This window comes from Semicossyphus pulcher, unplaced genomic scaffold (assembly GCF_022749685.1).
Source record: "Semicossyphus pulcher isolate SPU_LCO1_2020_fin unplaced genomic scaffold, fSemPul1.0.p SCAF_20, whole genome shotgun sequence".
NCBI lineage: Eukaryota > Metazoa > Chordata > Actinopteri > Labriformes > Labridae > Semicossyphus > Semicossyphus pulcher.
In genome coordinates, this window is record NW_027211694.1 from 1,650,984 (window position 1) to 1,722,769 (window position 71,786).

Genomic DNA, 71,786 nt, shown 5'->3' on the forward strand with positions numbered 1-71,786 from the left:
TTCATATTGTTGCGGGAGGATGCTGTTCAAGCCTCCCCAGACATGTGTGTATGTTTTTGTTTGTTTGTTTATTTTTGTTTTTCCTTTTGCAGCAGCCTTTTATTTATTTTATTTTACATAGATGAGTATGTATCATAACTGTAATTCCTCTAACATAAAAATAACCAGCTGGAATGTAAGGGGGCTTCGGAAAATAACAAAATTAAAACAGGTTATGAGTAGGATTAGACATCTTAAATCTAAAATCATATTTTTACAGGAAACCCACCTAACAACTGCAGACTTAAAGCGTGTACAGAGCAGATGGCCTGGCCAAGTAATATATGCATGTTATAATAATTATGCAAGGGGAGTGCTTATCCTTATCCACCGGACAATACCATTGCAGATTGTCAAAACTATCCGAGACCCAGGTGGAAGATATGTTATTGTCCAATGCAATATCCTATCAATGACATGGAACCTAGTGAGCATTTATGGGCCCAATGAAGATAACCCCAGTTTCTTTAGGAATATTTTGCTTGACTTGTCTACCATGAATGGATTTTTTATTTTAGGAGGGGACTTCAATTGTGCTTTAAATCCAACAATAGATCGTTCAACGGGCCGCGACACGGGTAAAACTCAAACTAGAGAAACATTGAAGCAGGTGATGGAGGACCTAAATCTAGTTGATGTCTGGAGAGAACGTAATCCTGATAAAAATCATTACTCCTGTTATTCAAGTACATATAAATCACATTCCCGTATTGATTATTTCATTATTTCCAGGGAACTCTTATCCAAGGTTAGTGAATGTTGGTATAATGGTATCGTGATAAGTGACCATGCTGCTGTATCACTCAAAATACAAGTTGACAAAATTATCCATAACCCACCTAATTGGAGGTTACAGGCGAGATGGCTGCAAGATCAAGCTTTTGTTGACACTATTGGCTCTAAAATTAACAACTACTTTGAACTGAATTCTGATGAAACTAGTGCTTGTATCAGATGGGAAGCATTTAAAGCATTCATCAGGGGAGAGATAATTAGTTACACCAGCTATAAAACAAAACACTATAAAATGGAAATGGAAAATTTGGAAAATCAAATCAAAATATTGGAAAATGACCTGTATGCAAAAGATGATAATTTAAAACAAAAAGAAATTATTATATTGAGAGCTAAATACAATAAAATGTCCACAGATAAAACCGCCAAAAGCTTAATGTGGTTGAAACAGGCCTATCATGATCAAGGAGAAAAGGCTGGCAAACTTTTAGCCTGGAGAATCAAAAAACAACAAACTGACCGAGCAATAAATAGTATTAGGACACCGCAAGGGAATCTAACAATAGACCCGCAAGAAATAAATACATGCTTCAAGGATTTTTATGAATCCTTATATAGATCAGAATGCAACCAAGACTCGGATGCGCAGAAAAAATTTCTTGATCACCTTCAATTTCAGTCACTATCTGATGACATAAAAAATGAATTGGATAGGAACATAACAACCGAAGAGATGTCGGAAGCGATCCAAAATATGAATAGTGGTAAGGCACCTGGGCCTGATGGGTTGCCTATAGAATTTTATAAAACATTTAAAACTAAATTAATGGAGCCACTTCTTAACATGTTTCAAGAATGCTTTCAGGAAGGAACTCTTCCACCCACTATGAGACTCGCTATGATAACCCTCATTCAAAAACCAGGCAAACCACCCACAGAATGTACGTCGTTCAGGCCAATCAGCCTGATGTGCTCTGACACTAAAATACTTTGTAAAATGCTAGCAAGAAGATTAGATCCACACCTCCCTAAACTTATACATAATGATCAAAATGGGTTTGTACGAAATCGTCAAGGTTTTCATAATATCAGAAGAGTCCTTAATATATTACATGAAAAAGCTGGTACTAAAGATGCAGCGATACTGTCATTGGATGCCCAACAGGCATTTGACAGAATAGAGTGGCACTACCTTTTTAAATTGCTACCACGATTTGGATTTGGAGAGAGATTCCTTAGATGGATTCATGTTCTCTATAAAAACCCAGTAGCAGAGATTCTGACCAATAGTGTTGTCTCAAAACCATTCAACTTGCAGCGTTCAACCCGACAAGGCTGTCCATTATCACCGATGCTATTCACTTTAGCTATCGAACCTCTCGCTCTGGCTGTCAGGGCCCATGATGGCCTCATGGGCATCCAGATAGGTGAACAAGAGCATAGGATATCTTTGTATGCCGACGATGTCATCCTGTTTCTGACCAGGCTTAAGGATAGTATTCCAAATCTAACCACATTAATTCAACAATTTGGAGAGTTCTCTGGATATAAAATTAATTTCTCTAAATCATCACTATTGTTTTCAAACAAAAATGAACGCCTGACGCCAACTATAAAAACACAGTTTACAAATGCAAAAAATGGTTTTACATATTTAGGCGTTAAAATTACTCCTGAAATCAAAACTGTTGTATCTTCAAATTATGACTCGCTAACAGAAAAAATAACAAAAACATTAGACCGCTTGACAGTAATGCCAATTTCAATGATTGGCCGTATTAATATAATTAAAATGGATATACTGCCAAAGTTCCTGTACCTTTTTCAATCAATCCCACTCCCACTTCCCAAGTGCTTTTTTAACAAAATTAATAGCACTCTTACTAGATTCATTTGGAACAATAAAAAAGCTAGGCTGCGCTTGAAGTTGCTTTACTTGCCGTATGAAAGAGGTGGCCTTCGTCTTCCAAATCTGCTGTGGTATTATTGGTCTGCTCAATTGCACTCTCCTTCATTTTATTTCAGCTCCAATTTTCTTCCAGCTTGGGTAAATATCGAGCAAACAACTACATCAGAGCTACCCCTCAATTTGTATCTACATTCAGCAGATTTGAAAACACTGAGAAAAAAGACAAAGAATCCCTTTCTTAGAAATGTTATTGACATTTGGTATCGTGTACACCAGCATATTGGAGGCCTCCCTGGCTTATCTCGTTTTTCTCCTATATGGGGAAACAGCGATTTTACACCAGGTAGATGTGATGGTGGTTTCAAGCTTTGGGCAACCAAAGGTGTGCAATGTGTAGGGAATCTGTACAGAAACGGGAAACTACTTACTTTTGAGCAATTATGCAATGAGTATGATATACCAATAAATAATTTTTTCAAATATCTACAATTGAAACATTTCATATCATCAAAAAATAAAGACCTAATGTCTGAGCCACCTTTGACAAACATTGAAAACATAATAGTCAATAATCAGAATAAAAGGGGACTAGTATCTTTGTTTTATGGGACTTTGGTGTTTCATGGAAAGGAATCATCTAAAGACAGATTAGAAGCTTGGAAAGTCGATATTGGAGAGGATATATTAGAAGAAGACTGGGAAATTGCATGCTTAAAGGCACAACAAAATACAATTAATACAAAATTAAAATTGCTCCAATATAAATGGCTAATGCGAACTTATATCACTCCAGTGAAATTGAATAAAATCTATCCTAATATTCCAGATGTATGTTGTAAGTGTTTAGAAGAAAAAGGAACATTATTCCATTGTGTTTGGGAATGCTCAAAGGTGCAGTCGTTCTGGCAGGCAGTGACTGGGACCATTTCCCAGATTGTGAATAAAAATGTTCCCCTGCAAGCCAAACTTTGTATCCTGGGTATATACCCTGAACATTTTGCTGTAAATTCTAAACAATCAGTATTGATTGATTTTGGGCTACTCCAAGCTAGAAGACTAATTGCTCTTTTCTGGAAAAATACGCAAGTGCCCTCAGTAAAGATATGGTTGAAGGAAATTGCAACACACCTTGCATTGGAGAGACTTACATATATTGTTAGAGGGAAAAGAAAACAGTTTCTCAAAGTATGGAAACCTTTTTTGGAATATTTGGAAGATGAGAATGTTACAGTAACTTGAACACCATCACTGCTGCTTTTTCTGTTATTTCTGTTATTTATTTATTTTATTTTGTTTTTATTTACTTCTGTTACCACTGTATTATTTGTATTATTATTTTAATTTCCCCCTTTTTGTTTTTCTCTTTTTTTCACGTTTGTTTTGTTGCCTAGTACACTGATGCATTATTTATAATTGCTTTGGTCATTGTTATTTGTAAGTGTCCTATATGTAAAAAACGCAATAAAATATTGTTTAAAAAAAAAAAAGACTTAAAAAAAAAAAAACAAAGATGTGTGAGTGAGTGGGTGTGAACTATCTCAAGAAACCACCAGATGATCAGTGAACGTTTCCGTTATGTTTCCCCCCTTTTATGGTAAACGATATGAGCAGAGCTTATTTTCACTGTGACCACCACAGGCCCATCCTGGAATGTCATGTGGGACAACACAGGACACACAGGCAGATCACAGAGGTGGCATGGAGAGCACAGAAGCAGGTGCAAGGACCACCCCTCAGGTCCGCTCAGAGGTACACAGGATCTCAGAGGCTACTGGTTAGGCCAAGGGGAGACGTGCACAGCTGAAACTGGTCTGACTAAGACTTCTTGCTATCTGCATGTAGGCCACAGGAAGAGCCATTGTCCATTTTAGGTTCGTCTCATTACAACATTTGGTCAGTTTGGTGTTTTAGACGGTTTTCTACTGTTTTCTCTTGCTTGGTGATAGGCACAGTGTTGTCTCAGGTCAATGCCTAGATACTCACCTGTTGACACTTTAAGATAAGATAAGATAATCCTTTATTGATCCCCAGGGCGGCCCATCTTGGATGATATCTCTTGTGAGTGCTTCTGTGTCTTGCTTGGATGTTGCGAAAGCTTCAACCAATTTAGAGAACATGTCAATAAATTACCAAACAGTGCTTCTTAACCTAGGTGTGTGTGTATTTTTTCAGCTTGCATGCTTCTTGTTGGTTGTTCTGCCTCTGCTGTGTCATGCAGTTACCACAGTGAAACCTGCTGTTTCTTTCTGTGTCTAGGGTGGGGTGGGCTGTTCTGTCCACAAACAGTTGAAGGTTCAGGAGTGCTGTTTCCTGTAAATGAGAACAAACGTATTTCTCTGTCAGTTTGGACAGGAAGAGGAAGTTGCGGGGTTGAGAACAGTACATCTTTTCGCAGTTGTATTGCACATTTCAAGCAAAGCAGTGTTATGTCTGAGCCGTCTGCTGTACAAAGATGTGATGTTTTTTACTCTTTAGAAAATCATTGCAACAGAGTGAGGAACCAGAAGTGTGTGCGGGCTGTAACAACATGGCTCTTTAAATGATTTGTCAGTCCATGTGACTTGGAACTCTTGTCCATGTGCAACTGCTAACAATGGAGCCTTAAACAGCACAGTTTGTAAGAAAGGAGCCACAATAAGAACACATTGCCAAGAATGATGTTGCTTCTTTCTTTGTGACGTATGGCCTCAGCTGTGTTGGGTGATTGACCTTGAATTGACCTCTGGTGTGATCACAGGACCCAGAAATGTCACCTTTTCTTGAACAAACTGTGATTTCGACAGGCTAGATTTATTTCCTTCAGAAGTGTCTTTGTCACATTGTTCTTTGGTGCTTTGGTTGGAGCACGGTGCGCTTCCTGATGAGCGTTGCAGTGAGCTCAAACCGGCTTTGACTGTCTGGATGATCTGGAATGCAAAAAAAAAAGCATTTGTCAAATTAACAAAAGAAAACATACTTTCAGGTGGAACTTGAGATAATGGTGTATGGACTTGGAACGTTTGGTGCTCTTTGCTGTACATCTGGTTTTCCAGCATCTCTGATCTTTTTAACTTACAAATTGGGTGATTTTACACAGGGGACCATCTCGCCTGCCTTTAACAGAGATTTGATTTCAGTGGCTTCTTTATTTGAGAGGATATTGCTGCTGACGAGGCCTTGAAGCCCATTAACATGTAGAACGTCCTGGAGTGCAGGGATGACCTCAGTGCTGGTCTTACCAAATGTTGACTGTCGTGTAGTTCACGCTGCCAGTTGGACATTTCTATTTGCATGCGTCATCATTTAACTTCTTGCGCGAAACCTTGAGACCTGGAAAATACTGAACGTGTTGATCGTCTGTCGGCTTCCAATCCTCAGCTCGTTTGCTTGTCTTGATCCATGGACCCAAATCTTGCCATTTTATCTTGGTGATGTTTGACCAGTGAGACATGTGGACACGAGCCAGAAACATTACAAAGAAATATCTCATCATATTTCTCAGTGACCTTGGTTTTGACGTTGGGCCAGGATATGGTAGCTCAACTGTTGCTGCACATCAAAATTTTAATGAACACGTTAGTTGACCCGAATTCAGTTTCTCTCTGAAACTAACTTTAAGACTCATCTTTGCCTTCTGATACGTGCGCTTTGCAACGTATGTCCTGTGTGTGTGTGTGTGTGTGTGTGTGTGTGTGTGTGTGGTGAGTTTTCTAACTTCCTCATCAGTATGTCTTTCAGAACATGTCAGCAGATGTGCAAAGTTTCCCCTCATATACATACAAGTATCAGGGCTACATTTCACAAATGTGTAGCTTAAGTGTCATCGTGCAGCAGCGAACCCAGAGATGGTGGCCCTTTCCTCTCCCTGGGCTCCCCCTCCTCGTCTCAGTCTGCCATCTGGGCATTGGCTTGGCCTCTGTTGTTGCCTGGACACAGAAGAAGCACATGTCAGGGTGTCCTTGTCGTGCTCTGCCTCCGCCTCTGTGGCCACCTGTGCCTCGACCACGACCTCTGGTGCGTGCTTGAAGCATTGTTGTAACTGCCGTTTGCAGATCCTTGTCTCCTTTGTTGTCCTTTCTGTTGTCCTTCGCTCACTAACTTCTCAGCATGTTTGCAGAGTCAAGTTTTAGTCCACTGATGAAACCGTTTCTGAGATGGGCCTCTTGGTCTCAATGCGGACAGGTGAGGTTGTTGTAGGCTGGTGGGGGGTGTCTCCTCTGGTGATGCTGTCTCTCAAACCTGGTGTGGTGGGACTGCCTGGGCCTGCTGTCGCTGTCTGTGTGGAGCCGAGTCGTGGTCAGGGTACTGCAGTCTGAGACACTGAGACACAGATGAGGTGACCCCACTTTAATGCAGAGTTATATCTCTGCAAATAATCATTTTTTAAGCCCTTTATATATTTTAGTTCAATGTAGATGTAATTTAATAATTAATTGGATTGTTATAAAAAGCATTTCAGAAGAAATCTTTTCATTATTTCGATAACATTTTGTGTAAATGGCAATCCAGTGATTTCAGTGTCTCCAGTATAAAGCCCAGAATACACTACCAGTCAAAAGTTTGGACACACTTTCCCATTCACTTGTATGAGAAAATGTGTCCAAACTTTTGACTGATATGTCCCATTTCGTATGAAAGATTTCAACCACTGCCTCTTGTTGCTCCATTCTGAAGGGAAAGTAGCCGTTTGAGGTCACTCCAAAATTAGGACAAGAACCAAGGAGCCTGAAGCCAGTATTACATCGCCCTTTCATAATATAGCTGTGTAACAAAAGGACAATAAAAATGTCTTGCCCTGAGCTCAACATGAACCCTGCCAGTTATTTCCACAAACTGAACATGCTTAATATTTGAGGTAGTTTGAGAACGACTCTCGTTTATGTAACGTAACCTCCTGTGAACTGAACTGAACTGTACTTTGTGCTGAGGCAAACACCATTAACCAAATACCAGTAAAGTTTGTATGATTGTTTTCCTTATATATCAAGTCTGAATACTTGGTGACAATTCCCTTATAGTTAAGGTGATAGGTAGTTCTTTAGTGTGGACAGAAGGAAAGTCAGTGATCTTGTCTTGCAAAAAAAACCCAAAAAAGACTAATTTGCTAAATATCTTCTTCATTAATTCATTGATTTTGGTTGTTAAAAATTAAGAAAACAGTTTGTTATTCCATCACAACAATCAAGAGCCCAGATAAGTACCTTTATTACATTCTTTCAGGAGAACGTCACAAAGTGCAAACGTAATGTGGCAGAAAAAAGAAAGCAAATGTTGACACCTCACAGTCGTCGTTCTGTCCGACCAACAGGATAAAATTTAGATTTAAAATAAGTTAAAATGTTGGAGAACAAGAATCAGCGTGACCAAGTTTTAGTGTTTGCATGACAAATGACTGAAACAATTACCAACACAGTTGCTGTTTCTGATTATCAACCAAACGATTAATCAGCTGATCATTTCTTACTTGTATACAGTGGTGGTTTCATGTAACAAAAACCAATGATTGTGAAAGCTGCTTTTGTTTTTTAAATCTTCAAGTAAAAAGTTGTGGAGTAAAAAGAATATTTCCTCTTGAGTTACAGTAAAGAAAAAGTAAAAGAGTGGCATGAAAAGAAAAGTAAAATGTAAGTTTTCCATCGGCTGTCTTCAATATGAAGCCTGACAACACGATAGCATTCAGACGGGACGTAACATACATGTCAGTTACAGTTTGAAAAATGTACCGTTGTTTGTGGATGATTGATCTAATCAGTGTAATTGACTGGAGAGATGACAAGAGGGGGGACGTGTGTACCACTAAGATGGAGACCGGGACTGAAGAATGGGTAGAGTTTTTCAGTGAAGGAACATTCAGTAAAGCGGTGGATAATGTCTGCTGAGTCTACGTCAAAAAAGGAGACTGAAGGATTCCCATAATCCACAAACACGCCCACCGTCTTTGGCTGAGATTTTACATTGAGGTGGCTTCCAGAAGCTTTGTAAGTCTGTCCTTCCCTTAAACATATAGTCCAGTAGCCGTTGTCCGGGCTCGCATTGATCCGTCCCTTCCTGTCGATTGATTCTCTGACGACGCCCAAATCCCAGGAAGTTTTCCCTTCAACCTGAACCTCATAATAAAATCTTCCTGAGGAGAAACTTTGTTTTCCTAAAACGTTGATGGCAGAAAGAAATCTTTTTGAGCTGCGTGGCAGATTTTGTTTTATGGCACCACAGTAAACTTGCTTCCCGTCGTCAGACAAAATGAGGCAGGGATGTGCCGTATCAGGATCTAGAGTCACATGCTTTGCAAACTGCTGGACCCTGTACAGCTTTCCCTTCGCAATGAACTTCTCCTTCTCTTTTCTGAGTTTTTCCTCCAGCTGAGAAACAGATGTCGCCACACTTCCCCCGTATGATGGCGGTGGGATGTTGGTTTCTGTCCAATTCTTGGTGGGAGGAATATCCTTAACAGAGGCGAAGCTATTGACGACGTTAAGTTGGTCTTTGGTTGGCGTCAGCTGCTCAACCTCAGAGCTTCTCTTTGTCAGCTCAGAGATTTCCTGCTCCAGCTCGCTGATTAATTTTTCAGACTCTTTCTGAGTTGTTTTCCGCTTTTCATTGATAGACTTGATGAAATAATCCAGACTTTCCTTCAAGGTCTTCATTAACACAGTAAAGACCATCTCACTTTCTCTGATATATCTGTCTGCAGATTTGCTGCTGAGCTCTGCTGAGCATTTGATTTCCTTGATCTTCATGTGTCTCTCGTCGATCATCAGCTTTATTTTGGCCCCCAGCTCGGCTTTCTTTTTTTCAAAATCACATGTCACAGCAACAGACTCGCAGCTCCCGAGGTCTGAAACAAAGCAGAACACAAACACATCTGGTCAGTCATACAGAAAGTTCCCTGTGTTGGTATGTTATTCATGTGTTTCCCTTTCCCCAAACTTACCCATTGGTTCTGTGCTGGAGTTTTGCAAACGTTCAACCAGATCATTCCTGCTGATCTTTTCTAAAACCTTCATGGTTACCGTCAAAGCTCCATGACCCTGATATTTCTGTACCAAAAGATCCACTGCATGCTGCCTTCCTGCCTTTTCCAGTTGAGCCACTGGGATCCCTGAATAGCCTTCCACATTGCCATCGAGCTTCAGGAACCACTTGAACTGCTCGAAGTCGTCTTCTCTCAAATCCTGCAGAATTTTCCAGAGCTCCTCTTTGAGTTTTGCCATTTGGGCTTCCTGCTCAAAATAAGTGAAAGAATTAGATGAAAGGACAGTGAATGATTGATTTCCCTCATCTGAAGGCAATTTACCACCACAACTGTTGTAAATGTGCATCTGACATTTAAATCATCTTCTGTAGAGATAGACCGATATGTTTTTTTCAGGGCCGATACCGTTACCGACTATTAGTAGTCAAGGAGGCCGATAACCGATATTTGGAGCCGATATTCATTTGCAGTAAAAGTGAAAATATTGGCGTCAAATTTTTGAATAATACAAACTCCAACACTTAACTTTGTTTAAATGCCTTTAAGCATATGTTTAATAAACAAACAAACAAAAAGCGCAGGGAGTTCCCAGGGTCAGCAGCATCTCTAATAAAGTTAACTGAAAATTTAAATAAATAAATAAATAAATTCCTGAAGTTTTATTAAGTAAATAAAACAAAGTTAAATAAAATCTGCAAAGAAATGAACTTTTTCTCCTCTCCGCCGTGTGTGAGCACTCTGCATACACAGCTTTCACTGCTGATTGGCTGTTACCCGTGCCATGGCTCTGCGTGTAACCAATCAGTGCTGTGGGTGGGACAATGCTGGAGACAGAGTAGTGACTGCAGACAGAGAGGCGCGGCTGCATCAGAGCCAAAATAACCCAGTTATAAATTCATCTCTTATCGGCCGTTGGATAAAAAAAAAAGAAGGAAAAAAAAGGCCGATGCCGATATGTGTTAAAAATGCAGAATATCGGCGCCGATAATCGGCCTATCCCTAATCTTCTGTCTGAGAAACGGTTTGAAGTAAATCCAACATTAGAGCTGCTGTGTTGGTTTTGGCGCCCCCTGTGGACAAAGCTGTACCTCTCATCTTTTTGCTGATTTTATCCTGTACATGCTTAAGCAGTGTTTTGTAACAAAAAATCTCATCCTGCTTGTCATATGTGACACTTAAAATTTTAGCCCTGGAAAATGTAAACAACGGCAGCGTGCAGTTAAGTTGGTCTGAAAGGCATTAATAATAACTATATAGAGATAATCAGTCTTGTTGCTGATGGTCATAAAGAGTAATCAGAATTAATTTCAGTCTGTTTCATGACCAGCGAAAAACTCCTCACAGGAGCTTTAAAGAAACAAGGTCAAAGTGCAACCATCCCAAACAAACATCCTCTAACATTGGACCATTCTGTTTCATCTCAAACGTAGCAACAACGTGCTAACAGAGATATTTTTGCTCTTGTACACGATCATGTTGAACAAATCACAAAACGTTGTATTATTCACTCACTAGCTTTTTCCATCGCCCCTGAAACAATTCACCTCTTATCTTCACTCTTTGTCATCTGTCCGTCTTATTTGTTAGATTATGTAACAAAGTCAAATGCTTTTTGCTCGGACTAGACTTTGTTTTGTATTAAACCTATCCATGGAAAAGATGTTTCTGTCAGTTAGGTGTACAGCACATCTTTGTGAGGGATGGAATAGTCACAATTGTATGTGCGTGTGGTGGAGAAACTGATCACCATCAGACCTGACGCGACTGTGACAATAAACCCTGGATACATTTGAATTTACTCACAGCCTCCGGCCTGATCTACATAAATGACCTTCCTAGTGAAACTGTTTTATATCAACTTACCTTTTGTACAAAACCACTTCTTCTTTTTCCTTCCCCTGTGAGGCGATGCTTCCCTTTAGCCGCCTGGGTTTGACTGCAGTCAAGTCCTCAAGCCTTCCTCTTCCCTTAGAAAAATGGAGGCATGACATCAGACCAGATTGGCATACGAGCTTCCACGCAACAAAGTTATGGAGATGTTAAGTAACAGAATATGGATTCACTATTGAGGGATATATTTGGTGCAAATATACAACTGTTGAATTGTCACATTCTGGGTAAAAAGACATCCAGGTTAAGGACAACAAAGGTTACAAGTTTAAGCAGAGCTGGTACTATGGTAAAAAAACCTAATCAGCATGGCAGCAGTGCTAACAGATAAACAAAGCAGATACAGCTGAGGAAATGAAGCTCCTAAAACTGGTTCAGCAAGTTCAATGGACATTGCAACAGGTCTTCTTGCTGTGGTCATTTGTCTGGTTCATGCTGTCAGACAAAGCAAGTGGGTATCTTCCAAAGTTAAGTTTAAATCCTTCTCTGTTTAATGAGCCAACCACAAAAGCTCCGAAAAATACCGCCCCATTTAGAAGCCTCATATTATCTTCAAATGTACGAGGACTTTGGATTTACTTTGGAGGCACTTCAGGACACTGAAACCTCTGGAATCCATTCCAGAAGTATGCAAACTTAGACTCCATCTGGACTCACTCAGCAACCAGGACGTGCTCCAGCCGCATCCTCTGAAGCCCCATTCTGCACATGGCAAAGCAACAAACTGATTTCCATTGAAAACTATAGGGAAGAGCGCAGATCTCTACCAAGGCCTTGTTCATGAGTTGGATCATATCCAAAATTCTTTTTGGCCCATGTATCCTTCCACCACTTTTAATGAAATAGGGCCAGTACTTATTTCATGATCCTGCTGACAAACAGACAAACGGAACTAAAACATAACCTCCTTGGAAGAGGTAAAAAACTTGTAGATCTTCATCGAAGTAGGTAATTCCAGGCAATCCATAAAAAGCTATTAAAGAAATGAAAATGAGTAGTTCTGAATACAGATTATATAAATGCAGTTGTACCGAGATGAGGACGTTACCCCTTTCGTTCTTCTAGACCCACATCCTCCTTCTCTCTTCCTCAGCTCTATAAACACACACACAGATCTACTCAATCCCCGCCCACTCTTCCTGCCACGCAGAAACACACTATACTCTCCTTGACCCTCCTCTTCTCCCCTTTCAGTCTCTTAAAGACACATGTATCGATTATTGTAACAACTACAGATTATTGAATAAGACACATTATAGTACACTCAGCTTAAAGCATCAAGGTCTCACTGTACCCTTAAGTTTGTGCCTTGATCAAGGGTACAGAATGGATTTTTAATTTGTGTTGGGGCCCACATAGGCTACCGAGAAAACCATACATGGGCTACAAATCAGGATATGATTGAGACAGCTAACTTAATTTTTGGGCTATCTTGTGTGGTCTTGATGAACACTGAGGAAGACATCGTCCAGGTCAATCAATCAATCAATCAGGCTTTATTTGTGTAGCACTTTTCATACAAATAAAATGTAACACAAAGTGCTTCACATAATACAACAATGTGGAAATAAGCATTAAAATTGTAATAGCTAGTGGGAGGAGTTGTGGGAGAAAAAGGCTCAATTGAAGGCCAGACTACAAAAGTAGGTCTTGAGTTTGCTTTTAAACATATCAACAATTTAACACCTAATTGGTCTTTTGGCTGGTTGTTCGTCCAAAGATAAAAAGAACCTGGTAGGCTGCAGGATCTTTTCCTTTCTCCTCAATAACCTTGCTTTCATTTCATACAAAGAGACTCTGTTCAGGCCTTTTATTCCAAACGTTAAAAACATGTTTTCGCCTCGACTCTCAGTTAGTTGCAGACCACTTTCTTGACCTATCCAGTCGCAGCAGATGGCTGTCCGCCAATAAGTCTGGTTCTACTCCAGTTTTTTGCCAAGGCTTGCTCATGGCGGATTAATGTTGGGTGTCTGTAAAGAACATATCAAAGAGTACGGTCGACACCTGCCCTATTTGTAAGACGTCATGACATAACTATGACTTTGAGCTATATGAGAAAAAGTGGATTAAATAGAATCTTAGAGAATCTCCTCGGCCATTTGAAGATATCTGTTTCACTAAAGAGTGAATGCAGTTTCATTTGAGGCCACTAATCTTTTATTATCGCATTCGAACTCTTTATTTTAAGCATTTGAGGCAGCACATTGAAAACCATCTCCACATAATAAATTACGGCTCTTTTAATTAGCTGTTGTTGGGTTTGTAATTCCGCTTAATGTAGTAGTGTAGTGTTGTAAAGGTAAACACACAAGCCAGGTAAGGCAAACAACAAAGCCATTCAAACACCAGCTGGACGAGTTGAGTTAGTGAGTCAGTTCTAAGCTGGCATTACTTTTAATGTCAGCTGGTCGTTGGATCAATACAACATGAAAGTGAAAATGTTGCCTACCTGTGTAAAAGGTGCTGCTGGTTTGAAACGCCGAACATTGCCCTCGTGTAGCCTCGTGTCTTATCTCTGAAGTACGTTAACTGTTTGCTGACTGGTGGTGAGAAAATTCAAAAAGGGAGGGGTTTATGGAGACAGTGTGTTTTCATACAGCTGACACTAGATGGTAGTAAAGAGTCATATTTCATTGTACATTCATGACCTTGCCATCTTGATAGATAGATAGATAGATGGATGGATGGATGGATGGATGGATAGTGTTAAGATTGAATGATTTTTGGTAAAAGTCAGTTTATGTTTTGTTACTATGAATTTCTTCATTGTTTCTACACTTGGAGATCGATTGCTTTCGTCTGCTTTTAAAGGATAATGTGGACATTTGTCTCATTAGCCATGACGACCTACTGCGGAAAAACACCATCCCGTCATTTTTTGATCACGTCTCTACATTTCAAAGGTATGTTGTCTTTACTTTACGTTGTAGGGTCGTGGTAAAAATACACATGAACATCTAAAAATCTTTTTTAGATCACTTAACAATTATAACGTGTTTGAAGTATTTCCTTACTAAGTTTACAACCCACAAATGTGTTTGTTATACAGTTAAGAATGATATATTTTGCACTGGTATTTGTGCAGGTATTTGGTAATAACTTCATGTATTAGATTAGAAATTTGACATTTATATTTGAACCTAATTTCACAGCAAATATGAATTGATAGTTAGGAAAAAGACAGGCTGTGGTAGACGATAAACTCCTGTGTTTGACGAGGTAAAATTACTGTTCTTGTCAATGGAGTCTGGTTGCTTTCAAGAGAGGGATCAAACTTTAGGCCAAGGTTTAATAATTCTGCAACCAGTAGCTCTATCTTTGGGATTTTCATGTGTTGAAATGATTCAAAATATTTCAGAGTTACGTTTCTTAAAGTGATAATCTCGAAGATTTCAGTTTTGTTCTCTTTGACGCCACCTGTGGTGATAAACGGTAACTGCGGGCGCACACTTCCCAGATATCCAGACAGCGCTGCATGTGTGACGTCCACGGTCGGCTCCGGTTGTAACTCTTGATTTTCCTGGCTGACGGTCGTTTTCCTTTTCAGACTGTTTGCTTCATCTGAGCGTCGAGTTTGTTTCTTCTTCTTTGGATTTTCACTTCTTGTTGAAGTTGTATCTGTAGTCATCCATCTTTTCTTTGTTTGTTCAGCCATAGTAGATTACTGTTTACTCGCAACACTTGCAGAGAGCGGAGAAGCAGCTGCTTAGCTCCGCCTACCCTCTCTGGCAGACCAACCACTGCTGGCTGATGGAAAACGTGTCACTAACTGGGCGCCGCCACAGACACCCAGTCTGTAATAATACTATATACTGCAAATGCAAAGGCTTTCATCAGCGGGCCACAGGCTCAGTCACCATTGTGTGACCTCATTCAGAGATAGATAGAAACTTAACAGACATTTATTTACATGAAAGTCTCGAGATTATTGCTTTAAACCAGGTTTTCAGTCCCTAACATTTACCAAGCCTCTCAGCACATGTTTACAAAACAGATTTAAATTGCAAATGTCAAAAAATGTTTTCACCTGACAAGAGAACCAGTTGGTTTCGAGGCTTTAAGGCTTGTTCCCTCTTTTATTTGCTCATGCTGCTGGCTCCCGATGAGGAAGTAGAGAGAAAAAGAAGGAAAATTCCAAAGAGAAAAAGGTGCAGGTGTTTAGGAAAGAAAAGAAGGGTGAGGGGGAGGAAAGGAAAGGAAGAAAGCCTAAGGGGACACACCCCCAGTGAGTGGAGACAGGAAGAGCAGGCTTGTCTGTTTACGAGCCTGAAGGAGTCTCTCTCCGTGTCTCTGTAGGAAGTTTGCATCTGTTGACTGCAGCCGGTCGAGAGTGAAGAGCCGCTGAGGAGGAACGAATAGAGAGAAATAAAAGCCATGGCTGTGAATAAATGCATCAAATATCTTCTCTTCTTCTTCAACCTTCTGTTCTGGGTGAGTCTGGAAAACAAAACCTGCTATTTTAAGATATTTTGTTCATCTTTTCAAACTTCTGAACACTTTGACTTAACAGGTGATATGTCGGACACGTGTTAGTACCACAAAGGAATGTTTAATAAGGACATTTGGAGAGTTCAAATCTAAAATGTAGATTTGGTTTGCATTTTCTCACTTTACATTTTGTGTCAGTTTTAGAGCATATTTCCTTCATTGCACCATACTTTAGATGATGGGTGTGTCTGAGAGGCTGAGATGGTGATTTGAATTTTAAAAAGTGGCAGATTATTGTAGTTTTGTTTTTTATTTCAACTACTTTCAAACTTTTTCTGTGTGTTTTCCTCCAGCAGGAGCTTCTTTCTCTGATCCCCTTCTTGTGTTAACAGCTCTTTATTTTGTCCTTCTGTTTAAAGCTGCTCTTGTTTGGCATCTTTCAGCTCTTTGTCTTTTTCCCATTCAGTCGCTCAGTGGTGCAGAACAGGTTGTGTCGGCTCTTTGTTGCCTCTCCCTCCACAAACAAACTTTAGTTCAGTTTCAGGGCGTGGCTCGGCGCCCAGCCACTTGCATCACCGCTTCTGCTGCCTCGTATTACAGCTCATGCCATGCTTGGATTTTAAAGGGCTTTCAAGCTTTTATGTAAACAAGTGCAGTGTTTCCTTAATCATTTCCAGTAGTCGCTGTTTGCTTTATTTATTCAGTGCAAACTTTGATTCATCCCACTTTAAACTGATTTATTTTCTCACTCTCTGATGAGTTGAAACTGTTCCATGCTGGTTAATCTATACGTTCTTTCTCAACACTTAACATGACCACACATGTTGAAGGTTAGTTGTTACAGTGCTTTAGAAATCCATACATCATGATTGTTATAAAAGGTGAAGGTGTGGTAGGAACAGGCGGCAGGCCTGGGAGGAGGCAGGCTATCAAACAAGACGCGCTGGTTTTAACGGCCCAAAGCGATGGAGCTTTTTGTAAATGAAAGATTTTCAGTGGTGAATGGATGCACTTTTATTGTGCTTTTAAACTACATGTCACCCATTCACACACATTCACATACTGATGGCACAGGCTGCTGGGTAAAGTGCCCAACTATCAGTAGCTGTGTCCCAACCCAGGGGCTGCAGCCTTCGAAAAAGAGGCGGTGCACGGACGAGGCTCCATTCATAGCCTGTGTGGACCGTTAAAGCTGAACTGAAATGAGATGGTCTGGTCTATCCTTGCGTCGCTCCTGTCACCTGGCAACAGGTAGCTAACGGGCCGCATCTGAAGGGGCCTTCGAATTGGGACAGCCCTCTACGCGCCGCTGTGACGCAGTCTGCCTGCGACGCAGTCTGCAGCCCCTGGATTGGGACACGGCTCAGTCATCACGTTCACACACTGTTGGCTACGTCTCCGGGAGCCGTATGGGGTTCAGTGTCTTGCACAAGGACACTTCGAACCACCATCCTTCCAACTGAAAGACGGCCGACTGAGCCACAGCCGGCCCCACTCGATCACTCAATCCAACAACTTGTATTTCTTCAGGGATGTGAAGTGTTTTCAGTTTCGTTATTTTAGGTCTCTGCTCAGCTATGCTAAAGCCCTCTGTGTGCTTCTTCGTTCATGGCGAGGTCTTGAATGTGCCGCATTTTGTTCAGGAGCTTAGTGACTACATGCCTCTGGTTTTGTGACAAAACGTCCTCCTTCCTGGGGAGATGCATGCTGGGATATGTTGTTTCTACAGCCTAGATTTGAGGCAACATAGAGTTTAAAGTATCAGGAAATATCATATCATCAGTAAAAATAAAAAGCACAAGAAGAAAAACTAGCAATGCTTCTAAAAACTAGACATATCTCTAGACATATGTGTAACTGGCTGACACTGGCAGCTCTTTGGTAGAAGTTACCTTCTAATTGTTGCTGGTTACCTGAAGCTCTTCTGAGGCCAGGAAAGGTACCAACAGAAATGGAAGTTGACACTTCAATCCAGATGTTTATTTTCCCCAAACACAAACCTGTCGGAACAAATCCGAAGTCGGCCTTTAGCTCGATGTTTTATTTCAAATAAACCTGCTGTTTCATCGTGAGTCCTGCTGCCTGCTGGGTTATTTCAGTCCGTCTCTCATGTTCCCAGAAATGAAGTTAAATCGATGTTAACTGGATTCTGGCCACTCAGAGGACATGGTGGACATGTTGTGTTGGCCTAATGATGATGATGCTGAGGGCGGGGTAGGGCTCCTATTTACTGTAAACGCCTGTCTGCTGGAGGTTTGGACCTGTGGCTCTCTGTTGCTTCGTGATGCTTCACATTCTGGCTCTGAAACCCAAATAAAGAGCAGGAATCCAACATGGACGCTGTGGAAAGGATGAAAATGTGATACTTTATGATGGTTAAAAACATCATCCTTGTCTCTCTTGGCCTCTCAGTCCGTCTGCAGTGGCTTCTGTGGCTGAACACTTCTCCGAACACGCTTACATCTTGTCAAACTGCGGTGCATTTATGGCCTATGATGGAGGAGAAGTAACCAATTATGTGCAGCTTTGTCTGTGTGCATTAACGCTTCCATGTGAGCAGCATGCAGAGTGCTCATATACTCCATGAATTATAGATGCTGCGTTCAGGGACCGTTCCTGCAGAGGAAATAGATGATCCAAACGGAAAGAAAACACATCTTAGTGCTGTAGCAAATCACAGGAGGGCCGTAACTTAATAATCTGCACGAGTTTAAGTCGCAGGAATGGATTGCTGTCTTTGTTAGCGTGTTCAAAACATTAGGTTATAAGCTTTCAGTCATACACTCAGGAGGCTCCTGCCTGCACACACCTGCCTGTTAGCAGTCGGCCTCTGCTGTATTTATGTGTGTGTGGGTGGTGTAATTGTGTAACCACACCGTCTTGTCTGCTTTGGATGAAGTAACACTGAATCCAGCAGATCAGTTACACAGTGACACATGGCTGCTGCGGTGCTCGCTGCCTGTGAGTCACTGCTGAGGAATTAACCGATGACTGACTCTTATTATCATAATTAGCTTAACGTTTATTAGCTGTTGCCTAAGAAGGGGAAATACTTGTCCTAACATTGTAGTTTTAAGCATCTACAGGAACCCAGCAGGGACAAAAAGGCTCAGGAACCTGCCAACACTCAGAACAAAGATATGTTTGATATTAAAAATGATGAACTCTGATTAACTGTGCTCCCCAAACACTGTACAGCAATTGTTAGTTGTTAACTAATCATGAGTAATAATCCAGATTAATTGAATCTTAATCAGTTGTTACCCTGATTTCCCTCTGGTCTGGATTCAAAGCCGACGTTCTGCCGTGAGAACAAAGTGTGTGTTTGTTTTTCACACCTGCTGAGGTCTGCGATCGGTATGTTGCTCTGCAGGATTTCATTGTGTTTATGTTACGGTACAGTGATGCTGGTTTTAATATGTCAGATGTTTAAGAGATCATAAGTAAGACATAAAACCCTCCCTGTCCTTGGTTTCTATATCTATAACTCTATCTAGAACCCTGTGCTCCTGTTGGAGGCAGAAGTTTGAGCCAGAGGCGGCTGAAATTTGTCTTGGAGGAAGTGTTTTTTGGGCCCAGCCAGTCGAGGCAGATGGCGGTCCACCAGAGAGTCTGGTTCCGCCGTTAAAGGACGTTTGTCTTGCTCGTGGTGGATTCATGTTGGGTCCAGAGTACGATCTATACCTGGTACCTGACAGTGACCTAATCCAAAAAAGGCTTGTAACCTCAAAATTGATTCACAAACTCCAAAAGATTTTCTCCAAAGGTCATGAGCCAAAAGGCAGCTGTTCAAAGAGGGCGCTGCAGTGGGCGTGGCCTTAAAGAGACACATAACTCGTTCACATGCAGGGGACAAGGTCTCTGGACGCTGTGGACATCGCTTGAGAGGAACACACTGAGGCGAACGGGGCCGGTTCGCGGCGGCAGCCTACTCAGCGAGGTGACCCAAGCGTCCCTTTCCCTCTTCGTATTCCATGAAATTCCCTTTTTTCAGGTCGTTTTTTTTACCTGAATGTTGGTGGACGACCAAAGTTTGTAGCCTCACATTTACAGTTTCCATCCGTCAGATGTTTATCCGATAATAACTCTTTCATTGAACGATTATGTGGCCCTTATTTCCTCTGGTGTGACGCTGCTCTTACCAGCTTCACAAGAAAACATGAGCTTTGTGCTGGTTTGTGTTTTCCACTGATAAAGCAGGTTCAGCAGTATAAAAGCAGACCGCTCTCCTCCTGTACAATCCACATGTCCAGTAATTGAAAGGTTTCTGCTTTGTCTGCATCGATTTTTCCACAACTTAGTTACCGGGCGCCACATGTCGATAGCTGAGTTACAGCTCAAGCTAACGTGACACATAAAACCACAAGAGCAAATAGTAGAAGAAGAAACAAAAGGACGAACAGTGAAAGCAGTAGTTGGAGCTGTTTTTTAATGTTCGTTGTCTTTAAGCTCTTTATTGAATGAGGGCCGACGTCGCCAAAACAAACCTGCTGTGCAGGTTTTTCCCTCAGGCAGCGTTTCCACCAGCACGCTTTGTTTGTCCTTCAAACAGTCTGAACTTGTGCTGCAGCTTTCCGTCCTAACACCAAAAACTACCAAATTCTAAAAGGATGTCTGTGTGCTCTGACGCAGGTCCTTTTAGTGACTGATCGTTACAGAATACATTGAGTGCAGTTGAAATGTGTGTGCATATGTATTTGTCTTTTCTACATCTGCACACATCAGATTCTGAACATCAGGTTTAATAAGGGATAAGCAATTTATTATTTAGTTTTTTTGCTGGTTTCTCTCTTTAAGCCATGTTAGCTTCAGTGTTAGCCTGTTGATCGGTCAGTCCACTGCTTTGGTCCGGACTGAAACATCACCAGGATCAGACGGATGTTCAAAGAGCCCAGAGAATCCGACTGCCTTCAGTGATTCTCTCTCTCCTAGCGCCACCAGCAGCTCCAAACCTGAGGGAGCAATGGTTATCACCAAAGATGCTTTTTTATAGCCACGTGGGAAGTGCAAACGAGCTGTGAATACAACACTGACGTCACTTTGGAGGGTTAGCTTGTTAGCTTGTGGCTAGTTACCACATCCAGATGTCACAGAGCAACATAACCGTTCATTAGGAGTCATCTGTCTCTTTAGTTGCTAAATGCTCTAATTTGTTTACCAGCTCATCTCTAAAACCCCTTTCCCTGAGGAAATTAGCACGTTGACGCAGGTTTTTCAGACCGATTGTCTCTTTTCCCATTGCCAGTGAAGTATCCTCCTGTCGGTCTCTCTTCTGCTGCGTCACCATCTGACGTCACAAACGTGCCGGAGACAGGGTTAGTAACCAGTGAAGAGGTGACGGTGCTTTGGTCTTTATTGTATCTGTTACTTTACGGTGTCGGTCTGCTGTTCGCTGCTTAACAGGAAGTGTACTGTGGCTTTTGTAGTCTAGTGACACAAACAGTAAAGATATGAACCAGCTAGCTAAACAATGAGCGGACACTAACTGTAAAGATCTGTACAGCCCAATATTCAGCTCAATATGATGTGAGACTGAGGCGACTATCAAGGAGCTTAACAGACCGAAACAGAGCCTTTAACACTCGGCTGAGGTTGCTGCTGATTGGTCCAAAACATCATGGAACTGTGGTTGCACTGGTTTCACTGGTCAGGTGTGTGTTTGTAGACGTGTGCACAATCAGTTCAACATGTACTTATTTATTCAGCCTTCCTGGATATCATTCTAAATAGGCCGAGGGTGTGGTGGTGGTACGTGTGTGTGCGTGTGTGCGTGTGTGTGTGTGTGTGTGTGAGCACAGAGGTCGTGTCCCTTTTCTGTTTGTCTGTTCCCGTTCATTCAGAAGTCGAGCGAATGATCCATCATTTTCTCTCTGATGTAAACTGTGAGCAGATGTAACACAATGTAAAAGTACAAAGAGACAGAAGTTACATTCAGACTGAAACTCTGCGGACGGCAAAGAGCAGTGATCACATTCTGTTTTATTTATGGTTTACAAAGGCTCCTAACTTCTAACTAAAGTCACTTTTACATTATTGTCTTCATTAATTAATTAGGCGAATAAAATGTCAAAAGAAAGAAGGACAGATCCTCGTTTTGTCTCATGGAAACTTCCAAATCTAAAACAAATATTTACTCGTATTTCTCATTTATTTTTTATTACACTGTGTTGAAAAACGTTTTATATATTGTTGATTTTTGTTTTAAACAGTATGAACTTTGCTTTTACTCAAAACAGCTTGTACTAAAGATTGTTTAACATTTTTTTGGAACTATTTTAACAGCTGATTAATTATCTCATCGATAATATTAATTATTATTATTCCCGCTACAAATGTAACTTTAAGTGCAGTTTAAATACAGTTTATATACATGTGTGATTTCCCCTCATTTTCTTGCTAACTTGATTTTGCTTGTTTAGTGTTTGTCATTTGTTATATAAAATAATGATTAGAAACTTTACTAATGTAGCACCTTTCAAAATAAAGTTACACCTTTCAAAATAAAGTTACAAAGTGCTTTATAGGACAAAATCACAGATTTGTTTCGCTGCCATTCTGGTGCTAAGAGCTCTTTAAGTTAAGACATAAAATATGAGAGTAAAGTTAACGTGTGGCCACTTTGGAAACGTTGCTGTAAAATGTTATCTATTTTAACTGGGCTGTTAAAGTTTTATTTCACTCAGTTTTAGTTTTCATGAAAGTGTTTATAATAATGTGAATGATAAACAAACTTTAAGTAGCTCCATGGTAACAAAAGGAAACTGAATCATCTGACCGCTCTCTGTTTTTTCCGGCTCCGTCTCCTGAGGATGAAATATTGATGGAGGATAATTACTCACAGCAGCGTGTTCGTGTCGTTTGAGTGTTGAATAATACATGTCAATCACCAGTGCTAAGCCCCGCCCACAAATTAGCGAGACTGAAGACTCTCTATGAGGTCCTCAGAGAGTCCGGATCCTTCTTCTGCCTTTAGTCCAGTTTGATTTATTGTCCAACCTAAGAAATAAACTCTTGAGATAATTAGTTTAATGAATATTAATATTTATCCGTCGTCAAAAATAAAGTGCACACATTTTCTTGGACAGTTGCTGTAACAAGGCTAAAATTCTGCAGCCATGCTAGCAGCTCTGTGAGGATGTACCTTAAGTTCACGAGTTAAAATACTACTAATACTACGCTTAATTTTTAATCCACATTTCCTGCTTCAATTATCACCTAAATTTAAAATCTAATTTAGCTTCCAAAGACGAGCTCTCTTGAAGTTTATGTCCTCTTCCCATGAAGCAAAGGACCTACGAGCTATAAAAGCTAGCTCGTAGTCACCAGTGTGTTATTTGAATGTTCCCGTGTTCAGATCTTATTGGCTGCTTCAAACGGCGATCAATATTCACGACTAAGTCCCGCCCTAGGCTCCTGTTTTTAAAGGAAACATGTAAATGTGCTGGATTTAAAAGGACTCCCTGCAGACTCAAGTTTGTCCTTTTTTGTCCTTTAAATGACAGAATTTGTCCTTGATTTTACGACTATCCTCAAGTTAAATTTTGAGACGTCGTGTGTGTTGTGGAGTTTGAGTTGCTGCAGGTTTTCTCCTCCAGATGTCGCCAGATTTGCACCATTAAACTCTTCCCTTAAATGCAGCTTGTTGCACATCCTGTATTTAAATTCCTCCTCTCTCTTTCTACAGATTAGCGGTTGCATCATTCTGGCCGTCTTCATCTACCTGAAAGTGAACAAGGATGGAAACCTGGTGAGACTCTTTAGTCGTCTTTTTAACTTATTTTATTTCTGTTTTATTCTTCTTATCGCTTTTATTTCTCCGTATTTCGTTCATGTCTTTACCTCCTTAACTTGAGCTGGCTTTGACGTTAAGAATCCAACTTTCTGTCCTCTTACTGAACTTTGATTGACATGCGGTCACTGGTCTAAGTTATTAACCATCCTCCACCTTCGTCCTTCAGATCACAGATGAATCGCTGCCCGGCATCGACCTGATGATCGCCATCGGAGTGATCATCATGGTGCTCGGCTTCCTCGGATGCTGCGGAGCGATCAGAGAGAACCGCTGCATGCTGCTGCTGGTGGGGAATCATTAGTTCTACACTTGATTTATATGTTTTATCTTTGTTTTCGTGGAGAATTTTCTTTGTTGTTGTTTTTGGAGAAAGCACTCATCAAAGAGACCAGTACTCCTGCTTTGACAAACATAATTCCTCCTGTACTGGAATCATGGCAGTGGCACAAAGAGATGATTTTAACATAATGATCTTCAAATGATTCACTGCGTTTCTTCTCTGTCCCCTCAGTTCTTCATCAGCCTCCTCATCATCTTCATTCTCCTGCTGGCGGCGGGCATCCTGGGAGCCGTGGGCACGGACAAGGTGGAACAGGAAGTGATGCTGTCGTTACATCGTTGCTGCCTTTTCAGGTTGTTTGTAGGATCTTACGGTGTTTTGTGTTTGTGCAGGTGAATAACTGGCTGAAGGAGCGCCTGGAGAAGTTCACCCCGCTGTCGACGCAACCAGACAACGTGAAGGCGGACCTGGAGAAACTGCAAAGCGAGGTAACGTGCACGAAACAGGACCATTTTTAGACGGACTACTGGCACAGATGTGTGTGAGCAGACGTCACCAACCGATCTGCGTGGGTCACTGTGGGAAAGACGTTAGTGTCAGGACTCACTCATTTGTTATTGCAGGGTTAAATCAGAGATCAGGGAGAAAACAGGGAAATCAATGGATATCAAATCATGAGAAATGATAGCTACAAGTATTTCTAGCTTCTATATAAATATATTTATAAAATATCAGTTTAAGCCTTAACTCTCTGTCAAACTGTCGTTAGCATGGAAACCACTAGAGGGCACACATGTTTCTTTCAAACACAGAAGTGATCTAGTAATACATCTGCAGCCAATCAGAGAGGCGAGCTGGAGCATCCTTAGGATCCAATGAGGAGTCATTTTATTACAGCGTACTGTAACAACATTTGTTTGTTATATATATTAAAAGTAAAAAGGCTGAAGTTTACAGCTTTTTCATTGGTTAATCATTTTAAACATCAAAGATGTGTTAAAATTGGTTTATCAGATCAGCAGTCAAATCTATGGAAGCAAAAAGCAGCCATAAATCATTATTTTTAATACAGATATTTTTTTATATAATGAGATAAAGTTCATCTCTAATCTTAAAATCATTAACGTGATCTTGAGATAACGGCATTAAAAAGATAATCACACGCACGGCTTTTCTCTTCTGCCCTTAAAATCCGAAAGAAAATCCTCCAAACCGAGAGGCTGAAGCTGGAGAGTATCTGGTGTCTCTGCTTTAAACTAACTGAAACAGTTTTTGAATATCAAAGTAGTTGCTGGTAAATGTTCTGTCAATTAACTTGTGATTAATTGACTGATTCTTTGTGCTCTAAAGTGTTGAATGCTTCAGTGTTGCAGAAGTCTAGGCAATAATAAACTACATCAGGACTTGGGAAGTGATTGGTTACCTCTGTAGTCTTGCGAAAAGCCAAATCTCACATGTTGTTGTGTTTTCCTTGCAGCTGGAGTGTTGCGGTCTCCTGAAGGGAGAGTCGGACTGGGCCGGGAAGGTTCCCAACTCTTGCCGCTGCAACGCTACAGAATCAGACTGCAAGCCTGGTACCATCCATGCCCAGGTGAGACCAGAGCACCAGAGTTTAACCGGAATATAACTCAAGTGTAAAGATCTTTAACTTCGGAATATTAACCTGTTTCCTCACATAGTTTTGTGTTTATTGATTTTTATGAAAGTCGACCTACAGAGACTTAAACAAAGCAGTTAATTGTAATTGTGTCACCGTCTCGTCCTGCAGCCCTGTGCTGAAAAAATCGTGGAGCTGATGGAGAAAAACATGGAGATCGTGCTGGGAATCGCCTTTGCCATCGCCATCCTGCTGGTTAGCTCACCAGAGACAAAAACACAAACATACAACCAAGGCTCTTTAGCGCCTATAAAAGCTTGAAATAACATATTTACATTGCAGGTGGTTTAGATTAGTCCTACAAAAGGTGTCATTTAAGTATAAACGTGACTACATATTTAAAAACCCTTATGGGATCACTACCAGGCAAATAATGAGATTTGTAGTATTATTCTTGCTTTATAATGAAGCAACAGTGTATTTACAATGAATTGCATGTTTAACTTGCAAAAAAGTGCAATACAAAGTGATTCACAAAGGATTAAGTTATGTGTTATTAAGTTATGGTAAGTTATGTTTTGTCAGACAGAAAAGAAAGGGGGCCTGGGATTAAACCTTGGGGCACACCACAAGACATCTTAGTCTTTCTGAACAAAGAGAAATAAAGTAGCATAGATCAGATCAGTAATTAAAGAGCAATCATACACAAACATGACCAAATATATCCAAATATGTAGCATTAAAACATAATGTCTTACAACTTTTTAAAGTTAAACAGAAGTATGGTTGGTATGGTTAGCTTTAGTATTGGTTTCCTGATCTTTTTTCTCCTCTGCAGATTTTCGGCATGGCCTTCGCTATGGTCCTCTACTGTCAGATTGGCAAGAAGGACGGCCCCACCACGGCCAGCACTGCTTGAACACCCACACATGGCCACGCCCCCCTTATTGCCTGGCGACGGCCAATCAGCAGTGCCCAAAATACCTGTTTATCATGCACCATGTATCCTCAGTGCCACTGTCACTTAACCTGTGCTTTTACTGTGAAGGAACACACTGGTATTTTGGTTAAAATTTAAATAATACACAGCTTGGTTTTCATTGTACGGAGTCTCAGTAGGGACAGAAGTAGAGAAATGCTGCATGTAAAAATATGAAATAGATAAAGATAAACATGTTGGTGAAAATATGGAACATTTACAAATGAAAGATAATAAATGAGGAAAATACATGAATAAGTCAAATTGCTTATTATTACATTTAAATTTTGTTCGGAAAACATGGAAATAAAATCAGGTAATGATATATCTTAGTAAAACAGGACACAGTTGTATATCCCAAAATATCAGAATGTTCCTTTAAATTTAAAGAACCTGTGATAACTTAATGTTGCATTAAACACGTGTCAGAATCGAGCTGTATAACAAGTAATACAATAAAACTAGTGTGTTTCCATTCACACTGTGGCCTCAAGGAACAAAATGTAGGAAAACTATGGCATAAACATTGTGTATAAATCCCCTTGTTTGCCTGGGACTTGTTATGTATGGAAGCCAATTAATGCCAAAAAGAAAATCAATAAATACAAGATTATTGATGATTAAGATGTACAATTCTTGTTCATTTAATAACTTTCTGTTGCACATAAATAGTTTGTACATAGAACAATATTATGATATTTCTTACAATCATGACAGATTGCTAAAAAATATTAAAGACTCATCTTTTAAGGGAAGCTTTATATATATATTTTTTTGTAGTTTTCTGTATATAAACAGCCCTTGTGTTACATTAAAGATAATTTAATTGTAATTATAATTAAGTGCTTAATTATAGTTTTGAAATATCTATAAGATTTTAACTTCTCCATTGCCTTTTTTCTCTTTTATTTTCATTGGCAAAAATGGGCTTCCATACATTTCTCCATACTGCTGTAACTTTCTGTCGCCACGTCTGCTTCCATTTTTGGAAAACGTTACTAAATAATCCTCAGGAAGTTAAACTTGTGCTGTTCTAACATAAAACAAAATACAATACAAATATCGCATTTTTAAAAACAATACGTTTTTGCTTTTACACTACTGCACAGGTTTAATCTTACAGCACATTATTATATTACTTTTTATTATTTGTTTTATCTTGTGGAGCAAAACTTTACTTTCTTTTTCTTGTTGTTTCTTTGCACTAAATCTGATTGTCACATTTTCTTTCTTTTTTTTTAACTGGCTTTAGATGAAAACTGTTAGAATATTTGTATTTCTATTTGTTTAGTCATCTAACTGAGTTTATTTTAGGACATCTGGTGTCATAACGTATGTGAATTAGCGTTTCATGTTTATTAGTACACTCCCTATAGGAAAATAAAATAGATAAGAATAAAATTACATTAAAAAAAAAAGAATCATGATTATTTATAATCCAATTAAATGTTTTCTTTGGAAACTGAGAAATGGTGAACTTTCAATGCTTTTACAGTATTTTAAGATGACAACAACCCCATATCTGGGAAGTGATTTTGTCACCTTATATCGCACATAATCAAAGAAACAAACTCCCTTATTATCAAAAATACAGAATTTTATTGAAGCTTCCAGAAATTGGTCAATTAGTTTCTTGTAATATTTGGATGAATTAACTGGCTGTCAGAAAAAAAAACTCGCTAAAATTAATTTGTGATTTCAAGATAATGGCATGAAAAATAATTGCAACGATGGCTACTTTCTGCTTCCGTACTTCTGAGATACTACAGCCGAATTTTCCATTAAAAGTATTCTTAAAAATTCAATCTCTAAGATTACAATTATCACTGCTCTTGAGCGCCACCCACTGGCAATAATTACTAATTAGGAGCGTACTCGTCCCAATATAACCTTAAGTCTACGGCTGTTGAAGTTGTATCTGTAGTCATCCATCTTTTCTTTGTTTGTTCAGCCATAGTAGATTACTGTTTACTCGCAACACTTGCAGAGAGCGGAGAAGCAGTTGCTTAGCTCCGCCTACCCTCTCTGGCAGACCAACCACTGCTGGCTGATGGAAAACGTGTCACTAACTGGGCGCCGCTTGGGATTTTCTCCACTAAAGTTGCCACAGACAGCCAGTCTGTAATAATACTATATACTGCAAATGCACAGGCTTTCATCTGTGGGCCATAGGCTTAATCACCATTGTGTTGCATCGTTCGTCTTTACATAGTGACTTAACAGACATTTATTTGAATGAAAATCTTCCAGATAATTACTTTGAGTGAAAAAAAGATGCTTAACAAACCAATCTTTTTAAGACTTCCGCCCCTTCACCATCAGGACCTCGCATCAGATGAGATACATGAACCTGATGCGTTTCTGTGCGAGCGCCTGCAGCCGGTTGTTTAAACTGGTTTTATCACCGTTCCAGTTGTCTAAATAAACGATGAAGGAAGCTCAGGCTGCAGCTGTCTGACTCCCCGTCTGGGACGTAGTCAAGTAGGTAAATGTTGCATCCTGATAAATGCCAGGACCAATGTGTCCTTCCTCCTCCAGATAAATCCAAACATCTTTTATTTCAGGAATAAAAAGTAGCTAAAGTTGACATTTCCCAACTCACTAAGAGCTTTCCTAAAAAATATGATTCATTATCAAAGCAACTAGTGAAAGGAAGGCAAAGATGATGTGTGGTGAAACACCATTAAGGCACTTTGCACCTGCTCTCTGCAACTTGCCCCCAAATTTGCTCTCCTACTTGTAGTCGTATCTGAGTCAAATATTAACACACAAGTATGAAACACATATTTTTAGATTCAATGGGACTTACAATTACTCATGAAACAAGTATCTCCAATGTTGCCGGTACAATCATGGGTAGAATGCAAAAAGAAGGAACTAATAGCCAGTTGGGCATACTTTTACTGATGCATATTTCACTACAAATAAGCAGGTCTCAAGGACACACAGTGTAAGTGGTCTCCTTTAGTCAGATTTTTGTTCTCGTAAAAGTTTATTCGGGATGTTTATTCCTGCCAGATAAATCCTTTTTTTACGCCTCAAATCCGTCAGATTTTAACTGCATAACTAGTTACTATAAATGGTCAATTCTTTGTTGCAACTGCTTCACTGAGCTTTGCATTGCCGGTCTACATACGCCCACTATCGTCATGACACCCTAACAGCGCCCTTTGGAGGCTGAAATGTTTCTTACAACTATTGTCTGAAACCTTTAGAGTCACGCCAAGTATTTACTGAATGTTTATGATGCACAGTGATGGATGAAAACATTCCAGCTGCCTTCATCACGTGTAACTGTGGAGAGCAGCTGAAGTGTCCTTCATTGTATCATCATCATCATCATCACTGTGTATCGGCGTGTGTGCGTAGTGGAAACACAGCGCGTGTCTGCTGAGAAACCAGCTGAGAGCAGGAGCACTGTTTATGACTGTCACACACATGTATGGGCATAAACACACACTCACACACACACACACACAGTCAGCCCGCCCCCTTCAGTTATTTTTAGTCTAAAGTCAACACAGCGCTCTGCTTAATGACTCCCCTGAATTCCTCTCTTGCTTTTTTATTGTATCATATCTGTTCAGGCTCTGCTGCTATGGTATTTAACATCATGTCAGAAACATAAGCAACAGAGTTATAGTAAAATAGATTATCGCGTATTTGATGACATAAAGATAAAAATGGAAAAATATTGATAAAATAAAGAAGAAAATCATTGATAAACTGCATTTCTTTCGCTATTCTGACACAAATAATCATAATTTAAGAATAATTGAATATCTTAATCCTGACCTAAGTTAATTAGTTCATGTTCTTCACATTCGTGTTTAAAGGCTGATTGTGTCACAGCGGTGCGTCGAAGGCCGTCCCATTTCCTAGGCTCCTTCAGATGCGTCGAAGGATCCACCGGGTGCATCCTTCGCAGCCTAACGTATCCCGAGAACATTGCACCAATTCAAACAAGATGGCGGACTCTGATGCGGCCCAGGAATACACTTTAAATGTAAAAGTTTTTGGTTTTAACACAATCGAATAGCTCGCGATACACATGTTAAAAAAATGAAAGATTATCTTTAAAATAATTGGTTAAGTGATGTAAGTTATGTCAGCTACCTTGCCATCTAGCTACCTGTTGCTAGGCAACAGGAGCTGCGATTTGTGACACAAGAGTAAGGGCGGGAACAGCTGATGATGCACATAGAAAATCCTCCGTAGACCAGACCGTCTCATTTCAGTTCGGCCTTAGCATCTACACAGGCTACGAATGACTCATCCTTCTTAGACTGCATCCTTGAAAGGATGCAGTCTAATTAAGACACAGCTATAAAAATAATCTTCTTCCTGATGGTCTGGTTTGTTTTTGTAGCTCATATAGAGGCATCAGGATTCATTTCTGTTCTGTCAAGTTTCATAACCAGATAAAAACCTCACAGAGGTTTGGCTCGGTTTAGCTACACAAACAAAGTAATTACACGAGGGGCTTTGATTGGAGGCTTTCGGAGCACAGCTGGGAGGAGGGCAGGAAAAACTGGAGGAAGCTGTTAATGAAAAAAGCGTCTGTGCTGCTTTGTTGTGTCTTAATCTTGTGGGGGAAAATGGCCGTCAGCAGCTTGTTTTTGTTCTGTTGAAGAAACACACATTTTCTTTGCACTTGATCCTCATCATCATCGTACTTTCACTTTCTTTTTCATCTCACTTCCTTCCTTCTTCCTGTTTTTCCCTTAATATCTACTCCTCAATCAGTCTCCCCACTCCCCTTCCTCTTAATTAGATGGAGTTGTTCCCTGGAATAACCTCCCTTCACCTTTTTCCTCTCCTTATCTCCTCCTCTCATCTCTTTCCTTGTTTCCTTTCTCTCCTTTTTGTTTCCTCCTTCCCTCCCTTCATTTTCTCTAATTTCCTGTTTCCTCTCCTATTCTCTCTTATTTCTTCTCCTCTACTGCATTGCCTCCTCTCCATGTTTCCTCCTCTCCTCGCTTTTATTCCTTTCCATGTTCTATCCTCTCTCCTACTTTTATTATTTCCTCTCCCTGTGTCCTCTTTCCCTCTCCTCTCTTGTGTCCTCTTCTCTGGTTTACTCTCCTTGTTTCCTCCTCTCCTCTCTCCTCTACAGCTGATCTTCCAAACTTGGTCATGTTCTTTCGTTCTGCAGCCAAACACTCTTGAGCTTTAAACAACATTCATCTCTCACACACACACACACACACACACACACACACACACACACACACACACTGGGTCGGCTCTGGTCTTTACTCTGTTTCTATTTTAGCTCGACTCTCTCAGACGGCGGTCATGGCTGGCTGCAGGAGTTACTTGCAAGGACTCTCCATCTGTGTCACTGTGCTGCTACTGGTAAGCTAACAGCTAACAGCTAACAGCATGTTTGTGTCATGTTGATATAAACGTCATTATGAGTTGTTTGAAACTAGCAGAGAGATTCATCTAACTAGGACAAGAAATTGAAAAAATACCTGTAAAAAAAGTATGTTACTATAAAATTTCTCAGCACTGTATTTAAATGTTTATTGCGATGGATTTATTAAAATTAAAAAGTCTGTAAAAATTTGGGCAAAATTATAAATATCAATAATACTACTAAAAAAAATGTGCTTTGTTTGGTTGCAGACTCATGACGTTATTTTCAATCACTATTATTTCAAACATATTTAAGGTATTTAATATCATGTTTGAAACTGTATAGCTTGTATGTTTTTCTATATTTTTTCAATATGTTTTTATACATATTCATTTTTCCACTACATTTTTTTCACAACCTAAATTGCCAGTTCCTTTGCAAAATATTAAACATGCAAAATATATCAATAATGATAACCGTATTAATAAATTGAGACATTATTGTAGTTTAATCTCTCAAGAACATCAATATAATAACAATAATAATAATAATGAAAATAACACATTTGCTACAACATTACAATACAAATCCCCTCAACAATTACTCATAAGAATATAACAGATATACCAACTAACCACAAATTGTCTTTAACCTTCTATTATTAAGTAAAATGTCAGAAAAATATGTCTTAATGCAATAAGACCACAAACAGTAATCTAGTTTGCATACGAGTTAGAGTACAGGTAAGACTAGGATAAATCTAGTCTAGAATAAACTTTTCAGCTTTAGTCTGAGCGCTGCTTTTGATACAGGTAATCATCAAACATTACAACAATAAACATTAAATCACTGTGACAGAAATTAATTTCCTCAGTAGGTGATCATTTCTCAAAATAATCTAAAATAACTTCTGGGATCCCTCAAGGATCTATTTTAGTGCCACTTTTTTAATCTATGTACATTATTTAACGCTATGCTGATGGCACTCTGCTTTATGTGGCTGTTTCTTCTTATATATCTATATATGATTATAAAACAGGACAATATGTTAAATATAAAACAGGACAAATTGATTCTCTTTACAAAAGTATTTCAGATTTAGTGCAGAAAGTGATTAAATCTTTAAAGGTTAACTTTAATAAAAATGTTTAATGACCATTTTTTATTTTTAGTTATGTTCTATTGTAATGCATTAAGCATTTTATCCATTGTAGTTTTATCATATTTACAGTTTTGTTATTTCACTTTTATAATTTCTATTTTCCACATTGGTTAGGCACCATTTGTTTAATTTACTAATCAGTCAATGTTACTACTTTGATTCACTGTTATGTATATGAGGTGATAATGTAGAGTTTGTTTTTGATTGATATCTCTATCAAAATGTCAGCCAAAGAGTAAGAAGAATTTCCTGTGCGCATATCCCAAAGATCTTTTAAAAGGTAATTTAGGAAAAGAGTTGCCATTAAAAAGGTATTGAAAAAAATTGTATTCTGTTTTTATGTCACAAAATAACATACATAATAGTGTGTTTAGTATTGTAGTTAGTGCTCAGTCTTATATTTAAAAAAGTCATATCAAATTAAATTAATCAAAAGGCTGCGTCAGCCACTTCCAAGTTCACTTATCTAATAAAATGATGATGATGTGACATTAATATTATTGTAATTACTGTAACCAACTATTGTAATGTTTTAATTGTGACCTGCCAAGGGACTGCAGATTAGCTTGAAGCTAACTCTGGTACAATGCATCGAATGGTACCATTCATGTTTAACATTGTACATGGTCTCTTTAAAAATTAATAAAAAATAAATAAATAAAAACTAGATGGAAAACAGCTTTTTTAAAGTCAAATATTTTATTTTTTAGTAATGCACCAACTGGAAAAAATATTCCAATGTGGTGTTTTTTGTTTACAAGCTCCTTATTTTCCTGCTTCCTGTTTTGGCACCTGTTTTGTTATTGTTGCTGTTTACACTTTATCAGCTGACAACTGTAGTTAGCATAAGTTTGTTTAACACATTCAATCCTTTTTTGGAAACAGGTTTTATAAACTTGGTTTATTCTTCTTATTTCTTTTTATTGCTTCTATTGCTTTTAAATCTTTTGTTTGCTGGTTTTATTTACTTATTTATGTATTAATTAATTTTGTTGCTTTTACAGCTTTTATTTCTCTTTTTGCTTCATTTCCTCTCCTTTATCTTGCTTATCTATTGTATTTCGATTTATTGTTTCTACTTCTTCTTGCTTTGTCCCCTCGGTCTCGTGCCTGGCCATGTTGTGTGGGTTCTCCTGTTGTTGGTTTCTGTGCTTTGCTTGTTTTTGTGATCTGCTGGTTTTATGATTTGCTTGTTTTCCTGTTTTGCTTTGCTTCGTTGTCAAAGCAGTTTGTAAACTCTTGTTTTTAAAGGTGCTATATAAATACAGTTATTATGTGTACTTATGATGTTATGTTCGTATTAAAAGACCTCAAACGTCCTTATTAACAACATAACAGGAGCTGCAAAACCTCAGATGGAAGCAAAAGAAGAAGAACATGCCTGAGAACTCCATACTAAAGAAAATGAGGAATTTTCTGTGCTGCCAGAATGTTTGTGAGAGTTAAAACCGCGACTGTGAGTTAGATGACGTCTGAGATTCGGAGCCGTCGGGGTTCCCAGCTGATGAGAGGCTGATGAGCGTCTCTCTGGGGAAGCAGAACAGTTTCAGAGGAATGTTGCTGCTGTTAAAGACTTCCTCCTGTGAAACAAAACAAACACTCTCAATCACAACAGTTTAATCCAACTTTTTAATCGAAGGTTTCCCCTTCGTTATCGCTCTGCAGGTGTCTGGGCTGGTGATGATCGGCGTCGGATTTGCCTCCATGGAAGGCAATACACCCGTTGCTGAGGTAACTGTTTGTGTGTTTAAACCCAACACATTTAAATGCTTTACTGTTCTCTGGAGAAAGTTGGTCTGAAGGGGAGTTAAACAAATGGGCAGATTTCAAAATAATTATTTATCTCAGAATGAAATTAGGGAGAAACTATAGACAATAAAAACTGAATAAGTAAAGATAGTAATTGTGATTAAATTATATTCATAACATTTTTCCTAATGATCTTATCTTACTATATTTTAAAACGTATCCAAGCTTGCCAAAGAGCTACAATATTATTTATGGAAGAAAAAATACAATCTGCTGATTAATTTAGATTTAGCGGCTCTCCCTTCCTCTCTTTCTCTCTCCCAGTTGTTTGACCAGTTGTCCACTATCGATGGTTTACTGGTCCTGCAGGTGTTCGGTCCAGTCACAGTGATTTTATCCGTTCTGGGCATTTGTGCTGCAACGTTGGACCTCACACCTCTGCTTCTGGTGGTGAGACACAATTTTCAACCCAAAATCTACTTATTTGCCTTATGGGTACATGCGTTACGTCCCCATAAGGACGAGGGGTCCCCGTAATGAGGTACAAACTCACAGAGAGAATTTGTGCTTATCGTCTCCAGTTTTCTGCTCTGGTATTCGTGGAGTTTGTGGCTATGATGGTTGTTGCCTCACCGCTGGTTCAGAGTCAAACTCAGGTAACTCTTGTTTTATGCGTCTCTGTTACTTTATTACTTTATAGCTGCCTCTGGTGCCCTCTAGAGGCCTCTGTGTTTATCACAGCCCACAATATCAAAGATCGAAGAGTGTTTCTCAAGCCTTTCTTGCCTATGACTATATTTTTAGCTGCATAAAATTTGGTTTGTATTAATCCTGTTCATCCTGAATGTATTTTTACCATTCCTCTTGACTCATTGTCTCCACCACTGTATTGTTTTCTATTCTGCAGATGGACAGTGAAGTGGAAGAGGTGTTCCTGAATGTGACTCCTCTTCATAGAGCAGATCTTTACATCCAGACTGAACTAAGCAAACTCCAGGCCTCGGTAAGAGACAGAAATACAAAAAGGAAACAAATGGAATAAATATGATTTAATCTGGAAGGAATCTTAATGATGGTTAAACTGCTTTCTGTTGTTAGAGTCTTTCAGCTCTATAAAATAATAACAGAATTTGGTGAAACTCAAGATGAGTTAAATTCAGTGATAACGTCTGTTTCTCAGGACTCCTGCTGTGGTTTGAGGAGTTATGAAGACTGGCAAAATCAACTTCCTGCCTCCTGTTTCTGCACACCTCCGAGCCCCCCTCCTGCCTCCGACTCACAGCTAAGGTACAACAGCAAAAACAATTTTAAACTTCTACAAGAAATGACTTTGCAGTAAATAACTACATTTCTGTTAGAGTTTGAGTTTCACTTAAAACTAGAGAGCTACAAGAAAAACATTTGGATTCATACCAGTTCGAGGTTACTTAAAAGGCTTTTGAGCTCCAAGAGAAGTTTGTTGATTTCTCAAAGGATTCATCATCTTGAATCAGTGGTTTTTCTAAACAGACTTATAAGACAAGGCAAAGAAGTTTGAACATTTTCAAGAAACTCTGTGACACAAGTTTTGAGTTTTCGCGAAACTTGAATTTATACATTTTTTAAATCATTTTATGACCTACCTACATTTACACATTTCCAAAAGGTTTATTTTCTAGGACGACTTATTACTCAAAGTGCTTTTGAGCTTAAGGAATTCTACATTGTAGGTATTTAAGAATTCCTTTTATCTTTGAGCACTGAAAAGTTTTTTAAATTCATAAAAATGTGGAAACTTTTAGAAGCGTTTATGATCAACTACGACGAGTAAAGAAAGATCTTCCCCCAAAACAGGACAAGTTCTCTCTTAATTTAGTGCCTCTGGTCTCTGTTGTGTTCCAGAAAGGTGGCTTGACGTTCTCCTCTTTTCCCACAGCTCTCAGCAGGTTAACTCAGAAGGGCCCTGTGTGATGGTGGGCAGTAACCATAATCCTTCAACCGCACAGGTCGCAGAAGAGCTATGGGTTCACTCCAAGGTAACTACATGTCTCGGTTCATTCATTCTTTCCTTTCTTTCTTTCTTCTTTTTCACTCTCTTCCTTTGACATGCGTCTGCATCTTTTAAATGTTCAAAATAAGTTACGTTTCCTTATTGCACACCGACAGAGGGAGGAAACATATTTTATGGTTGTTAAATGTCGACCTTTGCTTTTCACAGCCCTGTGGTCCCATCCTGAAGAGCTACATGAGCTTCCCCATCAAACTCAGGATAGGAATCATCTCAGCCTTCGCCACCATTGCGGTAAATTGTTTCACAATATTTTCTACTTTTCTTTTCTGATGTTGTAACTCAAAACTTAAACTTAATATTTAATCTTCATTGTGGAATAGAATTAGAATTGACTGTGGACATAAATGACAAAAGCAACAGATGATATATTAGAGCTGCAAAAAGGCCTTACTGCCCTGTCATGGGACAAAGACTGCTTAATACAGGACGGGAAAAAGTCTGAAAAAATCATGATCAATTGAAGGATCTGAACTAATGACAAGTTTCCTCATTTCAAATTGCTGCTCGTGAAATCAAAGTGCAGGTAAAGAATACCGAAGCTTGACTCCACCACTGTAGTTGCAACACTAATTTTGAGTGGAGAGCCACGGCAGAGAAGCTGCAGGGTGATGAGCTTGATGGTAGCAGGTGTGAGACATCGGCAGCAATCAGGGAGCAGAGAACCAGGTGGGCCTTATCTGACAGACAAAAGACAAACGGGGACACGAGACAAAGGAGAGGGGGAACAAGAACACAAGGGGAAACACTCGTTTGTAGATCTGTTCTTTGTACACTCTCAGAGTTCTTTCTTTATGCGTGAATACTGGTGTGCTGCAGCTTGATATCCCTGCTCTCTGTTAGAAGGTGTAGGTGAACGACTGATGGTGAAGGATCGACTGTGCACCGTCCCTTTAAGGGAACTTTCTAGACTTTATTCCTCCAGCAGAGCAAACACAAAGACCATGGGGACTGTGTTATATATAAGGTCATACATGGTATCTGTAACATACAAATAAGAAACAATAAATAAGCATATAAAGTACAAAGAACAGGGGTGGATAAATGTACGACTAGCTGGTGTATGCTGCCATCTAGTGGCAAAACACTGAAACAGTATGAAGGTTTGAAATAAGAAACTTATTATGCATTCATTCCACACTGACGATGCTAAGGCAACCATGAAGGATAAAATGACTATGGACTGTAGAACAACTGTATACAACACAACTTGGTCCCATGCTGAAAGGTATGATTAGGTAACAACCAGCTGGCAGAGAAACACACCATCATGAGCTGCCTCGTGTTCTCAGTGCTAGCTTACATGTACTGTTAGCCTTAATATAGCAGCAGTTATGGGTGTATTCTGGACACAACAATATAATGGCAACAATAACAATAGTGCAACTTACATTTTGCATGTCCACAACACAGACTTAGCATCCACAGTCCATACTATTCCCCCCTGTGAAATCAGCACACCGATCCTGCCTGTATGGAGCAGCTACATTATGGATTAGACCATTTTAGCGACAGCTAGGGGGTGATGTGGAACAGTCCAAGTTGCAGCAGGAACGGGGGGTTTTATACAGTTTCTGCTACAATATGCTCGTTTCAAGAGGAGTTTAAAGTATTCTCAGTTCTCTGAGTTTCTAGATGTTTTTCTACATTTCTGCAAACATTGCAGGTTAATGTAATTTCGTATAAAGTTTGTTTATAAGAGTTCCCAGAAGTGTTAGAAGCTCTAACTTTGAGCTTCTCTGGTAGTAAAAACAGAATAGAAATAAGTCAAGACTTCATTAGACCAACGTGTCAGTTTATATATAAACTGTAAATTCTAACAAGTTAAGTTTACTTAGAAAAATGAGGAAACCGATGACCTTGCGAAAAGTAAGTCAATGAACTGAACCGGGCAAGTCATGTGAAATGATTCTGTGTTTAGAATGAGTATGTGTAACATGAGTATGTTAGCTCAGGGGTCTCCAACAAGTAGCTCACAGCCTGGATTTTAGTAGCTTGCCTAAAGGTTCACAGACGCTGTACAAAAAAAATCAGACGACAATAAATGCACCTTGAAAGCCTCTTCCCACTTCAATCCAACCACTAGCTACCGCACCGCCACCGCACCGCTACATTGATTTCTAAATACCACATTATACAGTCGTATCAACTGATGTCAAATACATCGTACAGTGACAGGGTCATTATTTGGTCTGTGTAGAGTGATAGTCCCCAGTTTGTAACATAGGAAAGTGTGTGTGTGTGTGTGTGTGTGTGTGTGTGTGTGTTGCAGATGGCGGCCATCGCTCTGTGTCTGACTCTGGGCCTGGAGGAATACTGGAAGACGCCTCCTGTAGAAACAACAGTCGATGACTTCGACAGAGTGAAGTACCAACCCAAACCTTCCCCCACCTGACCTCTGACCCCTGCACCAACACATGGCATCCATCCTGCTGGTGATGAGCGCAGGAGTTTAAAAAAAACAGACAAAAGACTATTTTGAAAGTTATTTTTTAACCCGCTTATTTATATTGGACAGAAACAATGAATTATATGTGTGATTGCACTGCTGTTATTTTGTAAGATAGGATATCTCTAAAGATTGTTCCAGCTCACAACAAATAAGTAAAGAAACAAGAGCAAAGCCAGACTTTTAGGCATCCTAACAGTGTCTTGGTTCCAGTCAGAAGAAGCAGATTCAGCCCTTTTGGGAATTTGTAGCGATGATTTGATTTTAAGGGATCTGAAACTCACTTCAGCTCCAGGAGTCAGTGCACCAGCTGGGCGTGCGCCTGGGTATAACCTTACCCCTGGCCGAGAGCTGAAAGTTACGACAGGCCATGTTGACAAGTACAAGGGAGTTTCTCCCTCCTTCATTTCCACAAAAAACCTCCGTGCACTCGAGCACAGTTATTAAAAAAATCCCAGTCCAAACAGAAACACTGTCATGAGAATGCCACACCACCAGGAGGCGATATGACCCAAAGAGGAAAAAAGGAAACCGCGGCCAATCAAAAGTCTGAAAAAATCTGTTGCCGGAAGAATATCTGGCGGGCTGCAATGGCACATCGATGAATATGCATCCCGACGTTCCTCAGTATAGTTGACGAGTAACTGCACGTAAACAAGTAATGAGTCCTGTTAGCACAGTTTTTTTAGCATCACTGTTTGTGTCACGTCCCTCATTCTGCGAGGAATGTCGCCTCGTTTGTGACGCCTCACTGAGGAGGTAACGGCGCACAGCCTGGTGAAAAACTCGGTTTACCCTGCCTACACGTCTCCGTGGAAACACAGTTTCTAAAAGTCTTCACCCTAGCCGAAGTTTTCCAAAAGATCCGCTTTCAGTGACCTTAAGCGGCATTTGTGTAGACGGAAGGCCAAAACACAGAGAAAGAGCGTTCCCCGCGTCCGTGTGGACATGGCCTAAGTTTGGCCTGTGCATCGGTGAGACTGAAACCCTGTTTGTGTTGCACCCGTGTGTATCTCTTGCACCTCGGATGGAGCAGGCATAAGTTTAAAAAGTCGGACTTTAATCCACGGTAAAAAAAAAGGTAAAAGTAAAACTTTAGACGGCGCGTCCTGTTGTTTTACAGGATGATTAATAAAACGGCATCAAAACGAGAGAGAGTCATCGGTGATCGGACCAACCAACTGGAAATCTACGCGGACAGAGTGCTGATTGAAATGTTTCCTTTTAGCAGACAAGTCCTGTTTTAATTGATTTGCATTTCCTGTCCTGTTAAACCAGAAGTGTCTGCGCGATTTTATTTTGTAATTTCTTGCGTCCATTTCCGGGCCTGACGGTGGAGGTGGCCTGACGGTGGAGGTGGCCTGACGGTGGCCTGACGGTGGAGGTGGCCTGACGGTGGCCTGACGGTGGAGGTGGCCTGACAGTGGAGGTCTTGGAGCTCCCCTCAGCTACAGCATGTGACAGAAACGCGGCGCTGTCCCTGCAGGTGCTGACTGAGCTCAGATCTGACACCAACAGGGCCTTTAAAGTCGGACGTAAGAGAAAACACACTTTTCATGCCCAGCTGGTGCACTTGGCTCCTGACTTTTAATGACTGTAAAATGTGTGACGGGTTCAGAAATAAGATGAGCAACTCCTCAAAATGACATTTGAATCAGGCTGCTGGTTGAGATAAAATGTTTTGGCTTTGAACTTTAAAAGTACACTATGAATAAAGTTTATATTATCAGTGATGTTTGTGTGGTACTTGTATTTTCCTCCTGCAGCCACAAGATGGCAGTAATGATGACAATGATCCCGAGCTGCACACTGCTTTTTAGTCACAGGGTCGCCAGTCAATTTGGGGACTCCGCCCCTCTTTCTTCAAACACATCAGTTCTGTGCCAAAGATCACAGCACTGAAGAAAGTGGAAATCCCAACAGGGTGGTATTTTAAGCCTCAGGTCATATAACAACAGGGACAATGTACAATACATACATTAAGCCAGATATAGCTTAAATCTGTTGAACATCTGTTGTCTCTTCCGGGTTCTGGAGATGTACCTGCAGCAACCTGTAGCATGGAAGTCCGAAAGAGTTGTTGTCCTGCAGAACTTTTCCTCACTGTGGGAACAAATGAGCACAGGTCCATGTGTTTGTAAGATCTTCAGTTTCTGTTTGACTCTTAAGGAAGAGCTCAGAACGTTTCCTCTCCTCCCAACCTGAAGCTGCAGAAAAAATATAGACGTGCAGAAGAAAACATTGATATTAACTTACATATTTATTATATGATATGAGATGTATTCGTAGAGACGGGCGGTTAAATTATATGCTGTTCTTGATACATGGTGTTTATTTACACACAGTTTAAATTATGTTTGTATGTTGAGAAACATTAAGTTTGTGATTAAACAGAACAACTCTGAAACGAGAAATTACAGTGAGGAAAAATATACGACAAAATAATGAAAGGAATGCAGTTTTCAATGGGAAGATGATTGTGATGCACGTCTGACCAAGTGTAACCCTGCAATGTGTGATTTTGGCCACATCTTTTTGGTAATAAATAATATTACAGTAATATTAAGAGTCATAGACAGGGTTAAACACTGTGTTTTAGGGTGGAATTTCCTGCTCTGACTCGACTCAGGGTCTTAAAACACCAGCGGATGCTGACATCCTGTTTCAGGCTGGTGCTTTGCTTTTGCCTCCTTTCCCCATTCAGGACAAAACATGTCATAAAGCGAGCTGACAGGAAACGTTGCCTCTAGCGCCGCACAGGATTTAAATAATCTGCTCACCGGATAGAAAGGAAGATTACTTTTTCTTTCTAAGATGTTCTGGGATGAGTCACCACAGTCAGAGGAAACCTGTTGGATGGGTCCTTCCTCGTGTAGAATCATCAAAACAACATTATAACTATGTAAATGTTGCTGGTGTTGTTGTACAGATTGTGTGTTATTAAATGAGTTCATTGACATCCTGTGAGAGGCAGCTGCACGTGGTACAGGTTTGTGCAGAAGACTTTCACAACATTTTAGGTCCCATCTGAGAGCAGCTCATCGTGACGACGACAACTTTTGAGCCACTTTGTTCCAGACTACCACCGTGCCTCTCCATCTTTCGTCCCCCCGGCTCTGTGAGTGACAGCTGGCCTCAGTCATGAGGGGTGCACTCACTTTGCAGACAAGTGGAGCCGTCAACTGTTGTGAACGTATGTTGGCATTAAAAGTCGAGACCCTGAATAGAAGACGATCGCACGGTTAGAGATGTATTTGAAGCAAAATTAAAACATCTTATATTCTGACCAATAGTTCAAATGTATTTTGCACCAGATGCTCAACTGCTCATGATTGGTTCATGTCGGGATAATATAACAAAGAGTACAGTCAAGTGTCCTACGATAACCTTGGTATGATTTGGCGCTATATAAATAACGATTGATTGAATTGATAGGCATGATATTAAATGCACGTTTACATGATAGTGATAAAAAAGTGCAAATAAAATCCCCTGAAATTGAAAAGTATGATTGCCCGTGACATATTACTTTTAGAATATCTGTATCTACGTCCACGTCAAACTGAAGTTCATTTACAAACTCAGGAGTCTGATAACCTAGTCACTGAAAACAGGATCCCCAAAAGTGAATCCTTAAATTACATCACTTTACAGCATGCTTTAAAAGGAATATTTCCAAAGATAAAACAAACAATGACACTCACAGAAAGTGTACTTTTAAACCACAGAAGTCTCAAGTCCACATCTCTGGTTATTTCCACCGATGGTGAAGTAAGACACGGTGAACCGGACCGCAGGAATCAGCGCAGCACCTGATGGAGGTTTTCTCTCTCGGCACTGTCAGACTCTGTTGACATTTTCTTTTCCATCCACCGTCTTTATACACCGCTGTATCCTGTACTGTGTTCTGTTTGTGTACTTCATGTGCCGTGTTCAGGTTTGTAGATCTCTCTGTTGTAGCCCTCTGTTTTTACATTGTTTTAACTTTATTGCTTTCTCTCTGCCGTTTTCGTCTCTTTTTTCACTCTGCAAACACAGCGACGTCAAACCTGATATACATTATCCCTTACATACGACATGCAACTTGTAGAACTGTTGCATAAAAGCAAAATCACACTCATGGAGTGTCAATGTACTGCATATCTACATCTATTTGTAACCAATCAGCTGTGCTGATATTCAGAACATCACTTCCTCGAGTGGGATAATGATTGAATGCTTGAATCTGAGTCCAGGCCCGAACACATCTACATGACACAATGTTTTCATTAGCCCATTTCACACATGCCCAGTGTAGCATATACATATATATATTTACAATAATTTATCTGTTATTATAATAATAATATGATTGTTAAACATTAAGTGTTGGACTGGAGAAATTAAACCAGAAGATTTTAAACTTGGAAAGAGGAGGAAACTATTTATATGAAATATAACAATTCACAAATCAAATTTTCTTTTTTACGACCAGACAGTTCAAAACATTCGTATAATATTGTCAACTCACAATACATGACATTTTCTTTTCAAAAGTTCTGTTATAATTACAACACAAATTAAAATATAATTACAAATTATAACAACACAAAGCGAATGACTCTGGCAAACATTCAGTGACTTCAAAGGCAGTTTTCAGTGGTTCAGTGAAATCGATACCTGTGTTTAGCTGCTCTTATGTATAGCTACTTCCTGATGAAGCGCTCAGCCACCAGCCACAGCGCGAGACATTAAGATACAACGCGAGATTTGGATCGCTAGACCACAGACAGCTTAAAGATTGCCGTCACAAAACACATTTATATTAAATATTGCAGTCATAAAAGTAATTTATATTAAATCTTGATAGAAATATACTAAATACTTTTATACAATACCTATTTATACATTTTATGACCTGTGTTACATCTGCACTCCTGGAAATGGCCCCACATTGTCCAGGTGGGCTGCATGTGTGAACACAGATGTTCACATTTTTACCCCGACTTCATGCAGCCTTCAAGTCGGGATGAGCCGATGTGTAAATGCAGCAGGTAAAGTCGGGGAACATTTGTGTAATAAAAAAAGAAAATGTATACTTGCCGTCTGTGTAGATTTTATAATATTTAGGCTTTTGTTATTTCAATAATGTTAAAACATGTAAAACAATGCATCATATGTAGTAAACTGATAATGTGCTCTATGTCCAATCATAAAGTAAAGTAAACATGATTTTACATAACTGTAGCAGGCTACATAGGCTGCGCTATTAGCACTAAAGAAAACATAATGGACTTTACGTTTATGATAAATGTTGTGTTATTTCATGTCTAACTGTTGGAATTGTTGATCTGCTGGGTTGTTTGCAGGCCTAATTAGTTTTTTCACTGTTGATTGTGTGGCGGCCATTTTGTTTACATTTGAATAACAGGCAGGGACTGATTCTATGAATGTTCTATGATGTCATCGATGCTGTCATTTGAAAAGGATTCCGGACTCTGCACACAGATCAAAGCCATCAAAGAGCAGAATCTGAGAAGCAGAATCAAGAACTTGTGTGGCGGCCATTTTGTTTACATTTGAATAACAGGCAGGAATGATTCTATGAATTTTCTATGATGTCATCGATGCTGTCATTTGAAAAGGATTAAAGCCAAAGCCTCTGCACATAGATCAAAGCCATCAAAGAGCAGAATCTGAGGAGCAGAAGTCAGATAGCTGAGAAGCCACTATCATACAACACAGTTCACAGATCCAACAGTTACTAAGACACTTTGATAAATACTGGATCCACTTTAAAAGCCAGATACTATTATATATATACATATATATATATATATATATATACTAGACAGTTAAGTACACTACAGAAACGGACAAAGGAAATCCCAAGATGGTTGAGAACACATCAGAGACTGTTGAGAACACTCCCGTGATCGTAGACGACCCCCCAGAGGCAGTGCAGGACCATCCTAAGATGGAGGAGATATCTTGGTGGAGGAGGTTCAAGAAATCTGTCACCCCAAAAAGCCGCCGCCAATACAAGCAGCAGAAGATGAGGCAGATCCAGGAGTCGGTTAACAACATACCAGAGGAGGTGCAGGAATCACCTGAGACAGTCGAGAACATTCCAGAGATCACAGAGGACACTCCAGAGATCGTAGAGAACCCTCCAGAGACAGTGCAGGATTCATCTGAGATGGAGGAGATCTCTTGGTGGAGGAGGTTCAAGAAGTCCATCACCCCAAAAAGCCGTCGCCAATACAAGCAGCAGAAGATGAGGTTGGTCCAGGAGTGGGTTACGAACATACCAGAGGAGGTGCAGGAATCACCTGAGATGGTTGAGAACACTCCAGAGATCACAGAGGACACTCCAGAGATTGCGGAGGACACTCCAGAGATCGCGGAGGACACCCCAGAGATCGCGGAGGACACTCCAGAGATCGCAGAGAACCCTCCAGAGACAGTGCAGGATTCATCTGAGATGGAGGAGATCCTTCAGCGGTGGGGGTTCAAGAAGTCTGTCACCCCAAATAGCTGCCGCCTATACAACGAGCAGAAGATGAGGTGGGTCCAGGAGTGGGCCAACAACATACCAGACGAGGTGCAGGAATCACCTGAGATGGTTGAGAACACTCCAGAGATCGCGGCGGACACCCCAGAGATCGCGGAGGACACTCCAGAGATGGCAGAGAACCCTCCAGAGACAGTGCAGGATTCATCTGAGATGGAGGAGATCCTTCAGCGGTGGGGGTTCAAGAAGTTTGTCACCCCAAATAGCTGCCGCCTATACAACGAGCAGAAGATGAGGTGGGTCCAGGAGTGGGCCAAAAACATACCAGACGAGGTGCAGGAATCACCTGAGATGGTTGAGAACACTCCAGAGATCGCGGAGGACACCCCAGAGATCGCGGAGGACACTCCAGAGATCGCAGAGAACCCTCCAGAGACAGTGCAGGATTCATCTGAGATGGAGGCGATCCTTCAGCGATGGGGGTTCAAGAAGTCTGTCACCCCAAATAGCTGCCGCCTATACAACGAGCAGAAGATGAGGTGGGTCCAGGAGTGGGCCGACAACATACCAGACGAGGTGCAGGAAACACCTGAGATGGTTGAGAACACTCCAGAGATCACAGAGGACACTCCAGAGATTGCGGAGGACACTTCAGAGACAGTGCAGGATTCATCTGAGATGGAGGAGATCTCTCTTTGGAGGAGGTTCAAGAAGTCTATCACCCCAAAAAGCCGCCGCCAATACAACAAGCAAAGGATGAGGTGGGTCCAGGAGTGGGTTAACAACATACCAGACGAGGTGCAGGAATCACCTGAGATGGTTGAGAACTCTCCAGAGGACACTCCAGAGATCGCGGAGGACACCCCAGAGATCGCGGAGGACACTCCAGAGATCGCAGAGAACCCTCCAGAGACAGTGCAGGATTCATCTGAGATGGAGGAGATCCTTCAGCGGTGGGGGTTCAAGAAGTCTGTCACCCCAAATAGCTGCCGCCTATACAACGAGCAGAAGATGAGGTGGGTCCAGGAGTGGGCCAACAACATACCAGACGAGGTGCAGGAATCACCTGAGATGGTTGAGAACACTCCAGAGATCGCGGAGGACACCCCAGAGATCGCGGAGGACACTCCAGAGATCGCAGAGAACCCTCCAGAGACAGTGCAGGATTCATCTGAGATGGAGGAGATCCTTCAGCGGTGGGGGTTCAAGAAGTCTGTCACCCCAAATAGCTGCCGCCTATACAACGAGCAGAAGATGAGGTGGGTCCAGGAGTGGGCCAACAACATACCAGACGAGGTGCAGGAATCACCTGAGATGGTTGAGAACACTCCAGAGATCACAGAGGACACTCCAGAGATCGTAGAGAACCCTCCAGAGACAGTGCAGGATTCATCTGAGATGGAGGAGATCTCTCTTTGGAGGAGGTTCAAGAAGTTTGTCACCCCAAAAAGCCGTCGCCAATACAAGCAGCAGAAGAGGGGGCAGAACCAGGAGTGAACTGCCCCCCCCCCACCCTCCACCAAACCTGTCCCCCCCACAACACACACACACACACACACACATGCCACAGGCAGCGCAGTGGTTCAGTGTTTACAGACAGAAGCCAGCTGGTTTCTGTCTGTAAACACTGAACCACTGCGTCTGTGTGGGTTTACCCCGGGATGCTCCGGTTTCCTCCCACAGATATAATAAAAAAAAGTTCAATTAAAAACTAAAACTTTAAAACTTTAATAAATTCTGGAAATGTGCATTCTTTCTGTATAATTGTACTTCTGTAGCACAATGTTAAGCATTCTTTATACTGTTTAAGATGAGAGTATTTTATTGTGTATCAACTGATCAAACTCAGGAGTCTGGTATCCTAGTCACTGAAAACAGGATCCCCAAAAGTGAATCCTTAAATTACATCACTTTACAGCATGCTTTAAAAGGAATATTTCCAAAGATAAAACAAACAATGACACTCACAGAAAGTGTACTTTTAAACCACAGAAGTCTCAAGTCCACATCTCTGGTTATTTCCACCGATGGTGAAGTAAGACACGGTGAACCGGACCGCAGGAATCAGCGCAGCACCTGATGGAGGTTTTCTCTCTCGGCACTGTCAGACTCTGTTGACATTTCTTTTCCATCCACCGTCTTTATACACCGCTGTATCCTGTACTGTGTTCTGTTTGTGTACTTCATGTGCCGTGTTCAGGTTTGTAGATCTCTCTGTTGTAGCCCTCTGTTTTTACATTGTTTAACCTTTATTGCTTTCTCTCTGCCGTTTTCGTCTCTTTTTTCACTCTGCAAACACAGCGACGTCAAACCTGATATACATTATCCCTTACATACGACATGCAACTTGTAGAACTGTTGCATAAAAGCAAAATCACACTCATGGAGTGTCAATGTACTGCATATCTACATCTATTTGTAACCAATCAGCTGTGCTGATATTCAGAACATCACTTCCTCGAGTGGGATAATGATTGAATGCTTGAATCTGAGTCCAGGCCCGAACACATCTACATGACACAATGTTTTCATTAGCCCATTTCACACATGCCCAGTGTAGCATATACATATATATATTTACAATAATTTATCTGTTATTATAATAATAATATGATTGTTAAACATTAAGTGTTGGACTGGAGAAATTAAACCAGAAGATTTTAAACTTGGAAAGAGGAGGAAACTATTTATATGAAATATAACAATTCACAAATCAAATTTTCTTTTTTACGACCAGACAGTTCAAAACATTCGTATAATATTGTCAACTCACAATACATGACATTTTCTTTTCAAAAGTTCTGTTATAATTACAACACAAATTAAAATATAATTACAAATTATAACAACACAAAGCGAATGACTCTGGCAAACATTCAGTGACTTCAAAGGCAGTTTTCAGTGGTTCAGTGAAATCGATACCTGTGTTTAGCTGCTCTTATGTATAGCTACTTCCTGATGAAGCGCTCAGCCACCAGCCACAGCGCGAGACATTAAGATACAACGCGAGATTTGGATCGCTAGACCACAGACAGCTTAAAGATTGCCGTCACAAAACACATTTATATTAAATATTGCAGTCATAAAAGTAATTTATATTAAATCTTGATAGAAATATACTAAATACTTTTATACAATACCTATTTATACATTTTATGACCTGTGTTACATCTGCACTCCTGGAAATGGCCCCACATTGTCCAGGTGGGCTGCATGTGTGAACACAGATGTTCACATTTTTACCCCGACTTCATGCAGCCTTCAAGTCGGGATGAGCCGATGTGTAAATGCAGCAGGTAAAGTCGGGGAACATTTGTGTAATAAAAAAAGAAAATGTATACTTGCCGTCTGTGTAGATTTTATAATATTTAGGCTTTTGTTATTTCAATAATGTTAAAACATGTAAAACAATGCATCATATGTAGTAAACTGATAATGTGCTCTATGTCCAATCATAAAGTAAAGTAAACATGATTTTACATAACTGTAGCAGGCTACATAGGCTGCGCTATTAGCACTAAAGAAAACATAATGGACTTTACGTTTATGATAAATGTTGTGTTATTTCATGTCTAACTGTTGGAATTGTTGATCTGCTGGGTTGTTTGCAGGCCTAATTAGTTTTTTCACTGTTGATTGTGTGGCGGCCATTTTGTTTACATTTGAATAACAGGCAGGGACTGATTCTATGAATGTTCTATGATGTCATCGATGCTGTCATTTGAAAAGGATTCCGGACTCTGCACACAGATCAAAGCCATCAAAGAGCAGAATCTGAGAAGCAGAATCAAGAACTTGTGTGGCGGCCATTTTGTTTACATTTGAATAACAGGCAGGAATGATTCTATGAATTTTCTATGATGTCATCGATGCTGTCATTTGAAAAGGATTAAAGCCAAAGCCTCTGCACATAGATCAAAGCCATCAAAGAGCAGAATCTGAGGAGCAGAAGTCAGATAGCTGAGAAGCCACTATCATACAACACAGTTCACAAATCCAACAGTTACTAAGACACTTTGATAAATACTGGATCCACTTTAAAAGCCAGATACTATTATATATATACATATATATATATATATATATATACTAGACAGTTAAGTACACTACAGAAACGGACAAAGGAAATCCCAAGATGGTTGAGAACACATCAGAGACTGTTGAGAACACTCCCGTGATCGTAGACGACCCCCCAGAGGCAGTGCAGGACCATCCTAAGATGGAGGAGATATCTTGGTGGAGGAGGTTCAAGAAATCTGTCACCCCAAAAAGCCGCCGCCAATACAAGCAGCAGAAGATGAGGCAGATCCAGGAGTCGGTTAACAACATACCAGAGGAGGTGCAGGAATCACCTGAGACAGTCGAGAACATTCCAGAGATCACAGAGGACACTCCAGAGATCGTAGAGAACCCTCCAGAGACAGTGCAGGATTCATCTGAGATGGAGGAGATCTCTTGGTGGAGGAGGTTCAAGAAGTCCATCACCCCAAAAAGCCGTCGCCAATACAAGCAGCAGAAGATGAGGTTGGTCCAGGAGTGGGTTACGAACATACCAGAGGAGGTGCAGGAATCACCTGAGATGGTTGAGAACACTCCAGAGATCACAGAGGACACTCCAGAGATTGCGGAGGACACTCCAGAGATCGCGGAGGACACTCCAGAGATCGCAGAGAACCCTCCAGAGACAGTGCAGGATTCATCTGAGATGGAGGCGATCCTTCAGCGGTGGGGGGTCAAGAAGTCTGTCACCCCAAATAGCTGCCGCCTATACAACGAGCAGAAGATGAGGTGGGTCCAGGAGTGGGCCAACAACATACCAGACGAGGTGCAGGAATCACCTGAGATGGTTGAGAACACTCCAGAGATCACAGAGGACACTCCAGAGATTGCGGAGGACACTTCAGAGACAGTGCAGGATTCATCTGAGATGGAGGAGATCGCTCTTTGGAGGAGGTTCAAGAAGTCTATCACCCCAAAAAGCCGCCGCCAATACAACAAGCAAAGGATGAGGTGGGTCCAGGAGTGGGTTAACAACATACCAGACGAGGTGCAGGAATCACCTGAGATGGTTGAGAACTCTCCAGAGGACACTCCAGAGATCGCGGAGGACACCCCAGAGATCGCGGAGGACACTCCAGAGATCGCAGAGAACCCTCCAGAGACAGTGCAGGATTCATCTGAGATGGAGGAGATCCTTCAGCGGTGGGGGTTCAAGAAGTCTGTCACCCCAAATAGCTGCCGCCTATACAACGAGCAGAAGATGAGGTGGGTCCAGGAGTGGGCCAACAACATACCAGACGAGGTGCAGGAATCACCTGAGATGGTTGAGAACACTCCAGAGATCGCGGAGGACACCCCAGAGATCGCGGAGGACACTCCAGAGATCGCAGAGAACCCTCCAGAGACAGTGCAGGATTCATCTGAGATGGAGGAGATCCTTCAGCGGTGGGGGTTCAAGAAGTCTGTCACCCCAAATAGCTGCCGCCTATACAACGAGCAGAAGATGAGGTGGGTCCAGGAGTGGGCCAACAACATACCAGACGAGGTGCAGGAATCACCTGAGATGGTTGAGAACACTCCAGAGATCGCGGAGGACACCCCAGAGATCGCGGAGGACACTCCAGAGATCGCAGAGAACCCTCCAGAGACAGTGCAGGATTCATCTGAGATGGAGGAGATCCTTCAGCGGTGGGGGTTCAAGAAGTCTGTCACCCCAAATAGCTGCCGCCTATACAACGAGCAGAAGATGAGGTGGGTCCAGGAGTGGGCCAACAACATACCAGACGAGGTGCAGGAATCACCTGAGATGGTTGAGAACACTCCAGAGATCACAGAGGACACTCCAGAGATCGTAGAGAACCCTCCAGAGACAGTGCAGGATTCATCTGAGATGGAGGAGATCTCTCTTTGGAGAAGGTTCAAGAAGTTTGTCACCCCAAAAAGCCGTCGCCAATACAAGCAGCAGAAGAGGGGGCAGAACCAGGAGTGAACTGCCCCCCCCCCACCCTCCACCAAACCTGTCCCCCCCACAACACACACACACACACACACACACACACATGCCACAGGCAGCGCAGTGGTTCAGTGTTTACAGACAGAAGCCAGCTGGTTTCTGTCTGTAAACACTGAACCACTGCGTCTGTGTGGGTTTACCCCGGGATGCTCCGGTTTCCTCCCACAGATATAATAAAAAAAAGTTCAATTAAAAACTAAAACTTTAAAACTTTAATAAATTCTGGAAATGTGCATTCTTTCTGTATAATTGTACTTCTGTAGCACAATGTTAAGCATTCTTTATACTGTTTAAGATGAGAGTATTTTATTGTGTATCAACTGATCAAACTCAGGAGTCTGGTATCCTAGTCACTGAAAACAGGATCCCCAAAAGTGAATCCTTAAATTACATCACTTTACAGCATGCTTTAAAAGGAATATTTCCAAAGATAAAACAAACAATGACACTCACAGAAAGTGTACTTTTAAACCACAGAAGTCTCAAGTCCACATCTCTGGTTATTTCCACCGATGGTGAAGTAAGACACGGTGAACCGGACCGCAGGAATCAGCGCAGCACCTGATGGAGGTTTTCTCTCTCGGCACTGTCAGACTCTGTTGACATTTTCTTTTCCATCCACCGTCTTTATACACCGCTGTATCCTGTACTGTGTTCTGTTTGTGTACTTCATGTGCCGTGTTCAGGTTTGTAGATCTCTCTGTTGTAGCCCTCTGTTTTTACATTGTTTTAACTTTATTGCTTTCTCTCTGCCGTTTTCGTCTCTTTTTTCACTCTGCAAACACAGCGACGTCAAACCTGATATACATTATCTCTTACATACGACATGCAACTTGTAGAACTGTTGCATAAAAGCAAAATCACACTCATGGAGTGTCAATGTACTGCATATCTACATCTATTTGTAACCAATCAGCTGTGCTGATATTCAGAACATCACTTCCTCGAGTGGGATAATGATTGAATGCTTGAATCTGAGTCCAGGCCCGAACACATCTACATGACACAATGTTTTCATTAGCCCATTTCACACATGCCCAGTGTAGCATATACATATATATATTTACAATAATTTATCTGTTATTATAATAATAATATGATTGTTAAACATTAAGTGTTGGACTGGAGAAATTAAACCAGAAGATTTTAAACTTGGAAAGAGGAGGAAACTATTTATATGAAATATAACAATTCACAAATCAAATTTTCTTTTTTACGACCAGACAGTTCAAAACATTCGTATAATATTGTCAACTCACAATACATGACATTTTCTTTTCAAAAGTTCTGTTATAATTACAACACAAATTAAAATATAATTACAAATTATAACAACACAAAGCGAATGACTCTGGCAAACATTCAGTGACTTCAAAGGCAGTTTTCAGTGGTTCAGTGAAATCGATACCTGTGTTTAGCTGCTCTTATGTATAGCTACTTCCTGATGAAGCGCTCAGCCACCAGCCACAGCGCGAGACATTAAGATACAACGCGAGATTTGGATCGCTAGACCACAGACAGCTTAAAGATTGCCGTCACAAAACACATTTATATTAAATATTGCAGTCATAAAAGTAATTTATATTAAATCTTGATAGAAATATACTAAATACTTTTATACAATACCTATTTATACATTTTATGACCTGTGTTACATCTGCACTCCTGGAAATGGCCCCACATTGTCCAGGTGGGCTGCATGTGTGAACACAGATGTTCACATTTTTACCCCGACTTCATGCAGCCTTCAAGTCGGGATGAGCCGATGTGTAAATGCAGCAGGCAAAGTCGGGGAACATTTGTGTAATAAAAAAAGAAAATGTATACTTGCCGTCTGTGTAGATTTTATAATATTTAGGCTTTTGTTATTTCAATAATGTTAAAACATGTAAAACAATGCATCATATGTAGTAAACTGATAATGTGCTCTATGTCCAATCATAAAGTAAAGTAAACATGATTTTACATAACTGTAGCAGGCTACATAGGCTGCGCTATTAGCACTAAAGAAAACATAATGGACTTTACGTTTATGATAAATGTTGTGTTATTTCATGTCTAACTGTTGGAATTGTTGATCTGCTGGGTTGTTTGCAGGCCTAATTAGTTTTTTCACTGTTGATTGTGTGGCGGCCATTTTGTTTACATTTGAATAACAGGCAGGGACTGATTCTATGAATGTTCTATGATGTCATCGATGCTGTCATTTGAAAAGGATTCCGGACTCTGCACACAGATCAAAGCCATCAAAGAGCAGAATCTGAGAAGCAGAATCAAGAACTTGTGTGGCGGCCATTTTGTTTACATTTGAATAACAGGCAGGAATGATTCTATGAATTTTCTATGATGTCATCGATGCTGTCATTTGAAAAGGATTAAAGCCAAAGCCTCTGCACATAGATCAAAGCCATCAAAGAGCAGAATCTGAGGAGCAGAAGTCAGATAGCTGAGAAGCCACTATCATACAACACAGTTCACAGATCCAACAGTTACTAAGACACTTTGATAAATACTGGATCCACTTTAAAAGCCAGATACTATTATATATATACATATATATATATATATATATATATACTAGACAGTTAAGTACACTACAGAAACGGACAAAGGAAATCCCAAGATGGTTGAGAACACATCAGAGACTGTTGAGAACACTCCCGTGATCGTAGACGACCCCCCAGAGGCAGTGCAGGACCATCCTAAGATGGAGGAGATATCTTGGTGGAGGAGGTTCAAGAAATCTGTCACCCCAAAAAGCCGCCGCCAATACAAGCAGCAGAAGATGAGGCAGATCCAGGAGTCGGTTAACAACATACCAGAGGAGGTGCAGGAATCACCTGAGACAGTCGAGAACATTCCAGAGATCACAGAGGACACTCCAGAGATCGTAGAGAACCCTCCAGAGACAGTGCAGGATTCATCTGAGATGGAGGAGATCTCTTGGTGGAGGAGGTTCAAGAAGTCCATCACCCCAAAAAGCCGTCGCCAATACAAGCAGCAGAAGATGAGGTTGGTCCAGGAGTGGGTTACGAACATACCAGAGGAGGTGCAGGAATCACCTGAGATGGTTGAGAACACTCCAGAGATCACAGAGGACACTCCAGAGATTGCGGAGGACACTCCAGAGATCGCGGAGGACACCCCAGAGATCGCGGAGGACACTCCAGAGATCGCAGAGAACCCTCCAGAGACAGTGCAGGATTCATCTGAGATGGAGGAGATCCTTCAGCGGTGGGGGTTCAAGAAGTCTGTCACCCCAAATAGCTGCCGCCTATACAACGAGCAGAAGATGAGGTGGGTCCAGGAGTGGGCCAACAACATACCAGACGAGGTGCAGGAATCACCTGAGATGGTTGAGAACACTCCAGAGATCGCGGAGGACACCCCAGAGATCGCGGAGGACACTCCAGAGATGGCAGAGAACCCTCCAGAGACAGTGCAGGATTCATCTGAGATGGAGGAGATCCTTCAGCGGTGGGGGTTCAAGAAGTTTGTCACCCCAAATAGCTGCCCCCTATACAACGAGCAGAAGATGAGGTGGGTCCAGGAGTGGGCCAAAAACATACCAGACGAGGTGCAGGAATCACCTGAGATGGTTGAGAACACTCCAGAGATCGCGGAGGACACTCCAGAGATCGCAGAGAACCCTCCAGAGACAGTGCAGGATTCATCTGAGATGGAGGCGATCCTTCAGCGATGGGGGTTCAAGAAGTCTGTCACCCCAAATAGCTGCCGCCTATACAACGAGCAGAAGATGAGGTGGGTCCAGGAGTGGGCCGACAACATACCAGACGAGGTGCAGGAAACACCTGAGATGGTTGAGAACACTCCAGAGATCACAGAGGACACTCCAGAGATTGCGGAGGACACTTCAGAGACAGTGCAGGATTCATCTGAGATGGAGGAGATCTCTCTTTGGAGGAGGTTCAAGAAGTCTATCACCCCAAAAAGCCGCCGCCAATACAACAAGCAAAGGATGAGGTGGGTCCAGGAGTGGGTTAACAACATACCAGACGAGGTGCAGGAATCACCTGAGATGGTTGAGAACTCTCCAGAGGACACTCCAGAGATCGCGGAGGACACCCCAGAGATCGCGGAGGACACTCCAGAGATCGCAGAGAATCCTCCAGAGACAGTGCAGGATTCATCTGAGATGGAGGAGATCCTTCAGCGGTGGGGGTTCAAGAAGTCTGTCACCCCAAATAGCTGCCGCCTATACAACGAGCAGAAGATGAGGTGGGTCCAGGAGTGGGCCAACAACATACCAGACGAGGTGCAGGAATCACCTGAGATGGTTGAGAACACTCCAGAGATCGCGGAGGACACCCCAGAGATCGCGGAGGACACTCCAGAGATCGCAGAGAACCCTCCAGAGACAGTGCAGGATTCATCTGAGATGGAGGAGATCCTTCAGCGGTGGGGGTTCAAGAAGTCTGTCACCCCAAATAGCTGCCGCCTATACAACGAGCAGAAGATGAGGTGGGTCCAGGAGTGGGCCAACAACATACCAGACGAGGTGCAGGAATCACCTGAGATGGTTGAGAACACTCCAGAGATCGCGGAGGACACCCCAGAGATCGCGGAGGACACTCCAGAGATCGCAGAGAACCCTCCAGAGACAGTGCAGGATTCATCTGAGATGGAGGAGATCCTTCAGCGGTGGGGGTTCAAGAAGTCTGTCACCCCAAATAGCTGCCGCCTATACAACGGGCAGAAGATGAGGTGGGTCCAGGAGTGGGCCAACAACATACCAGACGAGGTGCAGGAATCACCTGAGATGGTTGAGAACACTCCAGAGATCGCGGAGGACACCCCAGAGATCGCGGAGGACACTCCAGAGATCGCAGAGAACCCTCCAGAGACAGTGCAGGATTCATCTGAGATGGAGGAGATCTCTCTTTGGAGGAGGTTCAAGAAGTTTGTCACCCCAAAAAGCCGTCGCCAATACAAGCAGCAGAAGAGGGGGCAGAACCAGGAGTGAACTGCCCCCCCCACCCTCCACCAAACCTGTCCCCCCCACAACACACACACACACACACACACACACATGCCACAGGCAGCGCAGTGGTTCAGTGTTTACAGACAGAAGCCAGCTGGTTTCTGTCTGTAAACACTGAACCACTGCGTCTGTGTGGGTTTACCCCGGGATGCTCCGGTTTCCTCCCACAGATATAATAAAAAAAAGTTCAATTAAAAACTAAAAGTTTAAAACTTGAAAAAAAAAAAAAAGTGCATTCTTTCTGTATAATTGTACTTCTGTAGCACAATGTTAAGCATTCTTTATACTGTTTAAGATGAGAGTATTTTATTGTGTATCAACTGATTTAACTATGAAGGGAAAAGTTCAGGATCCTCCATACATAAAAGTTTGACGGTTTTATATGTACATAGAATTAATGTTGCACTATTTGCTCAAACAACTGAAAAACACAAATCATTCTGCACAAATCATCCTGAAATAAAAATATGATCCCTGTATACAAGCAAAGTACGTTACTGAACGTAAGGCCCCTCAAAGGTTCACTTACTCCACCATGTTTACCTTGTGGACATATACACACATTCAAGTAAAATTAATACATGTTTGTATTTAAGCATTTGCAGATGTTGTTTGTGTTAAGATCAGCTAATGATCACAAAATCATATTTAATGTTTCAGAGTGTTTTTTTCACCGAATGTCAGCTTATTACATTTTACATGGTTGTTGGCTCATTGATTTTATTTCAGAGGTTTCCCTTCTCCTTTTAGAGTAAAAGAAAAAAAAACAATCACTCCTCTCGTTGTACAAAAGTTACGCTTAAACTCCACTGGGAGCGGGTGCTGCCATCTTGCTCATTCGTAGTAGCGAGAGCGCAGGAAATGTTTGGGTTTCCTGGCAACAGTCCAGTTTTCATCGAGTTCCGGGTTTTGTTGGTGGAGTCTAATGAGTGATTCAAATCCTGTCTAAATGAGTATAATAGCAATTTATTGACATCTGAACATGCAAACCCTTGAATATTTTGATAATGGTTGCACCAATGCACGTAGTTAGGTTAATACATAGTGACTGTTAGGGTCAAAAGGTCATTAAAGGATGTTAACTGCTTATTGAAATCGTGCAGTACAACAGTGTGGGAGGATAATTCATTATGTTCCTCATTCATTCATGTTTTCACTCGTCATCTCCTGGAGCATGCTACAGATGACATTAAACCCTCTGCTCTGCGTGAGTGGACACTGATGGAGACGTAAAGCAGACGAGCAGCAACATGATGCCGGTCAACATGATACCGGTTAATCAACACAACCCATCAGTGAAAAGTAAACAGAGCTGGTGAGTTCTGAGACTGAGCATGCTCAGTTTCGTGTGTCTTCGGCAAATAACACGGATGCTCGCTCATGCGTGCGAGTGTCCGTACAAGAAGGTTGACTGCAGTTCACTCAGCTGCCGACCAAGTCGCTAGAAATGAGGATTTTCTGAAAGTTACATATAGCACCTTTTAATGTGTGTAAAAAAAAAGAAGTCTGGTGTCTTGTTCTGGACTCACATCACCATCATTCAGTCCTGCATCGTGCATAGACAAAAAACAAAGGTGACTGAACTCCGTTCAGTTTAAACAAGACGTTACTCCAAGCATCGCGGTCGTGGGAAAAAGTCGTGGGAGTGTGCTGGGAGGTCACTGAAGGAGTATTCCTGTAAACTGTCGTCTCTCCTCCGTCTGCGGCTCGTCCCTGCCTCCTAATGGTCTCCATTATCTCCCACCATCATCATTAAAACCCCTGTAAACAACTGCTAATGAAGTTTGTCATGTGACAGCTGCAGACGTCTGTTGTTGCAAATTACCAAAACATCACGAGAAATACAATTTTTTTCTGTACATTTGGACTTCTGTAGAGCTGTAGAGTCAGTCAGGGTAAAAAATGTCATATTATATTTGCTGAGTTTGTTTTAGCTGATTTAACTGAAAAGGGAAAAGCTACGGTTTGCAATTTTTACCAAAGCAAAAGTACTCTGTGGACCAAAAGGCCCTTCAAATACTCACTTTAAACCATATTTGTATTACTCTATGGACATACTGCTCTGGGAAAAATGAAGAGTCCACTCCACGTGTTCCTTAAATCAGGTGGTCGGCCCATCCAGATCTGAACCCCCTTGAAAACCTCCCTAATGTGATCGAGAGGAAGATGGACAGTCACAAGCCATCGAACAAAGAGCGGCCTAACATCACCCTGCAGCACTGTGACGGACTGGAGGAGAGCATGCAGAGATGCATGAACGCTGTGATTAAAAACCAGGTTATTCCACTAAACACTGACCTCTGAACCCTTCCTGAGTTAAAACATGCATATTCTGATGTTTCAACTTGAACATGAACTTGTTTTCTTTGCATTATTTGAGCTTTGAAAAACATGTTTTGGTTTGCAAATAAAAAAACTCGGTGAGAAGATTGGATTTGGAAGTTTGGAAAAATGTTGTTTACAGTAAAACAATAAAACACAAACACAAACCTATAAATAGAACCAGAAAAAACATAATTTTGCAGTGGTCTCTTAACTTTTTCCAGAGCTGCATGCATGTGAAAATATCAAAAGATAACTGGACAGTTGTCCTCAGAGGAGACTCCTAATAATGTATAAAACCAGATGGATCCCCTCCAATCACTGCACATGAAGTTCCTCATGTTGTTGCTGCGACTGAGCTGTGCCTAAAGGGTGTACATCAACAGTTTGGTTTAGTTAAAAATGTAATTTCTCCCAGTAGATGAACCCTCGTTATTAGTATGACCTCCTGATACGATACACTTTATTGTCCCCTTGAGGAAATTTGAACCTGACTCCAATGCTGCGCACACCTCGCTCCCATTACAGTAGGATCAATGAATTCAAAACAATAGGAAACGCTGGGCGCTAGTGAGCGACACATGGAGTAAGACGTCTTTCCATGGGCTCCTGCAGAATCGTTAATATATCCGTCTAAAAATGCTATTTTTGTACAAATGACTCGTCTAAATCATAATTAAGGCTACCCGAAACCCACCAAGAGCCCAGTCGAGTGCGATACACGGAGCCGAATGGATAAAAAACTGGAGAAGTTCAAATACACAGCTAGCAATCAGCGAGCTAAAAGGACCACGAGGCAGAACCAACCTACTCCAGCTAACCCAGACCAACCCTCGCCGACTGAAAGCACTGAAAGTTTAGTCATGACTGCTGAAAACATCAAAGCCGACATCCTCGACACTGTGAGGGGAGAAATATCGACTCAAAAGTGCCCTGGCGGATGATTTTGACGCCCTCAAGTCCGAGCTACGAGCGGTGCGGTCAGAAATTGCTAACACTTGAGCGGCTATCACGTCTGAAATAAATCAAATGAAGGCGGACAATCAAGACGTGACGGGAGGGCTATCGACAAGGTCGGATGAGGTGACCTCATTGCAAACCATGGTAACCAGCCTTCAAAGCCAGGTTCGTAACATTAAGAGACAGGTGTGAGGATATGGAGGGAAGAATGAGACGGGGAAACATCCGGATTGCTGGCATTGATGAGCTCCTGGGCTCCAGCACACCAGAGTCGCTGTCTAAAATGCTTAAAGAAGTGCTGCAGCTGGACGGGGAGATAAAGACCGACAGCTCGCATCGTACGCTGGGCTCCAGAGGACAGGGAGAAGCCACGAGTGATAATCGCTAAACTTCACTATGCTGGAGACACGGCTCAAATCCTCAGGAGAGCACGGGACAGAGCCCTGCTGATGTACAGCGGGAAACTGATCGCGAGATTTCCCGACTACACTCCCAACGTTGCCAGAGCCAGGGCTGCATTCACCGACGCACAGAAGCAGCTTCGTGGACGGAAAGGAGTCCGTTACGGCTTGCTTTATCCGGCCAGACTCCAGATGACCTTTAACGACCAGGACAAGGAGTTTGAGGATCCGAAAAAGGCAGTGGAATACGTCCAGAAGCTACGCACATAGCCTGAAGACTGAAAGCCCCGCCACTTCACGACGGGACAGAACGATTGCTTTCCTGAGTAACTCTTTCATTAGTCATGTTTGGGTGGCCGCTTCATAATGTCAGGCTGTTTGACTTCACGCTGCAGGAGCCTTAGTGAGTATTTCTTTGCACACTTTTAGACAGTCTTTATCATCTGTTTTCTTGCCATTTCCTAAGTGGCTAGGGACTCGGATCACCACTATCATATTCCTTAACTAATGCCAGCTAATGTTAGTGTTAGTGTTTGGTCTGGTCCCTCTGTTCCCCGGGGACCCGTCCTCAAACACTAGTACAAGAAGGTTATCATTCTTTTCCTCTACCTGGACTGATGCTGACTACACTGAGATAGAAATGCTATTTCACAGCTGTATTAATAACCTACATTCACTTCACTTCCTCTGGTTTAATTATCTAAGTCCACTCCTCAGAACTTACACCACCACAATACACATGCTATATGTATGGATTACTTGCTCCCCATCTGCCGCCTGCAGTTTTCAGTACTGGGAAATCAATCCACAAATCCTGTTCTTTAATTAATGGGCACACTAACAATTATAAACTGATGTTAAAGGTCTTCACAGTCCTGTTACGAGAAAGAAAATGATGCACCAACTGAAACAAGTCAGCTGTCAGATTTCCTACAGGAAACCCACTTCTCTGATGTCATGGGCAGATAAAGTGTACGACTCCTCTCATCAGTCTGGGAGGGAAAAGGAGGTGTCCGTACTCATACACAGACATGTCAGTTTCACAAAAACATGTGCACACAAGGACACTGAGGGCAGATATATCTTAGTTAAAGGATTGATTGATGGCACAGAAGTATCCCTCATTAATGTATACGCACCAAACGAAGACAACCCTGGCTTCATCAGAATGCTGTTTAATAAGATTTTACAATATAGCACTGGACTCATTTTAATGGGAGGTGATTTGAACTGTGTAATATGTTAGACCGGCAACCCTCCTCTAAAGCTGCCCTTTCCCAAACATCAGCGCACAGAGGCGGGCCTTGTTGATGTATGGAGGAGCTGTCATGAGTTCTTATTGTTTAATTGTGTATTTAAAATATTGTGTTCTTGTCTTGTTTAGTTATGTAATTAATTTGTGTTTGATTGTCCAGAGATGATCCCCTTGAGTTCTGCTGTCACAGTCCTGAGTTTGGTTTTTAGTGTTTCCTGTTTTATTTTGTAGTTCTTGCCCGATGTTTGCTTTGTCTTGTTTTACTTCCTGCCTTTGTGTGTTTTCCCGCCTGTTGGATTAGGTGCTCTGCCCTTATTGTTTCACCTGCTCCCTTGATTGTCTCACCTGTGCCCGATCAGTTTCACCTCCCCAGTGTGTTTAGTCTTTGTCTTCCCTTGTCCCGGTGCTAGTTCTTTGTCCTCTGTCTGTGTCCATGCATCGTATGATTCTCAGTGTTCCCTGTGTGGAATTTTTCACCTTCTGATTTATTTGGATTTCTTATCGCCTGTTTTGTTGGACCTTTTTTGCCGTTGGATTTTGTTTCCCTGCCCCCCTTGGATTCCTCATATCAGTAAGCCTTTTGTTTCGCCTTCTGCCTTTTTGTTTCAGTCTGCATCTGGGTCCTCAACTGTTTGTTTAAAACCGAAACCTTGACAGGAGCAGGTTCCCTGGAAGTATAGACATGCGTCATATTCAAGAATATCTGATATTAAAACACTGCCTATTATTCTATGTGCTCATGCACCTATAGAATTAAAGCGGGACATAGGCCAAAGACCATCCTCTAAACAATGGAGTCTAATCCCTCCTAAATGACAGAGAATTGATGTAATTACATAGACACTCATAATTCGCCTGAAACATCTCTTATCCTTTGGGACTGTGCTGAAGCATCCTGAGAGGCCGTATTCTTTCATTTACATGTGCCAGGAAAAGACAGAAGGAAGCTAAACAGCATTGGAAGGTAAAATAAAAGAATAAGAATACAATCATAAACAGTCTGCATCAACCAGCTTATTAAAAAAATTAAATGCGACATGTAGAGAACTTGATAGTCTACTGTTTAAGATTTACCAACCACAAATATCACGAGTACGGCAACACAGCAAGCAGATGATCAGCTTTCCGATTAAGAAAACAAAAATCATCTAACATAGTGCAAAAAATAAAATGACAAAGTACGTTTGTACGGTGGCCCTGAAGTGCAAATCACAACGGCAAATCAGAAAACACAACGACATTAACCAAACCGGAAAAGGTATGTACCCTCGGGCAACATGAAACGTCGCTGATTGGTCCGTCCTTTGAACCTGAAGGACATGGTTTACATGTTATGAAAATATGAGCGCCGTCAGTGACAACATACTCGCTATTAAAGTTTACTTTGATGCAGGTAAGTGTCGTCACCATCTTCTTGTAGCCTTTTCCTACAATCACTGCAGAAGTTTGGTTTTTCCTCGAACTCTTTGCCACAATTTTGGCAATACATCGAGGCGCGTTCCTTTCTTTCCATTTGACTGGACGGACCAGTCCAATCAGCGACGACTCATATCGCTCGAGGGTACCTACTTTTTCCGGTTTGGTTAACGCCGTTGTGTTTTCTGATTTACCGCTGTGTTTTCTCTTTTGCCGTTGTGATTTGCACTTCAGGGCCACCGTACCTTTGTCACAAAACCAGACAAATAGCAGAATCCTTTGCACTTTTCTATAAATCCCGATATAAAAACACAGACAGCTGCACTGATGATAAAAAACGTGCAGATTTTTTAAACGACAGGAACGAGATGAACCACTAGAAGAATGGGAGGTTAAGCAGTTGATCTCAACACTAAAAAATAATAAAAGCCCCGGGCCAGACTTTCAGTGAGTTACTGTCCCCCCTGCTGTTAAAGCATACCACCATGCACTGCTGTTAAAGCATACCACCATGCACTGTATTCTAGAACCATAGCACCATCATGGACAGATGCAACCATTGTGGTAATACATAAAGAAGGCCAGTCCTATGGACCAACATCACTGTTAAATGGAGATGCGCGAATATTGACTGCAATAGACGAGTCAAGCAGATAATAACTCAAATGATTCATCCGGACAAAACTGGATTTATTACTGGAAGATATTATGGGGATAATCTGCGACGCTTACTGAATATAATATCGTATCACAAAGAGAAGAAATCAGTGTCATGATTCTAGTTTAGTTGTGTTGTTGATTTGTATTCTGGTGTAGTGATATTATTTCCTGTTTTCCTTTGTCTCTTGTTGTCTTGAGTTCTTGTTGTTTAGGTTTGTATTTGGTATATCGTGTTCCTGTCTTGGTTTAGTTGTACATTTCTTGTAGAGACTTTCCTGTTTTACTTTGTAGTCCTGAGCTTGGTTTCTTGTGTTTCCTGTTTTATTTTGTAGTTCTTGCCCCTTGTATGTCCTGTCTTGTTTTTCTTCCTTCCAGAATGCGGAGAAGGACAAGCGGCTCGCCTTCCTGGACACCAGAATTAATGATGTCATCATCACCGGGCTACACATCAAACCCTGGACATACGCCCAGGCGGTGGCTGCCGGTGATGGAGGTGAGCCCGATGATGTGGATGTTAGCTCCACAGAACAACAGGTGGCCACTTTCCTGCAGTCCGAGGGGATTCAGATGGACTGCAACAACATCGAAGCTTGCCACCCTCTGCCCAGGAAAAACTCAGGTGATAAACCGGCGGTCATCGTGAGGTTTGTCAGTTGGAAACACAAGATTGCACTGCTAAAACAAGGAAGGAAACTTAAAGGATCCAATGTTTACATCAATGAGCACCTGTCCAAGCATAATGCAGACAGAGCCAAAAGAGCACGGCACCTAAGAAAGCAGAAAAAAAATTCAACACACCTGGACCACAAATTGAAGAGGCAAAAGTGCTGATGGTGAGAAGTATCGAGGAGTTGGACAAACACCAATGATCAACATACGCTGGACTGTAAGGTAAACTACACACAACCATGACACACACCGAGAGGAGTCACTCGTCTACATCTGGAGGCATTAGCAACATAACTCAGAGGATTAGTGAATATGACAATCTGCAAACATTTCAATACACTGATCACAATACACAGGATATGGAGCATGATACAGACCCGGATAACAACTTCTGCTATTACACTGAGGAACTGTATAACCAAATCAACAAGGATGGAAAACTATCAGTTATACATATTAACAGTTTGTATGCAAACTTTACAAACATCAAGGATTACTTGCGGCAATTTACACAACCCTTCAACATCACTGCAATAACTGAGACGTGGATCAATGCAGAAGAAGCGGGGAACTTTGAGCTGGAAGGAGTTTATGCACATAGATCGACAAAATGATCTTTGTGGACAAAACCTTAAATTTCAGGGTGATAGACAACATGTCAACGGTTGTTCACAATGTTCTGGAATGTATATCAATTGAAATATACAAAGAAAGATGTAATCCTTAGCTGTATAAATCGAACACCTGGGTCTAGCATTGAACTGTTTAGTGACTGGCTGGAGGAAACGTTCTCAAAACTAAGTCACAAAACAAATTTCATCTGTGGAGACTTCAGTATCGACTTCCTCAATCCAAATAAACATAAAATGACCAATAATTTCATTAATACAATATACAGCATATACATATATGAACTTATACCCAACAAGTACCAGACCCACCAGAAAACCTCCAACTGTGCCACGTTTTTCGCCAATATATTTACAAACGACATTCTAAACAACACAATAAGTGGACTATTAGTCAGCGACATCAGTGACCATCTGCCGGCTTTCACAGTTTATGACAGTAATTACAAGACTGATGAGAACATAGGAGTCAATAAACTCATTTAGAAATGACCTAATGGCACAAAACTGGGAAATCATATGCAATGAGAATAACATCAACAGTGCATATGATGAATTCCTAAGAATATCTAGAGTATTTTATGGTAAAAATTTACAGGAAGTTAAAATACATAGACCATCCTTGGATAACAAAGGGGTTACAGAATGCCTGCAAAAAGAAAAATACACTTTATTGAGAATTCATTAGACTGAGAACTAAAGATATAAAAATATAAAAATAAATTAACCAATATAATGAGAACAGCTAAGAAAGAATATTATAATAAAATATTAGAGGACAACAAAAATAACATTAAATATGGGACATAATGAACACTGTGATAAAAAGTTGTCCAAGACAAGTAAATTATCCTAAATACTTTATTGTTAATAAAAAGTATAACATGACTGAAGTAGTTAACAGTTTTAATGAACTCTTTGTAAATGTTGGACCTGACCTGGCAAAGAAACTCCCTGAGCGAGCAACACCGGAGGAACAGGACAACAGTTTGATTGAAAGAAATCTGAATTCAATGTTCATCACTGCAGCTGATGAGAAAAAAATTATAGAAATTATTTCGAAATGTACAAATAAGAAATCTACTGACTGTGACGACATTGATATGTGTGTCTGAGGGGATTGTTAAACCATTAACGTACATCTGTAATTTATCATTTCAAACTGGTACTTTACCAGTCAAACCTCTGTACAAATCTGGGAACTAACACCACTTCACAAACTACAGACCCGTCTCACTACTCCCTCAATCCTCTAAAATCTTAGAAAGAAAGAAGTTACTCACTGAAAAACCAATACGGGTTCAGATCTAATCGAACAACATCACTGGCACTAATCGAATGTGTTGAAGAAATCACAAACTCAATAGACCTGAAGAAAGCATTTGATACAATAAACCATAACATATTATTCAATTAACTGGAACGGTGTGGTATTAGGGGTAAAGGGTTGGACTGGCTGAAGAGTTACCTCAGCAACAGGAAACAGTTTGTGAAGCTGGGTGAGTACTGTTCAGCACGTTTGGACATTACTTGTGGGGTCCCTCAGGGGTCAGTGTTGGGCCCTAAATTGTTCATTTTATATATCAATGACCTATGCAAGGTATCTAATGTAATTAAGCTGGTGTTATTTGCAGATGACACAAATATTTTTTGTTCTGGTAGTGATTTACAAACCTTATTGCAAGATATTAATACTGAGTTAATTAAACTTATATTATGGTTTGATAGAAATAAACTGTATTTAATGCTTTTTGGGAACAGCAGATCTAATGCACGGTTACAGATTCAGTTAGATGGGGTTCATGTTGAAATAGTCAATAAAATTACATTTCTGGGGGTTACAATCGAAGATCAAATCAGCTGGGAATCACACATTAAGCACGTACAAACCAAAGTGTCACGAAGCATAGCAGTATTAAATAAAGCAAAACAGGTTCTGGATCACAAAACACGCTGCATTCTTTACTGTTCAATAGTTCTTCCATATCTAACTTACTGTGCAGAGGTTTGGGCTAACAATTACACAAGCACAATATATCCACTCATCACTCTGCAAGAGGAAGCAATAAGAGTAATTCATAGGGCAGGATACAGGGATCATACAAATCCATTCTTCTTACAATCCAAACTACTGAAAGACCTTGTGGAACTACAGACAGCACAAATAATATTCAAAGCAGAAAAAAATTCATCGCCTGGAAGCATTCAAAAAGTATTTACTGTAAGGGAAGGGGGTTACAACTTCAAAATCCAGAATACACGCACAACAAGAAGGAGCTTCTGTGTTCCTGTCTGTGGAGTTAAACTGTGGAACAGTTTGAATGTGGAGGTAAAGGAATGTCCAAACATAACTCAGTTTAAAAAGAAATATAAAGAGATGATTTTCAACATGTACAGGGATGAGGGTGTTGATAATCAAAGGTGCTTATTATTTATTTAATTACTCGGGTATTTATTTGCTTATTTATTATTTGCTGCTCTTTTGGTGTTACCTTCAGTTTGTCTTTGTATATGTATGTGCCTATATATGTGTATGCCTGTGATAAAGAGTATTGATGTGTATATATATATAGAGAGAGAGAGAGAGAGAGTTAATTAATGAATAAGGGGGGTGGGACTCCTTTTCGGATATGGGAAATCTAAACATCATGTTTTGTTTTCAGTTTTCATGTTGTCTGTTGTAAAGTTTTGTTTTTTTATTTTTTTATGTCCTGTGACAGAGCCACATTGAAGAAAAAAAGTGTCAAATGAATGGTCATTAGAAGGGTATTAAAACTAAGACACTAAGAGTGAAAATGTTTGTTTTGCCTTTTAGTGCTATGAAAATTAAACTGTCCACTGTAAGTTAAAAGGATGTGGGTATGTGCCAGTTAAGAGATATGTCTGTGCCGAGGTGATAAAGGGGGATGTGACGTAGACGAAGGGGAAGATTCGGCGCGGCAGGGTTGAATTGGTGAGCGTCAGGCGAGAGTCTGCAGCTGCCCTTTGATACACAGTCTATTCAAATTGTGCAAAAATGTAATGAAGGATTTGACTTTTGAATGTACTGTGAGGGAAAGTAAAAGGAATATTATTCGAGCTCTCCGTTCCGGCATCTCCCGCGGCTGAACGCAGCATGAGGACGCCAAGAACAAAGACTTTGGGATTACTCTTCCTCCGGATTCTTGGTGAGATCTATCCTTTTTTGTCTGGATTTTGAATGCTGGTACCAGTCGCGCTCGATCGTTTTGTTTGTGGATTATATTTGGTTTTGTGAGCGAACTGAAGGATTTTTGTTTTGGGGACAAACGGACGACGGCCTCGACGGATTTATTGTTTGTTTTCGGGGTGGGAAAAGAAGGACCAAAAGTCACTATTCGAGTGAACTTTCGTTCAATTAAGTTCATATTTCATTAGATTTGGACTTTTAGTTGGTTGTGAATATATATTGGACTGATTTAGAGAGTTATTTTTGTTGTAATTAAATTTTTATTTGTCGCATTGAGCTGGGTGAAGCATATTTCTGTGAGTGACGCATATTGCTCTAATCACCTGAGTAGCCTGTCAATACCTATTAAAAAGGGTGAAACTTATTTCATATTGATATTTTCTCTGATACCTGTTTAAATTTTTGATTAAAAAGGTTATAGGTTTTCTTTTCTTCTAAAAGAACCCTTGAGCGTTGAACCTCGATAAAATAAAAAGGTCGAGTGTTACAGTCCATTACTGTTTTGTTTTCTTGTTTCCTTTTTACATGTCCGAAATAAACTACTACTACTACTTCCTTTGTTCTGTTTCCCGCCTTTCAGATTGTGTGCCCTGCCCTCCCTGTGTTCACCTGTGTTAATTAGTCTCACCTGTCCCTGATTGCCCTGTGTGTATTTAGTCTCTGTGTTCCTACCCTTCTGTTCCACTTCATTGTCGTCCTTCCTGTGGAGTTTAGTCTACGTCTGTGACCTGTACTTTGTTCCTTGTCTTGTCAAATCTTTTGTTGGATTTGAGATTTTGTTTTTGCATTTTATCTTTGGATGCTCAAAAAGCATTCGACTGTGTGTCTTGGCAATTTTTATTGCAAACTTTAAAACGCTTTGGATTCGGCCCTAACTTTATAAATTGGATACAAACACTTTGCTCAGACCCCCAGGCCTCCGTTAAAGTCGATGGCTATATATCACAGAGATTCAAATTGGAACGTGGCTGCAGGCGGGGCTGTTCTCTATCACCACTATTTGCTATCAGCATCGAACCATTTGCCAACTCATTAGAGACAATATTAATATAAAACGAATTATGATAAGTAATGAGGAACATAAATTGTCACTTTATGCAGATGATGTATAGCTATATCTATACCCCACAGTGTAAAACCTCAGACTGGGTTTAAATGGCCTAAAGAAGGTGTTAAATATCTTTGTATATTTATTCCCCTATCCCTACAGAACCTGTGTGATGCTAATTATACCAAAATAATTCAGTGCATAAAAGGTGACTTGGATCTTGACTTGGTCTGTGCTCCCTCTCTCTCTACTGGGGCGTAATGAAAGCGTCCGCGTGAACGTTCTGCCCCGACTTCTCGATTTATTCCAAATGCTACCCGTAGATATTCCTAAGCTTGCTTTCGACAACTTGGATAAAATGTTGGCAAAATTCAGATGGCAAAATAAGCGTCCTAAAATTAGACGTAAAACCTTCCAACTATTTAAGTCCAACGGAGGCCTCAAGCTACCAAATTTAAACTACTATTTCTGGGCTGCACAAATGAAACCCCTGATGGGATGGGTTCAGGATAACACAAGCACGAGGTGGGTTGATATCGAAACACAACTAAGCCAGGATCCCTCACAAATTAGGCCCTTTCTAGATGCCCCCACCGGAGGGAAGTCGGACTGGACCAGGGTCACTTTTAAAATATGGAGTAAAATAAAATGTGCTTTTAAGCTGCCAAAGTTAATTTCACCTTTGATAAGTATTGGCTATATGAAGACCTTTACACCCAATAACCTAAAAAGATAACGGCTTTAAAAAATGGTCAGGAAAGGGATTGATTTACCTGCACCAGCTGTTTGATACTTAAAACATTTGAGCAGCTGAAAAATGATTTTGATGGGATACGTTCACAAAACCTACACCCCTAGAAAAGTGTCCGATAGAGATACAAACTGGAGCTGGAGAAAAGAAAAGAATTTCTAAACTATGTGATATATTCTTATCAATGAATCAAAACAACTCCTCACAGATAAGGGGGAAATGGGAAGCGGAGGCCAACATAGACATATCTCAGGACGACTGGTGAGGTGTGTGTACCGAGGCACATTTGGCTACAAATTCTAACACATGGAGGGAATTCAAATGGAAAATAATTACTAGATATTTCAGAACACCGGGAATAGTGTCCAAGATGAGTCCACAGCATCCCAGTTCATGCTGGAGGAGCTGCGGAGCCCACATAGCTAATCACACCCACATATTTTGGCTATGTCCTGAGTTAAATGTGTTGTGGAGGGAGGTTTTCAATGCCCTGAGGGAGGTTTTCAAAATGAACATCCTGCAACATTCCACAGTGGCAATACTAGGAGTGATACCCAAAGGTCTGGGTAGGAGGATAAATACCTCACTTACTCACTGCCGCATATAACTGTCAGATGGTTGAAACCAGAACCTCCCTCATACAAAACATGGATTCAAAGGTTTGGGATGTTTATCAAATGGAGCAGATCACATTCTCACTCAGGCTTCAGAAATCCACCTTTTACTTCAAGATGGGAACAGTGACGTGCGGTGAGGTTCATGGCTGGTGAGGCACTGACTCCATCAGAAACAGATTTACAAATATATGAACCCAACAACAGAGTAGATTATTCACCATTTGACAGCAAGGGCTGGCTCAATTCGTGGCAGCGGCAGCGAGTAGTGGCACTTCCTGCTTCCTGCCTTCCACTCCAGTTGCCGGTGTCTGAGGCAGCTGCCACTGACCTGCCACTGACCTGCCACTTACTCTGCAGCTGCGGAGTAGCATAAACATTTCTGGGCTCACCAGCGCCCCCTACGTTGAGGCAAGAAAACTGCCTGCCTCACCCAGTGCCTCTTCACTGCCGTTGTAAGATCGCTGAGCACACTAAACAGGTTACACACATATATTATATACATCAGCTAAACTATGGAAAGCCAGGGGGGCATATATTAAAAGTGTTTGAAAGTGTTTTATTGGCGACATACAGAGAGACAGTAACACGCTCTCATTGCATGGCAGAGCACAGTTTGTGAGGGATTGCGCAATCCAAGGTGAGGCTCAGCTTGCTGCTGCCTCACTGTGCGTCTCTTCCCCGTATTTGAACGGAAATGTGAAAATTCAGCGATTTTTAATAAAAAACGATCCAAATTGTTTAAGTTAAATGGAAAATCAGTTTATAGTTCAAACCATTTGATAAATATAACCATTTAATTTATCTGTTTATTATATATTTTATTTATGATGACAGGTGAGGCTCTGCCTCCCCTGCCTCTCCTGACCGCACGTCACTGGATGGGAACCTATGCTACCTTTATTGATTCATAAGATCGTCCTGTTCTATATCAAAATGCTATCATCCTGTCCCAGACAAGGATTTGTACCTATA

General features: G+C 41.0%; 5 protein-coding genes across 7 annotated transcripts; 4 read left to right on the plus strand and 1 right to left on the minus strand.

Annotated features, from left to right (window-relative positions):
• Window positions 1-8,392: 8,392 nt before the first annotated feature.
• On the minus strand, window positions 8,393-14,042 carry LOC138599662 (nuclear factor 7, brain-like). 3 transcript variants are annotated; one of them, XM_069671414.1, is made up of 4 exons: window positions 13,975-14,042; window positions 11,499-11,602; window positions 9,594-9,882; window positions 8,393-9,497 (listed from the first exon to the last, which is right to left on the minus strand). In XM_069671414.1, the coding sequence occupies exons 3-4, from the start codon at window positions 9,871-9,873 to the stop codon at window positions 8,407-8,409; spliced, it is 1,371 nt and encodes a 456-aa protein (XP_069527515.1). In that variant the 5' UTR covers window positions 9,874-9,882; window positions 11,499-11,602; window positions 13,975-14,042; the 3' UTR covers window positions 8,393-8,406. The 3 variants fall into 3 exon arrangements, with proteins under 3 accessions (XP_069527515.1, XP_069527516.1, XP_069527517.1); XM_069671415.1 differs by lacking the exon at window positions 13,975-14,042 and adding an exon at window positions 12,183-12,432; XM_069671416.1 differs by lacking the exon at window positions 13,975-14,042 and adding an exon at window positions 12,105-12,115.
• Window positions 14,043-15,766: 1,724 nt separating this feature from the next.
• Window positions 15,767-28,019, plus strand: LOC138599546 (tetraspanin-8-like). Its single transcript, XM_069671264.1, has 8 exons — window positions 15,767-15,956; window positions 23,638-23,700; window positions 23,912-24,031; window positions 24,257-24,331; window positions 24,418-24,513; window positions 25,503-25,616; window positions 25,794-25,877; window positions 26,461-28,019. The coding sequence occupies exons 1-8, from the start codon at window positions 15,900-15,902 to the stop codon at window positions 26,539-26,541; spliced, it is 690 nt and encodes a 229-aa protein (XP_069527365.1). The 5' UTR covers window positions 15,767-15,899; the 3' UTR covers window positions 26,542-28,019.
• A 3,517-nt stretch (window positions 28,020-31,536) lies between these two features.
• On the plus strand, window positions 31,537-41,080 carry LOC138599474 (23 kDa integral membrane protein-like). The gene is made up of 9 exons (XM_069671169.1): window positions 31,537-31,959; window positions 34,791-34,856; window positions 35,199-35,324; window positions 35,456-35,530; window positions 35,782-35,877; window positions 36,055-36,161; window positions 36,790-36,889; window positions 37,072-37,155; window positions 39,194-41,080. Exons 1-9 carry the CDS (start codon window positions 31,900-31,902, stop codon window positions 39,314-39,316), a joined length of 837 nt encoding a protein of 278 aa, XP_069527270.1. The 5' UTR covers window positions 31,537-31,899; the 3' UTR covers window positions 39,317-41,080.
• Window positions 41,081-49,998: 8,918 nt separating this feature from the next.
• LOC138599803 (golgin subfamily A member 6-like protein 6) lies at window positions 49,999-51,852 on the plus strand. Its single transcript, XM_069671560.1, has one exon. It carries the CDS (start codon window positions 49,999-50,001, stop codon window positions 51,850-51,852), a length of 1,854 nt encoding a protein of 617 aa, XP_069527661.1.
• Window positions 51,853-54,499: 2,647 nt separating this feature from the next.
• LOC138599805 (hemogen-like) lies at window positions 54,500-56,860 on the plus strand. Its single transcript, XM_069671561.1, has one exon. It carries the CDS (start codon window positions 54,500-54,502, stop codon window positions 56,858-56,860), a length of 2,361 nt encoding a protein of 786 aa, XP_069527662.1.
• Window positions 56,861-71,786: the final 14,926 nt, after the last annotated feature.

Coding starts and splice junctions, on each gene's coding strand:
- LOC138599662 (XM_069671414.1), bottom strand. CDS start 9,873: ATGGCAAAACTCAAAGAGGAGCTCTGGAAAATTCTGCAGGATTTGAGA. Junction 9,498..9,593: donor CTCCAGCACAGAACCAATGG/GTAAGTTTGGGG, acceptor GCTTTGTTTCAG/ACCTCGGGAGCTGCGAGTCT.
- LOC138599546 (XM_069671264.1), top strand. CDS start 15,900: ATGGCTGTGAATAAATGCATCAAATATCTTCTCTTCTTCTTCAACCTT. Junction 24,032..24,256: donor ACCGCTGCATGCTGCTGCTG/GTGGGGAATCAT, acceptor CTGTCCCCTCAG/TTCTTCATCAGCCTCCTCAT. Junction 25,878..26,460: donor TTGCCATCGCCATCCTGCTG/GTTAGCTCACCA, acceptor TCTCCTCTGCAG/ATTTTCGGCATGGCCTTCGC.
- LOC138599474 (XM_069671169.1), top strand. CDS start 31,900: ATGGCTGGCTGCAGGAGTTACTTGCAAGGACTCTCCATCTGTGTCACT. Junction 31,960..34,790: donor GTGTCACTGTGCTGCTACTG/GTAAGCTAACAG, acceptor ATCGCTCTGCAG/GTGTCTGGGCTGGTGATGAT. Junction 35,325..35,455: donor TCACACCTCTGCTTCTGGTG/GTGAGACACAAT, acceptor TATCGTCTCCAG/TTTTCTGCTCTGGTATTCGT.
- LOC138599803 (XM_069671560.1), top strand. CDS start 49,999: ATGGTTGAGAACACATCAGAGACTGTTGAGAACACTCCCGTGATCGTA.
- LOC138599805 (XM_069671561.1), top strand. CDS start 54,500: ATGGTTGAGAACACATCAGAGACTGTTGAGAACACTCCCGTGATCGTA.